This window comes from Vipera berus, assembly GCF_964194415.1.
Source record: "Vipera berus genome assembly, chromosome: 2".
NCBI lineage: Eukaryota > Metazoa > Chordata > Lepidosauria > Squamata > Viperidae > Vipera > Vipera berus.
In genome coordinates this window covers 183,882,418-183,954,506 of record NC_138203.1, presented here as the reverse complement: position 1 = coordinate 183,954,506, position 72,089 = coordinate 183,882,418, and the positions used below count along the sequence as shown (strand labels likewise).

General features: G+C 37.2%; 1 protein-coding gene across 1 annotated transcript; it reads right to left on the bottom strand.

The window, feature by feature from the left end:
* Nucleotides 1–25,430: 25,430 nt before the first annotated feature.
* LOC308661534 (gamma-aminobutyric acid receptor subunit alpha-1) lies at nt 25,431–66,100 on the bottom strand (the record flags this gene model as incomplete). The annotated part of the gene is made up of 10 exons (XM_081316490.1): nt 65,985–66,100; nt 63,556–63,644; nt 59,098–59,210; nt 41,151–41,218; nt 36,566–36,786; nt 35,467–35,549; nt 34,877–35,020; nt 30,113–30,265; nt 27,480–27,682; nt 25,431–25,745 (listed from the first exon to the last, which is right to left on the bottom strand). Exons 2-10 carry the CDS (start codon nt 63,621–63,623, stop codon nt 25,431–25,433), a joined length of 1,368 nt encoding a protein of 455 aa, XP_081172616.1. The 5' UTR covers nt 63,624–63,644; nt 65,985–66,100.
* Nucleotides 66,101–72,089: the final 5,989 nt, after the last annotated feature.

Sequence of the window (72,089 nt, the reverse complement as noted above, 5' to 3'; positions counted from 1 at the left end):
GGTGCAGTCCAAACAGTCCAGCCCACCACGAGGATGCCAAATGCTTAGAAGAATCTTCAGAGGAAGAAGATCCTGAAGTCAACAAGCTTCACTGTCACAGACGTCCCTGATGATGAAACACAAACACGGCTAAGGAACAAGTGACGAGGTTTATTCTCCCAACACAAAGCAAACCGCAATAAAGTCAGCATTGGCAGCATCCTGCTCCAATGCTCTTTTATCATGAAGACACGCCCCAACCCCATCCCTCCAAAACAAACCGGCATCTGCCCGCCACTCCATAAAGACCCCACCCATCACCTTGCACGTCGGCCACCCACCGCGCACATTTTTGGAGCCTGCAGGGCTGTCCACCAGGTAAGCCCCGTCCTGCCCCTTCCCTATGCCACCTCAGCTGTCCCGTCACTATAGTCGCATTCCCCCCTCCACCAGCCCAGCCTGCCCCACCACCCGAAACGGCCCCCCCACTGGTCCGCCCGAAGGCCCGGCTGGAGAAAGAGGCAGTGCAGGCATGGCCACCAACCAGCCGGTGGCTGCCTGTGGCAGTCCAGTCCATCCGTCCCCCCGGCACGTTTTCAAGACGAAGTTGAACCGCCGGAAGTAGATAGCCCACCTGATGTGTTTGGGCGCCAGCTTTCTTGGCGACTGCAGTACCTCCAGGTTCTTATGATCTGTCCAACCCTCGAAGGGGTGGACGGCCCCCTCCAATAGATGACGCCATGTCTCCAGGGCCGTGCGCACGGCGAACGCCTCTTTCTCCCAAATCGCCCACGCACGCTCCGAGGATGACAGCTTTTTGGACGAGTAGGCGCATGGTTGGAGTGCGCCCTCCACGTTTTGCTGCAATAACACAGCCCCCACCGTGACATCACTGGCATCCACTTGGACCACATACGTTATGTCTGGATTGGGATGCCTCGTGAACTTTTATCGACAATTCATTCCAGGCTTTGCGGCAATAGCCCTGCCGTTGATGGACCTGTTGCGTACGCGGCAGACCAGGGAGAAGCCACGTCCTGACGCACAGCAACACAGCAGCAAACAGCAAGAGAACACTTACAAGGCAGTTCTCTTACCTAGATGTAAGAGAAGCGGCAACCATTTTCGCGCCGAATGCAGATTCCAGTCAGCCACATGCAGGGCCTGCGGCAAAACAGGTGACATCACAGCAGTCTGCAGAGCTCACCAGAGGGACCGGCTGCCCAAACACCAGTCGGAAGATCCGACCAGGAAAGGTACCGGGGCCCAGGGTCCATTCAGTGTGAGGTTTTGTAGAAGCCATAGAAGTGTATGCTGCACAGGGGCCCATCGCCCCCTCAAACCTAAACTCAAACTGCAGGTAGAGCTACAAGGAGTCCCATGTAAAATGGAGTTAGACTCTGGCTCTGCTGTCTCCATTATTTCCCTGGACACCTTCAATTTTGTGTGCAGGCGCAGTAATAAATGGGCCAAGCTGAGGCCCTCAGACATAATTTTAACTGACTTCCAAAATGCTCAAGTCAAAGTTAAGGGAGAAGCCAATTTAAGGGTTTTTATGGGCACCTGGATGTCATAGTAGTAGGGGGCCAGAGAACGAGTCTCATAGGACTTGATTGGTTTGATGCCTTAGGCATTCAGTTAAAAGGTATCAACCGGACACAGGCTGCAAACCTTTCATCAGTTTGCAAGGACTTTGCAGACGTATTTGATTCAGTCCTAGGAACATACACAGGACCGCCCATCTCATTCAAGCTAGACTCCAATGTAGTTCCCATTAGGGTTAAGCCACGAAGGGTCCCTTTTGCCCTCAGACATAAAATTGACTCAGAAATAGACAAGCTTGTAGAACAGGGTGTTTTACAACCAGTTGAAGGTGGGGAGTGGGAAGGCCAACAGGGAAATTAGGATATGTGCAGACTATAAATGTACAATTAATAAAGCCCTTAAGCAATACGCTTACCCTGTCCCAGTTGTCAACCACATTTTAGCTTCCTTGCAAGGGGGTACTATTTTCGCTAAATTAGATTTAGCACAGGCCTATGAGCAATTGCCGGTTCATGAGGCCACAGCCGAGGATCAGACGATTGTGACTCACAGGGGGGCTTTCAAAGTTAAGCATTTACAATTTGGAGTCAGCGTAGCTCCAGGCATTTTCCAGGGGATCATGGAGCACACACTTAAAGGCATTCAGGGTGTTTGCCCTTATTTTGATGATGTTCTTATTGCTGGGGAATCTACAGAAGTGTTAGCCAACAGGCTCAGGGCTGTGCTACAGAGGCTTCACGAAGCAGGCCTCAAACTAAAAAAGAGTAAATGTAGTATTGGGGTCCCTTCAACAGAATTTCTGGGATTTCGAATTGCTGCTAACGGTATTCACCCTGCTGAATCCAAAGTGAAGGCCATTAAAATGGCTCCTAGTCCTAAATCCAAAGGAGAGCTACAAGCATTTTTGGGCCTCCTCAACTTCTACCATGCCTTTCTGCCTAACAAGGCTGCATTGGCAGAGCCTCTTCACAGGCTCTTAGATAAGAGAGCTCCATGGAAATGGACCAGCATTCATGGAAAAAGCTTCCAGGACTTAATGGTACTGTTGTCAGTTAAATCCACTGTAACTCATTTTAGGGAGTCTAAACTAGTCTGTTTAGCATGTGATGCATCTCCTTATGGGGTGGGAGCAGTCTTGAGTCATTTAGAAAAGAATGGAACACAAGTCCCTAATGCATTTTATTCTAGGACACTGTCCTCTGCTGAGTGTAATTACGCTCAAATTGACAAAGAGGCCCTAGCCATTGTAGCTGGAATAAAAAAAAAAATCCATGACTATTTATATGGCAGGGACTTCACGGTCTTTACAGACCACAAACCACTGTTGGGACTTCTCACAACAGACAAACAAACCCCTCACATACTTTCTTCAAGAATGTTGAGATGGTCTATTTTCTTATCTGCATACACTTTTAAATTGTTTCTCAAACCTGGTAAAGAAATGGGCTGTGCTGATGGCCTCAGCAGACTCCCACTGCCACTAATGGAACCAGACCCAGCCCCTGCGGCCAGAATTCTGTCCATTCAGGAACTGCCACAATTTCCCCTCCATGCTGGGGACATAGCTGCAGAAACAGCTACAGATAGAACACTTAGTAGAGTGCTTTCATAGGTACACACGGGCTGGTTGGATAAAAGCCCAGGCTCTAAGTTTCAGAGTTATTTTGTCAGATGGCATGAGCTATCAGCTCACAAGGGGTGCATCCTATGTGGAAACAGAGTCATAATCCCCTCTTCACTGAGAGGCAGGGTTTTACAGTCATTACATGAGGGCCATCCAGGCATTGTCAGAATGAAAGCTTTAGCAAGAAGCTACCTTTGGTGGCCTGGCCTTGACAAGGACATTGAGGCACAGGTACATGGCTGTTATACATGCCAGCAATCTAGGGCTGAGATGCCATACTCCCCAGTTCACGGATGGGAAGAAACGCACACTCCCTGGTCTAAAATTCACATAGACTACGCTGGGCCCTTTCAGGGACAGCTCTTCCTCATAGTGGTGGACAGCCACTCCAAATGGCTGGAAGTAATCCCAGTTGCAAACATGACTACTGCTAGGACCATCCAGGTGCTGAGAAAACTCTTTGCCACACATGGGTTGCCAGATGTTTTAGTTTCAGACAATGGGACTCAATTCACTGCTGCTGAATTTCAGGCCTTCCTAAGAGCAAATCTTATCAGGCATGCAACATCTGCCCCTTTTCATCCGTCCTCTAATGGTCAAGCTGAACAAATGGTGAGGACCACGAAGGAATCACTCAAACGCATCGTAACAGGTGACTGGCATCACAGACTGGCAGATTTTTTACTCTGCCGACATTCTACGCCCTGCACTGCTACAGGCAAAAGTCCTGCAGAACTTCATTGGGGGAGGCGACTGATCACTAAACTGGACAGGTTGCATCCAGATAGAGTGGCAGCAGAAGCCTCTCAACCAAGGGGGCTGCAAGTGGGCAATTGGGTATGGGCCAGAAACTATGGACATGGGAATCTGTGGGTTCCTGGTAGAATTACCAAATCATCTGGTCCCCTTTCTTACAAAGTGGGGCTGGAGGGAGGGCAAGTTGTCAGATGACACATTGATCAACTCAGAAAATGGTTTCCAGAACGGACACTAAGTGAGGACTGCATCATAAGTCTCTCCCAAAGTCCCCAATCTTGCAGCCAAGCCAGCCCATACATGGACTCTCAAGACACTTCCTTCTTAAGCAATGAAGAACTGGGCATAGAGGAGGGGAGTCCAGAAGTGCAACATGGATCACCTGAAGGAGCAAGCCAACCAGACTTTAACAAACGCTGTGCCAACTCTGCTGATCAGTATGATTCTGGGGTGGGCCAATCTGGAGAGGCCAGCCAGAGAGCATCTAATTCCTTTGACTCAGGTGCATCAAGGGACATTGGTCTACCTGGCCCGATGGGTAAAATGGTAGACCACAAAGTGACTGGAACCCCAAGGCGTTCCACAAGGGCACGCAAGCCTCCTTCTTATCTAACTGATTACGTTGTACAATAAAGGAACCATAATGTTGCCTGTATTGTAATTTGTCACTGTACTGAAAGAGTATTGGAGCTATGATGTTAACTGTCTCGTGTGTTATAATGGAAGTCTATTCATTCAGGCTAACTGATGCTATAATGTAACTTGTATTGTTTTACAAAAGTTGCTATGATGTTAAGTCTTCTAACTTGTACTGTTTGCCAATTATTGCTATGATGTTGTCTGATCTAAGAGGGGAGGGGTGTTATGAATTGGGATCAGTTGTAACCCCATGTGGTAAGCTGGAGCAGCTAACGGCTCTCCAGCAACCCAGACTCCAGGTCTCCAGTGCTGCTATTGGCTGTCGCTAGGTGGCAATGGGTTGCTTTAAACCTATTGGCTGCTGCCTAGGGGCCAGGCTATAAACTGCTGCAAGCTGCAGCCCAATTCTCAGTTCAGATCCTGCAAGCAATAAACCATGAGCTTTGTTGAACTCACTTGCCTCGTCTCCTTTCCTGCGCAAAGAACTCACTACACAACAGTTGTATTCTGATCTTTTTGTTTCCTTCTTAGTTCTTTTATTGTCTCTTTTGAATGGTGGGTAAATATGGTTTAATCCTATGTGTCTAATGATGGCTGATTTGTCTGAATCTAAGAGAGCACCACGGATTCCATAGAAAGTCTTTTACATTGACATTCTCATGGGCCGCTTAGATGAACAATTTCAATGCTTAATTATTTCTATCACACATGTGGTTTCTGTCAAAATCATCTTTATATACATTTTATATGTTTTCTGTACTCCACCCATGCCACTCCTATTCAATGTTTGTGAAGAAAGGAAACACTAGGTAAATAGTAGAACTGTGAGCAACTAGTCCATGTGTCTGATGGTGCTATTATTACAGGTTGGGTCGCCCATCCAAGTAGCTTCCTCCGTGAAACAGCAATCCTAAATGAACAGAGTTCCAGTCTTTGTGTGTAAGCATTCCCCTTCAAACCAAGATGACCAGACATTAATGAGAGAGATACATGCAAAGGGAAGGAAAGGCTTCACCTAGTTTTTACCTGCCTTATCATGTCTTTAGGCTAAAGCTTGGGAAAGGCTTCTTATTGCTCTTATGATTATTTTCAAGCTGTCCTTCGTTCTATTTTGGTTTTCACTAATATCATTGCAAAGTGTAATATATGACTAATGTAATTTCTGCTGTGGGAAGGAGATTGGTGAACAGAAGAATCACAGAATTATAAGTTTACAAAGGCAATTTAGGACACTGATTCCAACCCATACTCTCAGTGCAGGTATCCAAATTAAACTAACCTGGAGAGAATATTATCTAACTCTGCTTGACCACATCCAGTGAAAAGGAGCTTCTCTTCCCTTTCCCAATTGGTTCTGCTGTTGAATTTTCATTTTTTCCCCCTCTACCATTCAGCTGGAATATGCCTTCCTGTGAGTTAAATCCATTCTTCCATATCCTGCTACTTGGAATGATGGAAAACAGGGCTTGACGTTATGGAGGCTAAAACATATAGGGAACGGTTGCTGGAATTGGGTATGTGTAGTTTAATGAAGAGAAGGGTGAGGGGTGACATGATAGCAGTGTTCCAATATCTCAGGGGCTGCCACAAAGAAGAGGAAGTCAAGCTATTCTCCAAAGCACCTGAAAGCAGGACAAGAAGCAACGGATGGAAACTAGTCAAGGAGAGAAGCAACCTAGAACTTAGGAGAAACTTCCTGACAGTTAGAACAACTAACCAGTGGAACAACCTGCCTCCAGAAGCTGTGAATGCTCCGACACTGGAAGTTTTTAAGAAGAGACTGGACAGCCATTTGTCTGAAATGGTATAGGGTTTCCTGCCTGAGCAGGGGGTTGGACTAGATGACCTCCAAGGTCCCTTCCAACTTATTATTATTATTATTATTATTATTATTATTATTATTATTATTATTATTATTATTATTATTATTATTATTATTATTATTATTCATCTTCCCCCATCCCAGACTTTTCTCAAGAATAAATATGCAAAGTTTCTTCAAACTCCTTTCTTAAGAATTAATTCCTCGTATCCTAATCACCTTTAGCTCTTGAATTCTTCTTAAAAAAATAAGCAACAGGGAAATATAAAGTGAAAGAAAAGATGTTTCCATGCCCTCAACCTAAAGAAGCTATTGTTGGCTCTAAACTAAGGAAGAAACTGCCTGAAGACTTCATGAAGAGATGGATAACATATTGAAAAAGAACTCATATAAGATGCTGTCAGGTCCCCACCAGAATAACCCATTTTAAGATATTGTGGAAATAGATTCTTAAATTATTCAGAGAACACTAGACTCAATATTAACCTAGGAGTTTTCAAGTGGCTGATGCTACAGAGAGAATTGCTAACTTAGACTACCAAAACACATCACAAATTAGGCTTCTTTTTTAAAAAAAGCAGCACTGGAATCTTTCTATGCTTATAAAGGCTAGTGGAGGAGATTTAATCAGACAACAGAAATTGTACTTGGCTTATTTCAATGGTATGGGATTGAGATAGTGAAAAGCTCAGTAATTTCAAAAGGCTTTAAAACAATTGGGTAGCATAAGAAATATAAAATTTATTTCCTTATTTGCATTATGCATAGCTTAAAATAATCAGATGTGCCATTTTAATGTTTTAAAGTAAAACATTAAATACTTCTTCTTTACTGGCCATAACACTTCTAAATAAGCGTGTACTCAAATTGAAGTGCAAATCTTGTTAGTTATTTTTGAAAGTATTGTGTGGGCTTGCATTCTGTTTTAATGAGAAGAGATGGAATTTATGCTTCAGGTTTGTTGGTCTAGTTCTACTCACAGTCTTTTTGAGGCTTGGCTGTAGGGTATTTCTTCCAGCTGCATATTCAACACAGACATGTGATTGACAACTGCATTCTACTAGTGCAATTTTATGAATTAAAAATATTGATATGAAGAGTGTGAACTGCAATTAGAGTTTTATGCCCATTGATGCTTTCTCTTCTTAGTGTAAATTGTTCCTTATTTTCCTCAGCTAGGGCAGTAAAAAAAAAGCTAAACAAAATACATATAACCTTTTTATGATTACTGTCTGGAATTTCTTCAATCCAGGTCAATTGACTTTTTACTTAGCATAGCATACCTTGAACTACTAGATTGTCTAACCACAATTTAGCTAAATGACATAGTCTGTATTATGCACACCTGGAAGCTTGAGTTAATTTAATTTTGAGCAGAGCTGTGGCTCAGTTAAGCATGGGTAACCATCTCATGAAACACAGCCTGAAGCTTTAAGATATATTTACCATGGTTAATTTATGACAAGAGGGCACTGCCACTTAGAGTGGAATGTGTGAAGGTCAGGTTTATGGAATTTTAGGGGGGGAACGAGGTGGCATGGCTATTTTGATGCTGATATTGAGGTTCCCCCTTCATGGGTGAAGTGTTGAAGAGGCATTTAATCCTCCTGAGTTCTTATGTAATGATTCTAAATGCAAGAGAAACAGAAGGATATTTTTTTCCCCTCCAAAATTCTCTATTTACCTTCTTCACAGTTCCATGTTACAGAAATATAGCTGAAAGTTCCAGGGCAAGGAAAGTGTAATGGTGTGTGGGAAAGATCTTGGGAGACTTTTCAGACTTGCAAGATTGATGTCAGCCTTCCTAGGTATACCAGACAGGAAACACAACCAAATGAATTAATTCTACTTTATTGTAATGCTACATAGCTTGCATGTCTTAAAGTACAATTCTCCCACCATCTCTTTTACACTAGCCTGAGGTACTAGTGAAGGTCTCTTCTGAGCCTATTGCCCACCTACTGTCCAGTTGTGGGTTATGCAGTCTCTTATCTGACAGTTCTCTAGGAAGCATCATTTGATCCTGTCTCCCAAGGTCTTTACAGAAAGTGTCAGAAGAGAAGCTCTAATGTCTAATCCAAGATCATCATGTTGTATATTTCAGGTCCACGTGGAAGTAACAGACAGGATTCACAGTCTTTATTGTATGTTAGCAGGAACAAAGAACAATGGAACTCCCCGGAGCCCCCTTAAATACCTAGCCAGGTACATTCCCAAAACCAATCCCCACATCTGGAATTATCACCAAATGCTGGCCAGCCAATCTGAGCACTTGACTGGCACCACCTGTTGGTCCTAGTGGCTTGCTGTGATTGACAATCCCCACATACACAACAAGCAGATCAATGGCTTTGGGATGGCTTGGTGTTGCTATGCAGGTGGGATGACCATATAAAAGCATTGTCAGCCCTACAAGATATACCAGACCAAGAGACAAATGCCATGAAGATCTAAAGCTTTTTCCTGTCCTTCAAGGATATCCACTTTACTCATTCCAGCTGTTACTGTTTCTAAACCATAGCCACTTTACATCCCAGTATTCACTTGGGTTCAGTTACAGAAAAAAAAAATATATGATTTTTTTTTAAAAAAGCAAACTGTGAGCCAACAGCTTCCTAAAACAGTCTAAGAAATAAACTTATGATGTTTGATTGCAAGTTATAATTGGGACAGGGGGAAGTGAATAAATTACTGGATTATTTATCTGATTGTTTGGCAAATGGAGAATGTCAATATAAAAAAATGATAAATAGCTTCCCAAAATAGAAAGAATCTCTTCTGGATATAGCCTGAATTAATTCTCAGTGAAGCATGATGATTATGGTTTAGTGCTCACTGGCTAAGGCTGAAACAATAGTCCTTCAGCAGAGCTTTGCAGAACCTTTTAGTTAAACTTTTCCTGACAGTGTGATTATCTGCCAAAGCAAAGCAACAGGTAAAAGCAGTTCATCTCAAATCTATTTATAGCAAGCGCTGAGGCATTTTATTAAAGGGGGATTCAGGCTGCCAATAAAGCATATTTAAAAAACCTGTGCATAGATGGAGATTGATTTTTATAAGGTCGAAAAGAATTGTTTAAAGAAATGGTTTTTCTATGTTGGAAAATGTTTCACAAAGAATATTTTTTTTTTATTTTTTTTTAGAAAGAATAATTTTTTAGCACTGAAGAATATAATGCTGTCAATAGTTTATGTAGCTGTGTCTGAAAACCAAGATGATGATGATCTTTAGTTCCAGAGTACCTGGTAGGAGGTATATGAAGATTACCCAAAATGCCACAGCAGCTTTTTATGTAGGGCTGAGAATTTGGGGTGAAAAGTCAGGTAGTCAGGTAGAAATCCAAATCCTGTGACCTTAAAGAAGCAGTCCCCACTCAAAGGGAGCTAATTATTATTAATAATAGCATAATAGCTAATTTGATCCTCAGATTTGGTGTCCGCATAACTGCAGTAAGATAGATCAATTGATTGACACCCATTTTTTATATACAATATCAAGCACATGCAGATTCAAAAGGGAAAAAAAAGATAGTTTTCTTGTCTAATCATCTACAGCTATGATCTGAAGGAGCTTCACACAACCATCCTGCTGAAGCACTTCAGATTTTAGGCAACATCTGGAGAAGGGAGTGCCAGATAATTTTATTTATACTATAGAGAGCATGCAGCTGAACTCTACAGAATGTATCCTATTGATATTCTTGTAGTTTGGCTAGGGCAGGGGTAGGCAACCTTGGCTCTTTTATGACTTGTGGATTTCAACTCCCAGAATTCCTGAGCCAGCTGGCTCAGGAATTCTGGGAGATGAAGTCCACGAGTCATAAAAGAGCCAAGGTTGCCTACCCCTGGGCTAGGGCCACAAAAGAAAAGGAAAAGAAATAGGACACAGAGATAAGAATGGTTAAAAAAAAACTACTTCTAGGTTTTGGACCAGGGTTATTAAGTATGTCAATCAAGTAGTACAACCATTGTACCACTTAGAAAGACCTACTGCATTGTATAAGAAGTTTCAACAGATTTTCTTGAAGAAATGTTAGGAAAATGTATGTACAGGTTTGTTAGTGTATGTACTATATGTATATGTCTGTGTGTCTGTGTGTATAGGTTGTTAAACGTAGTTGTACCTGCATACATTACATTTTAATGCTTTAACTTTGTATATATGAATGTGATTTAAATTTGGACATATATCCACATGCATCTCTTTTTTTAGAAGAGATAGTTGGGAGGGTACAACAGCAAGGGAACTACCCAACTGAAGGATGGTGGTAGCCTGTAGTCTGGATTGAAGCCTTTCCAGACTACTGCCAAGGTGTCTCAGACCACTGTCCTATTTTTTTGCCTATGACAACAATGGCCTATGGGTTAAGTCTTCTCAGTGAAAGCTACTTTCATACAAGGAAGCCTTGCAAACATTAAATTCCACTCTTTTTTCTTTCTTCCTTCTTGTTTACTTATGCTAAACTCCCCAAGACTCTTGGGAAATTTACTGATGAATTAACATCAATAAATATGTGATGCTTTCCCCAAAATTATTGTGTCCTGGATTTTATTCCTAGTTATTACTTATTTACATCCATGCAATAAGGAGTTTGCAGAGAGTGTGAATGTCAGATGGAGAAGCTGATTTAATTTTTTTCTCTTTTTTAAAATCTATTCAGTTTAGGATTGGTTTTTTTTCCTGTTGCATTCTGAGCAGGAACATGATTCCAGAGGCAAATTCCATTCATTTTAGCTATTGTTACTTTATGGAAATCAATCTTCATAGATCTCAGGTTTTCTTCTTTTCTCCCACAGTAATGAGTTTCAAGTCTCTTTCATTCTCATCCTCACAATGTTTTGCCGCTTGCTCATTACAGCAGCTTCCTAGTTATACCAATAACTAGTGCATCAACTCTGCAGTCCTTTTGCAGATTTCATGTAGCCCTACAAAAACTCTGTCGCATGCATTCACTGTCTCCTTCCTTTTTGTTCAGGGTCTTCTCTGCTAGGGTCAAGAGAGACTTCCGTAGCATTCCTTTGCAAAATTTGTCACCCTAAATCAGCACCATATTTTTTCCCTCTCAGCTGAGTTAGAAAAAAGTTAATGAGCTGTCCCCTGGGCCCATCTACCAAGTCAAATTATTTATCCTCAGCTGTTGATTTACTGCTCAGCAACTCAAGGGACTGTGTAGGGATTTTACTTTCCCAGAAGGAGACCTACACTTGGCAGATGTCCTGCTGAATTCAATGGGACCGGCTTCTAAGCAAAGCAGGCAGAGCAAATTGGATTCTGGGCTTAGACAATAAGGTGAACTTAATGACTTTAGATGGCACCAAGCTGGGTCAGTGAAGATGGCAGTTTCTGCCTAAAAGGAGCAGCAGCTTGTGCATTTAATCTGCAACCTTTTGGAAGCTCCCTTGAGGAAGAAGGAGAATGCAGTGAGTGGGACCAGGATATCAAACAGTTGTAGTCATATTATGCATAGCTTAAATATGAGTATTTAGGTTAACATTGTCTCCATGCTGCTTGTATGTTTGAATCCACAACCACGGTTCTGCAGGCCAGTCACTTGTGGCATGAAGCCACCGCTGAATTTGACCTGGCATTTTTTTGTTTCCATCCTTTCTGCAACCTTCTTTTTCCCTTACCATCAATAAGATTCTTGGGTATTGGCCTGAAACAGCAGACTTAGAACAAACAGAACCATTTTAAATTCCATTAGGAATAGAGAGCAGAGGGACAAAAAAGCCTCAAAAATGAACCAGGCTTACCATAAGGAGATGGGGACAGCTAGCAACCTCTGAAAGCAATTTAAACTACCGTACTCTCCCAGGAAAAAAAAGAGCAGGAAATACGACGAAGGACATTATGTTAATGAAAAGAGAGAAAAGCCTGAAAGAAGTTGGAACTTAAAAAAGATGGAAAGCAAATTTAGAGCCAGCAATAGTGTAGAAAAATAAAACCTGACATGGCTGGAATCTCCCTCAAGAGAACACCCAAGCAAATGCAAAAACAAAAAATAAAAAACCAAAAACCCAACCCTTGGCTGCGTTCCCAGTCCTCTCACCACCAAAGGGAAGTGTTAGCCCTCTGGCTGATCAAACAGCTGAATAAATTTACATTTGTCTATTTCTCAAACAATGCAAGGGGAGGGGATAACTACCTATAATGCTGCAAGGGCATAAGTGGATGATATATTTCTCCCATGGAATTTAGAGAACCAAGGTGCTCTGAGGTGCTTCTTCAATCCTCACCAGATTAGGACTGCAGATCACCTATGTGAGGCAATCTGAATTATGGAGGAATTCTTGGCAGCCAGGATGTCCAGGGCTTTAGAACTAAAATCCCCAGAAGAGTGATTGAGAGAACTGAATGTCTTTAGCTTTAAATAAAATGGTGAGTTGAAAAAAGAAGGAACAGAACGTGCTTAGCTTGAAAAGACTTGACTGAATGGTTGACCTGAATGGTTGTACAATCCTCCTCCCCCAAAAAAGACAAGACCCAGAATATAGGGGGCACCCAGAATAATGATCTTTAAGATACAGGAAATCAGAGTCTGGTTAAATATTAGGGAAATGAATAATAAGCAGATGAAAATGAAACCAATTAGCTAGAGAGTTCATAGTTTCCCTTTCATTGGACAGGAGGGACTAGAAAGGCAGTTGTGGTGGATGCTTTGACCTGATGACTTAAACAGTTCCTGTCACATTCTAATGTGATAACTTTTATTGAAACCAGTCAACATAGCTTAATATTGCCCACATCAAATCTCCAAGGCTTCAGCTATGAATACTTCCCAGGCATATGTAAAAATGCCAGAGACCTAGTCTTGGACCTTCAACATGCCATGCATTGGCTTTATCACAACTCTTGAATCTTGAATCTTCCTTGAATTGGTTTAGTGTGGATGAACAGGTGGTCCTTGGCGTATGACCACAGTTGAGCCCAAAATTTCTCTTGCTAAGTGAGACAGTTCTTAAGTGAATTTTGCCCCATTTTACAACTTTTCTTGCCACAGTTGTTAAGTAAATACAGTTATTAAGTTAGTAACACCATTGTTAAGTGAAGCTGGCTTCCCCATTGACTTTGCTTGTCAGATGGTTGCAAAAGGTGAGCACATGACCCCAGGAGACCACAACCATCATAAATATGGGTCCGTTGTCAAGCATCTGAATTTTGATCATGTGGCCATGGGGATGCTGCAACAGTCGAAAGTGTGAAAAACAGTCATAGGTCACTTTCTTCAGTGCTGTTGTAACTTCAAATGTTCACTAAATGAACTGTTGTAAGACAAAGGCTACCTGTAATGAAGCTCTGCCACCCATTGGCATCCAAGTCATTTTCAAATAGCAACAGCTTTTCTGCATCTTTTCATTTGCAACTTGATGGAAATCTTGTAACATTTTCTCAGATAGCCTCCCCTACTGGCTATCCTGATTGGAAAATAAAGTGAGTTGTAATCCACTGTAGTCTAACCTCTTAATGATAATTACATTGAGTTAAATATTTGATTTGTGAGGATTGGGGATCTGAGTTTGATGTGTTTTGGAATGTTTATGTTATTTTTGTTCTAATAATGATTTAGGGAAAGAAGAAAGAAGAGAGGTGTCTATTAATTTTATATTTTGCACCAGTTCCTTTCTATAGTTCAGCTGTGGTTAAAAAAAGTGGTTGATATTAGCCCATTGAGTCCTTATAAGTTAAATTCTGGGATCTGGCTGTCTCAAAGCTAGACCATTCTGATGCTGACATAGGATGCCTTGAGCAGATTGCTCTTTGCCTGAACCCATTTCAGCATTCAAGACCCTTATGGCACAAACAATTATTATTTCCGTTTAATGTTTTGCCTGTTTCTTGACTCATAACAGTCTTTGGCAATAGTGACAGATAGATAGGTGTGCGTAGAAGGCCTGTAAGATTAATCTAGGGACGAATCATCATGGATAAACATCTATGTAGTCTTGAAGGCACATAATCAATCAATCAGTGACAATTATGCTGATTCTGCATTTGCTATTTGCTGCTCTGATACATTCCACATAATGCATTTAAAGTCTTACTCATGATCATTGTACATTAGGTTATAGCAGGTCATTGCTGCTACTAGCAGGACATTTTCATTATTTTCAATTCACAAGACCTCAAAATCCTGCCAATTCTGTTTTTCCCCATTAAGTAAATTCTCCATTACTTAATTCATTTTAAATTAATTGTAGTATTTATAATGTACCACATATTTCAAAAGAGCCAGTTTGGTGAAGAGGTTAAGGATCAGACTAGAAACTAGGAGATTTTGAGTTCTAGCCCTGCCTTAGGTGTGAATCCAGTTGAGTGACCTTATGCCAATCATTCTCTCTCAGCTCTAGGAGGAAGCAACATTAAGCTACTTCTGAAGTCTTGCCAGGAACACTGCAGGGACTTGTTTAGGCAGTTTCCAGAAGTCATCACTGACTCAAAGACACCAGACAAACAAACCATATTCTTCAAATTGACTAACAATTTTTAAAACTGAAAAAATAAAAATATTAAAGTTATTTCAGTTTCAGTTTCAGTTTATTGAATTTTTATACCGCCCTTCTCCCGAAGGACTCAGGGCGGTGAACAGGGCATATAAATAGAAATACAAAAGTTAAAAAAGGATTAAATTATTGCCCAATTAAAACAATCAAAATATAAAAACATTAAAACCCTAACATTCCCCCATCAGGCCAGGCCAGCTTGTTTGAATAGATGGGTCTTTAACCCGCGCCGGAAGGAGCGAAGATCCGGTGCCATCCGGAGCTCAACCGGCAGTTGGTTCCATAAAGCTGGGGCGCCCACAGAGAAGGCCCTCCCCCTAGGGGCCACCAGCCGGCATTCTCTGACCGGAGGCACCCTGAGGAGGCCCTCTCTGTGGGAACGCACAGGGCGGAGGGGAGTCGACGCCGGCAGCAGGTGGTCCCCGAGGTATTCTGGACCCATGCCATGTAAGGACTTAAAAACCATCACCAAGACCTTGAACCTCACCCGGAAGACAACTGGTAGCCAATGCAGCTCACGGAGCAAAGGTGTAACATGGGAGTACCGGGAAACTCCCAAGACAACTCTCGCGGCCGCATTCTGTACCAGTTGGAGCCTCCGAGTGGTCTTCAAGGGAAGCCCCATGTAAAGAGCATTGCAGTAGTCCAGACGAGAGGTCACGAGCGCATGAGTGACCGTACACAGGGCATCCCGGTCCAGATATAGTTAAATAATAGACAAGCAAGTATCAGAACAGAAAGAGAATTGGATCTCTTTCAAGAAGATGCTATCAAGTCAAGTTCAGTTCTTGATGACATGTGGACAGACTAGTCACAGTAACAAGAAAGATGCTTGCCATCACCATCTTCTAGGATTCCCCCCCCCCTTCTTTTATAAGATATGCCTCTTACTTAAAATTTATATACGGTTTCCTATGTTTTAATATTTTACTTTGCACCACCCAGAGTCCCTCCGTGAGGGAGATGTGTAGTTTATAAATTTGATAAATATGCCTGTAGGATTGCCTGATGATCTTTCATGCAACTACTATATCAGCCTCCTCAAATCTAGTGAGTTCCATAAGTCCCTTAATTTGCAACCATCCTAGATCACTGGCTTGGAGAAGAATAGTGTCTAGCAATTGCATTTTTGTTAAACTAGATCAGATTAAACAATTAAAAGTTAGAGAGTACATAGATGTAATGATAAACTGACAGGCTTTAATGTAAGGATACCTGACCTTAAGGCTATGTTGTTGTTGTTTTCTGGCAGTATATAGAAACTTGGAAAACTCATGACAAAATGCATTAGCTTCCAGTCTGAACTGAATACACACACACACACACACACACACAGAGAGAGAGAGAGAGAGAGAGAGAGAGAGAGAGAGAGAGAGAGAGAGAGAGAGAGAGAGAGAGAGAGAGAGAGTTGTAGTTTGGTGAGAGGCAGGAGATAGATAGATAGATAGATAGATAGATAGATAGATAGATAGATAGATAGATAGATAGATAGATAGATAGATAGATAGACAGACAGACAGACAGACAGACAGACAGACAGACAGACAGACAGACAGACAGACAGACAGACAGACAGACAATAGATAATATACTTATTATGGTGTGCCTAGGAAGCTGCACACACAATTTCTAACTACTTTAGTTAATGTTTCATATTGTTAGCCTAACCCCAGCATCTCCATCCTAGTAGATGCAAGTAAAACTTCAAAAAACTGAAAAAAGAAATTTGAAAGGAATTATTTGCATGTTTGGGTAATATGAAAACTAAACTTACAATTCTTGATTACCCAGAAGATTTTAAGCATATTCAGATTAATGTTGTGAAGATTCACCTATCCAAATTCCCACTCAGTGTAGATTTTGGTAGGACAAATATGTGACATTCAGGGAGGTCTTGGGTTGTAATTGCATCATTTCCTAGTGAAAAAAATATAGCTGCTACTTTTTGATTTGTTAGGTTTATATGCTTTGAGTAAAAAGTTACATTCATTGAATAATTCTCCCAGTTCAGCTGTGGTTATGTTATAAAGGCACATTAATTTTCATTTCCTATTTGTATTGAACTTCATTTCCAAGCCCATAAATTTACCTTATCTATCAAGTGAACTTTCTTGGTTAATAGGACAGTAATGATAGTAAAACAAAAGTAATAGTTGATAAAACCCTTTGTGAGTTCAGGACATATAGGGATAATAGCTTGTCTGACATTCTTTAGAGCCAATATTTACCTTTATGGCCTCCTGAGACCCATCCATTGTGTAATTCCCATTAAGAGCTGGTAGTAAAACAGCCTGTTGTCTTACTATTTTTCCCATTAAGAACACCAGTAGTTATAAATAGCCTGTCTTACATATAGATGTATAGCAAGCATATGTTTTTAGGACTTTCACTTCTTGATTTATAGGTCACATTCTTTTTTCTTTTTTTTTAATTCTGTTTTCCTTATTTCCATGTTATTCCACTTCCTTCTTTGCACTAGACATTCCCTATATGCTCACCCAATCTCTTTTAATCCATTTTTCATTATCAACTTCAACATTATATGTTTTGAGAATAGTATTTTGTCATCCATAATTTGTAAACAACTATTTCTAGACTTCTGGTGTCTTGGTGAACTAACAAACATCTAGGTCAGACTCTATAAAAACTTTCCTGGCTGGGAAAATATCTATAGGTTTATGGCAGCAATAAGCAAATCATTTATATAATGGTTGTCATAGCAGATTTTGAAGAAAAGATCTCTATTCCTTTTACCTTGGTATATATACTTTTGAGTTGTTGAACTGAAAATCTCCAATTTTCTAATCTTGACTTCTTCTTTTTTTCATGCTATTATTAATCAGATTCACCGTGGATGATTTTAATAATGTTCAAGTCCATTGCTTTCCCAAGCATTCTATTCACTGCTTCTTTTCTGCTTATTTCAAGGCCTGAGTTCCTCATGTATCTCCCCAAACACCCATTGCCAATTTTCCATAGTAACTACAGATACAAACTCTGGAGTTTCCAGTCCCATTCAGCAGACTGGGTGCAGGAAAAACCGATAATGAAATAACAGAGGAAATTCCTTCATCCTGGATTATAATTTGCATTAATCCATTCTTTGCCAAAAGGGCTTGCTGACAAACATTGAGAGACAGCATTAGAGCTATTCAGTCATATCCCCCCAAAGAGTTTCAATGCAACCCCATTTACTTCTGACTTCCATTGCTCAGTATTACAGCCATTGATGCCCTTCCACCTACTATTTGGTACCAAGGACTGACAGAGCATCACTTCTGTAGGTTTTGGATTTTGGAGCCCAAGTTCTCTAAAGGCAAAGGCAGAAAATGTGATGGCAGTTGTTACTGGTGGTTCCTGGTGCTGTACATGGAATCCACTTATAACAATTAAGCAAAATAAACAATGTGATGCATAAGAGGAAAGGACAGAATGTGGAGAAGAATAAGGAGGTGTTTCAACAATTAAAAACAAATTAATGTTTTATTTTTAATTATTTTTTTTTGCCCAGATGCCTGGGAAAATAAATAAATAAACAAACAAATACATACATACATACATACATACATACGTAAATACGTAAATACATAAATAAATCTTTTTTTTAAAAAAAAACTCACTTCAACTTGCAACAGAGTTATGGCTCCAGCCAGTGTAGGACAAAGAGAGAGAAAATGGCTAAGTTTTCTGTACAGTTAAAGGAAATATTACAAAAGAAAGAAGGTAATTGGATCGGGAGAATTTCAGCTCCTATAAAATACGGAAGGACTATAATTCTCCCTTTAGTCCCTGAAGATAATAGTGTTCTTAATTTTTATTTATTTATTTAATCCCATTTATATCCCGCCCTTCTCCGAAGACTCAGGGCGGCTTACAATCTAAGCACAAATCAAATGTGCTTCCTTTTTTGGTGCCCAAGTCAAGACCCACAGAAGCAGGGGAATAGGATGTTGCATAGGATAGCCGAGGGCCTTTGTTTGTTTAGTAGTGAGTGCCTTCATTATTAAACATTTAGAATGTTTGGGGGGGGGGGAACTTTCAGATTTATATGAAAAAAAGCTGCACAGTGTCCAAAGTGTCATGCAACAAATAATCAGAGTTAGAGGAAGGTAAAACTATGTCTACATATCAAATAAAAGATACTTAAATCAGTAGGAGCAGCTAAACCTGATCAGACAAGCAGAAATACTAATTACCTTCATTCTAAATTCATTGCCTAGAAGTTACCAAGTATGTTAATTTTGAGATAAATTGTTTACAAGACCATAATCTAAATAATTCTGAAGGAGGGGATGCCGTTCTCATCTGAAGAATTCATTTGTAAGGCTAGGAAAGGAATGCTTCATTCATAATGGTTTGTTGGCAACTCAGAAAAGTTGAAGAGTAACAAGGCATTTGCTGTACCAGTATTTAAAGAAAAAGGTCAGAAAGAGACACACCAATGAATGCAAGAATGAATCTGAGAGAGAGACTGTCTTGAGGGAGGAAATTTGAATCCAAGTGCAGGGGAACAGAACTATAAGTCCCAGCAGCTCAGAGGGGGAAAAGGAAGAGGCAACCCCTGGAGGACAGACTGGAAAAAGGCAGGGGAAAAAAGGACTGAGAGAGGTAGAGACAGTGTTGTTCTGAGGCAAAAAGAAAACAAACAAAAACATGCTGGTGAGGTGAGGTGACAATCCTAATCAAGAGGTGGAGTTTACAAAAGGCTGCGTTCCTGATCCTGAGTTTCCTGATTTATCACCTCTGGCTAGAGAGGATTATTATCTTAATTAAAGCCCCACAAATTTCACAATGTGTGTCAATGTCAGGCATATGAGAAGAGGGACAGAAGGACCTAATCATCAGAGGTTCATTCGGGGGGGGGGGTGAGCACTAGACAGTTAAAGTTGGTAAGATTTTTTTTAATAACTTCACTTTTCCCATTAATTTCCATATCAGGATATATTCAGGAGTCTGGATGATACATTTTGGATGGGTTTTCCTGGCAGTATGTAAGCCTCCCTCTGAGTCCCAGCCAATGTGTTATGTATTGGGCTTAATTGTAACACCACGTGGTAAGCTGGAGCTAGCTAACAGCTCCCAGCAACTCAGACACCCCGTTTCCAGTGCTGCTATTGGCTGCCCCTAGGTGGCATTGGGTTGCTTTAAACCTATTAGCTGCCGCCTAGGGGCCAGGCTATAAATTGCTTCAGGCTGCAGCTCAGTTCCTCAGTTCAGATCCTGCAAGCAAATAAACAAGACCATTGCTGAACTCACTCGCCTCGTCTTCATTCCTGCGCAACGAACTCACTACACAACACAATGTATCTGCCATCCAATTTTGAAACCAGATAGTGTGGCTAGAGCGATCACACCAACACACCCTGTTTTTTTGCTAGTTTGCTATGAAAATTTACCTTCTTTGGTATACCCACATAGAGGAACTACCCATTTCATAAGCTAATATTTCTGTCCAAGACTACAACTGATAAAGTAGGATAAGCTATTTAAATGAATTTCTTCAATATCTCTAACATATTAAGTTATGCTGCATTTTCTTGGTTTTTGGCAAAGACTATTTTATACATTTGGTCAAAGGACAAAGCAAAATCTATTTTTGTCTGTTTTGTGTAATCCTGGATCATAGTTCCTCTTGATCTTTGATTCTCCCAAAGATGTTTTTTCATGAGGCAACTAGACTTTTCTTTTCTTCACAAGAAAGTCCAGTTGCCTCATGAAAAAGCATCTTTGGGACAACTGTGATCTGGATGACTGAGAACCTCCAAAGATCTTTGATGGGTTAAGCTTAGAATCCATCATTGGTTTTATAGGGTGTTCAGTAATCAGCACCATTTCATGCCTACTAGACAACATTATAAAAGGAAAAAAAGTAAAGCGAATTTAGCTCTTCATTGAAAACTCTGTAATCAATAACTATGTTATGAACACACAATCTAGTCTGATGTTTCAAAACTCCCACAGCAGTTCAATCAAATGAGTTTATCACCATCAGTGAAGTTAGTCTGTCTATTTAGATAGGCCTACACCAAGACAAAAATACCACACAATACCTAAAGGCTCTGACATCTTTTAGAAGCTTTTATTTTACCATTTCATTTGAATGGAAGAATTCTCATTTGTAATTGAATGTGCCAAGACAATCCTAGGGTAATATTTCTAATCTCCACCGGAAATCTTAAGAACGCTTATGCCATTCCCTTTTATCACATTAATTTGATATTTGTGAGTGACAAAAATGTATCCTTCCACAGTCATATTTTAGGTTTATAAGCAGTTTTGAGTATTATTTTAAAATCAGTGGGCATTAGGAAAGAAGCAATGATGGTTGTACCCCTGAAAAGAAGGGAAATAGAGATGTGTTGGTGGAAAAACTGGGGTGATCTGTAAAAAAAAGACGAAAAAATATATATACAAATAAATAGACCAGTTGAGAAGATGTTAACAACTAATGTACAATTGAAACCAGAGACTTTCATTTTGGGATTAATGAACAGCTAGAAAAAAGCCATGGAAATTTAGTTTTTTATATGACAACTGTGGAGATATATGTTCAAAAGTGGAAAAGTTCAACAATAAAGGAATGGTTAGTGAAATGATGGAATTTGCAGAGGTGGCTAAACTGATTTATTTGATTAAGGGGAAAAAGATAAAATATATGTATATGATTGACTGGAAGCCCCTTATAGACTTTGTTTTTGCATGAAACAGCATTTATGACTTAAAGTTTTGATGATCGAAAAATTGAATAATAGAAGAAAGTGAGCTTTTTTGTGAATATATAATTAACTTGTAATTATATCTGCATTTACTGCAAATAAAATCAAAAGCTTTTATCTTTTATCTTTTCATGTTTGGTTTTATCCTTTTCTTTCTCTTTTCTGTTTATTCTGCATTAGTTTGTGTTAGTTTTTATGTTCTCTTTTAAAACTCATAGTAACATTTATATATTAAAAAAAGAAAAAAAAAACAGGAATCAAATTAGTATCACTTAGATCAGGAGTGTCAAACTGCCAGCCCACAGGCCAGATGCTTGCTTCATGCTGAAAATACTCCCGCCCCAATGCCTGCAATGGAAAAAAGTCACGATAAGTCGCGACACGTCACATGATGTTGCGAGTTTGACACCCCTGGCTTAAATGGACCTTGGAAGTATTGTTCTTTTAAAACAACACCTTTAAAGTGTAAAAATGATAATATATCAGTTATGTACTCTATGAGTGGATCAAAGTTGTAGCTTATTTCATTGTGGTTTGCATTTCATCTAGACAGATACACAGATGGCTTCATTGTAGCTATGTAGGTTCGTAGTTCAGTGCAGGATTTTGGATTAACCACATATAATTTGATAAAAAGGACCAGAAAAAGTACATTCTCAGTTAGTATTATGGAAGAGTTCTATGTAAGAGAAAAAGATGAAATATAAGGAGATTGATAACTATTTATGATAAGCCTTCCATTTCTGCTACTGCTTTATTTTTATTAGACCTTGTGAGAATGTTATGTAGTAGATAAGAAAATGTCTTCAAGTCATTCACTGTTATTGGACTGGATTTGAAAGGCCGGAATCAAAGCATCTGAAGGAACACTCACCAGTGCTTTATGCTTTCATTTGGGCTGTTCTCTTCTTGGGTTTACAATGCATTTAATGGTCCATCTCAAGCCATAAAGCATGGGTCATAAATCAAAGGAAACACATCAAACAAAGACTATGTTGTACAAAAAAATATAATAATGCTTAAACAATATGTACAAACAGCAGGAGCTGGGTTATTTCTTCTCACATTTCTTGTCAAATTTTCTCTGACATATATTCTAAAAATCATTCAACCTTTCGTATGTAGCATAGCAAAAGGGACATTGGCTTGCAATGGTCATATATAAACAAAAATAAGCCAAGTAAAACATTCACTTGTGTTACTCGTAGTTTTTGTTTTAAACTTTATTAGTATAATAGAATTACAGTTCAACATAAAATAATGAGATTTTGCTAAACTCTGTAAAGCATTACATGCATCTGCCATAAACAATCTCTGTTATAGATTTAGGTCTTATTGCCACATTGCTGCACTGAAGTGCAATAAACATTCAATGTCATCTTCTTTTAAATTATTCCAGGAGTAAACAAAAACTGACCTCTATAAGAGTGTATCATTATTTTCAAGGAAGACTTACTATTATTACATGGTTTAGCAAAGCATTGTAAAAAAGCTACACAGAGAGTACCTTGTCTTTGATAACTGTGCAATCAGATTTATACAGGATACTGTTCACAGAGACTAACAAACTAAGAGGTGAAATAATGCATCATCGCATAGCAAAATAAAAAAAAAGCAGACTACTTAAGTAATATTCAACTCTAATGTGCCAAATGCAGGTTGAAAGGAGCCAAATGGATAATTCTGAAGGTCAAATGCCCTTTGTGAACACACTAGATTAAACGCCAAAATAACAAGATAAACAAATACTGAAGTGAAATTCATATTTTATTTTGATTGTTTTTCTATACATATATCTACACATAATACCAGAAGATAACACATCCTCTTTAGTAAGCCTCAGTCAGATTAGCTCATCAAATTTAGACAGGACTAAATGGTAGACAATGAAGCATTAGGGTGTTGTTGTTTTTTAAAGTCACCTTTTTGAAAGGAAAAGTAAACTATTTCATTTGTAGATACTAACTGTGCAGCAACCTTTTGATTTATTCAGAAAGAGTATATAAAACATTGCCTGTAACATGTATAGATGTCGATCTCACTATTGTGTCAGCTATTTTGACTGAAGGTCCATACAACTTTGTTTTTAATATGCATTCACTACCATGTATTATGAATTCTGAACCCTTACATTAACACCTCCCCAAATCCATGCTTCAAATCTATTTTTTTTAAATATCCATCTTGGTAATTTGATTTCCCCCCCTTTAAAATAATTTTTCAGCAGAAATAAAACTGGGTAGAATTATCTTGGGAATACCAATAACTTGAAAAATGGACATTTTGTATTTAAAGCCCTTACATATTGTTCCTACAAATATATTGCTACAGTAAAAATGAAATGTAATAAGTTTTACTCAGTAAAATGTATTTTCCTGTACATTCGTTTGTGTATGTGTTTTTCTGTATTTAATGCTACATATATTACATCACTTATTGTTAACAGTTATGTTTCAGCAAATATAGCAATAATATACAGATGACGTTTGTCTTAAATATTTTACCATTTTCCTACCAAATATAATTCCACATTTTTGTATTCACGCATTACCTGAGCATACCAGTCATTAGCCTAATAGTATAACTAGATGATAGTTTCAAATTGCAAGCTATTGTACAGATAATCGCTTTACAAATGGAATATATCCTATTCCAAGCTCTCTTCCTTGTCTTTATGTCCCTTTTCTTTCAAATGCCACTGACTTTTCTTAAAAAAAAGAAGTGCAGGTTCTAAATGTTTCTTTTAAAAATGCAACCTATTAAGAGTCTGGAGAACTAACCCCCACACAGCATAATATGAACATAAAAAAGTAAAAAAAAAATGTACAGTCTCATGTAGTATATTTACACGTGTTGTTGAAATAATACATTTTGTCTTTCTTTTTGCCACATGTTTCAACCTAAAATTTTCCGGTGTAATCTCTCTACTTGTTAACTTGAAGATATGGCCCCCAAAGTCCCTAGATAGTTTTGTAAAATAATACATCCAATGTACTTAGAGATTGTTAAATATTGTTTTCCTTCTAAAGCAACCAACCAACCAACCAAAACCTTAAATTCAAATACAGAAGCACAAAAAGAAGAAACGACCCTGTATTGTTTTTATCTAACAAAAGAGATTTAGATCTGCACTGAATGTGCCATTGGTTGATATTATTCAGTCAAGTGACCATTTGATGTTTAAAATAAGACAGAAGTGAGAGAGCATATTAAAGCATTCATTATATGAATCAATGTGCTATTCTGTGATAATATCTACCATTAGGAAATAGACTGTTTTATATGTAAATATGAACATTAATTTGCTTTAAAATTGATGTTTGGGAAATTCAGCAAATAGGAAATCTAAGAAAAATACTATATTTTCTGGAATCCAGCACTTTGGATAGATGCATATCCTATAAAAGAATTCAAATAAGCAGCACTCCAAAAATGGAAACTAGAATACCTTATGTGCAACATGAACATATATAAAGACAGTTTTACCTTTTTTTCATTTTGCATAAAAATATTTCTGCTCTGACATGTACAACATCCCTTCTGGGAACTTCCAGCGGTAGGCTATCAACAAATGATTTGGATTTCTTTTACATTTCCCTCCCTTGTTCAAAGTCACGGTTCAGAATCTGGTGTCTACATCACATTATTACAGCCCTAGTATACAGAGTTAATATCTTTTCTATTATATATATGTGTATATATATATAATATACTTTTGCTTTATAAAATAAGGACATCTCAATTTCTTTAAGACAGAGGCAATGAAGCAAATGAGAACTGCTGTGTGTTTAGAACCAAAAAGCAATTCCCAGTGCAAAACAGATGGACAACTCTTATGGATGATGGGGCTAGTGTGGAGGGTTTTGGTCCTTAAGCTGGGGCTCTCTATTTAAGTAAGTAGCCCAGTACACCAAATTAAAAATCCCAAAGAGCAGTGGAAACGCTATTCTTGATAGTCGATCAATTTTGCTGACACTGTTAAAAGTTTTCTTGGGTTCGGGTGGCTTTGTTTCAGCTTTCACATCTTTGGGCTCTATCGTTGCACTTTTAGCAATGGTAGCTAGTCCAGGGTCTCTTGCAATATTTGGGGTAAAGCTGGTTGCTGTTACTGGTGCTGTAAAGGAGTTGTTTTTCATAATGAGAGGGTCCTTCACTTTCTTTGGCTAGGAATAAAGAACACAGATTTTAAACGACATATCATTTCACCCATTTAAAAGTATTACTGCTCTGGAATGTGAATACTTGGTTCAGCTCAGATGTCCTTCAGATAGCCATGTTTAATCAGAGGTTGGGTTTTTTTTCCCCCTTTTCCAGATATTGCATGTTGTCAAATAGACAAGGAGAAAACAGAATCAGGAATATTCCATATTTTCTGTTGCAAAACCAGTGCTTGTCACTGGTGCTGTCACGAAAGAGACATTTCATTGTCATAGGCTGTGCTGACAAACTCTGTGAAGGAATGTAGAGTAAAAACTGAGAAGGAATGAGCAATCCATGGGGAGTGGGAGAGACACCAAGAATAGATTGTTCCATCCTGAGAAAGAGGAGAGTAGAAGGAAGAAAACCCAAATGATCCTTCCTTGATTTTGTTTAGTGTCAGAAAGGAACAAAGAAATTTGGATAGGCTTTAAAGATTCTGTCATTCTATCTTGCTACAATGAAGATCTTTCCTGCAGTCCCCGCTGGTGCCTATTTCTTGACTTGGCCTACCATGAATGACTGACAGATGCCATCACACTTGTGTTGGGATCGTTTTAGAAGCCAAAGAATAGCCTCACTTCCAAAGCCTTCTTCTGAGGAGGATGTCGTAGGGAGGTCAGACCTCCTATGCTCTAGGTTCTGTCAAGCATTGTCAGATTCAGGGATCACTTATTTCATTTCTTGCCCTTGCTCTCAGAATTCCTCCTTTCTGCAATTCCTTTTTGTTTTTTCAGACTCAAGAGCCTGAATGACACATGCATATATATCACTTCAGGTCCTATGGCATGATGAATCATCATTCAACAACTTGCTGCCGAATGTCCCAATTTTCTCTATTGAAAAGTTTTATTTTTAGATGGCAATAAGTGGGTGGTATGAAAATTATTTTTGAGGATTCTGATGAGTGATAGCTGTTTCACATATATTAGCAGTTGCCTGATAATCCCTGAGTAAATAGCATGCATGTGTGATTTTGTCCTTAACAGCGATCTGGAAAACAGCCAAAACCAATGAAATTTCTACCTAGATTCAAATATGATTTTAATTATTTAATGAACAAGTGCATTAATAAATTCCTTACTTCTTACTATCTAAAGGGAAATTTTATCATTTGGATTATTTGGAAAGTCATTGATATTTCTTCCATTCTGTTTGTGAAAATACAATTGAAAGTAATTCAGTACAGACAAACATCTAAGCCAATAGTTTGAAACCTCAACAGATTTACTTTTAAATGAACTTGTATACAACAGATTGCAAATTTGAAGACTTTTGTTCAGTAGGTTACTATTAATATAATCATGTAGCATTGCATAATGTAGTTTGTTTAGCAGGTTTGTGCTTGTGAAACCCACTAGGCACATCAGACCATGAGATACACTGCATAGGAAGATTAAAACTAATTTTATTGAGATTGCTATAGTAACAGCATTTTGAAAATCTGATTATGCTGCACTGCTTCATTCTTATAGTTCATGGAATTAGGAAGTGCCTGAGCTGCTTCTGAATGTTATTAGAGCATTCTGGATTTAGAAAATACTTTGGCTTCTTTTGTCCAAGCAACAGGTGTCCCCCCCCCCATATTTCTGTCAAGGTGATCTTCTTTACTCTCTACATGTTGTCCATAGCATATGAAGTAATAGCAACAAGCAACCATTTCAAATACAAATAAAATATATGAAGATCTGCCTTATTACCTTTTCAGGAACTACACTCTTGCCATCCCATGCATAACCTCTCTTTGTAAAGTAGTTCACTGTGGCAAATTCAATCAGAGCCGAGAAGACAAATGCATAGCACACGGCTATGAACCAATCCATAGCTGTAGCGTAAGCTACCTTGGGAAGAGAATTCCGTGCACTTATGCTCAAGGTGGTCATTGTTAGCACAGTTGTCACACCTGGAAAAAAAAACAAGAATATTTCCAAATTTTCCATTTTGTTGCTACCTTTGCTTCAAGAAAGTTTTTTTTTCTTGTCTTTGCAGATCTCTGCAGTTTTCTTGACAAACTTTTTCAAAAGTGGTTTGTCATTGCTTCCTTCTTAGGGCCCAAATAAAATGACTGGCCCAAGGCAGGCATAGTACTCATGGTTTTCTAGTTTCTAGCCTGATGCCTTAACTGCTAAGCTTGTAAGCCGCCCTGAGTCTTCGGAGAAGGGCGGGATATAAATGGAATTAAAATAAAATAAAAATAAATAAAACCAACCTTAACCAAACTGGCTCTCTTTGTTTTCCTGAGCCTGCTAAAAGTAACTGAATGATTATGTCAGAAGCAACCTGAGATATACTGTAAATTCAATCAAATATTCCAATCAATGGTAAGACAGATCTTTCTGGTTCCAAAACCCTATTTTAATAAGCTTGGGGAAATTGAGATAATTCAGATTCCATTCACTGATAGAAAACAATAGATATTGAAAGTGGTAGTCTACATGGGTCCACACTAGATTCTAATTTTTCATTTGATGGTATCTCCTGTAGGTATGTAGACTTGAAGATTCAGAACTTAAGAGTAGAGGTAGACTCTCACTGGTTCTAGATAATAAGGTGTATATCAAGGGACTCTGGTAGTTGTGACTCAAACAGAGGAACAAGTTGCTTGTTCTCATCTTAGACTAATCTACAATTATCTTTCTATGCCATATTTTCCATTCTGACTGAAAACCAATAACGGGGGTGGGAGGGTGAATTAAAATTGCACCCAGAAGGAAATAAAACTGAGTGAAATGGGAGATCGGGCAATTCATTGGACAGGGTGAGATAGTCTACAAGTGATCATATTGTACTCAACATTTGGGAAAGTATTAAGGCAATACTTTACTACTTGTTTATAGCTGATGGTGTGTCATTTTGTTTATACCTCTTAGATGGGTTTGGTTTGACAGAAAACCAATTGTTTGAGATGAATTAAAGTTACAATGTGATTTGCTCTGGCATGATAATCTTAAAGAGAAATGGAAGGCACTTACTGTTAACTAGCTCATTTCTGAAACCTATCTTGAGTTCTCCAGCTGGCTTTTGCCACTGTTCACCTCAGATTCAAAAGCTATTAATGTTGAATGAGTTAGATATGAGGAAAGATGCCACTGTGATAATATATTTTGCATGTGCTATAGCACTGTTCATCACCTGCTGTTGAACAGTTTTCTTTTAACTAGCCACTGAGCTTTTACCAAGAGTAAAAAGTCTGCATCTTTCTACCATTGCCTTAAATCACTAACCACCGGTTACCTTGACAACTGCAGACATCTCATGTACTAAATATCTGCTAGAGTATATTTTCACTGTGTCAATTGTTAGCCAAAAGCTACAGCAATCAAAAATATCTTGCACTACCCATATTCAGATGCATTGTAGAAAATAATCTGATCTTTTCCATTTTCCATCAGTTTTGTTCTGGAATGGCTCAGACTGCATAAAGACCCCTACCACCACTATCCCCCAAATTTAAGACTCTACTCAGAAGAAGGATTTTAAATTATTTTAATTTAGTTATATAATTGTGATGTCCAACCACTCTCACAATTGTAAGCTATTTGATCAAACTCTACTTTCTATCTCTCTAGTTTCATGTGCTTACATAAAATATTTGAAGCATTCTTATTGGGTAACTTACAAGGAAAAAAATCAACTCCACCCCAATTCCAAAATGGAAGGCCAATGAATCAAATGCCACAAAACAGAGAGCTGAGGGAGAGACAAATTGAATGAACTCTGTCCAAATTAGTGAGGGGTGAATTTTGGCACCCAAAGTCTTAATGTAACACTTTTAGGAAACCAAGGGCTGTAGTAGATAAGATAATAATGCAAACAATAGGTAGTATCATGTCACATTCATGTTTCACAGCCAGAACGTACCTCAAATGTAAATGAGCTATCTCTGTAATTATGTACTCGTAGAGTATGAATTTGGCAATTCGTAGACTAAAGCTGGCCATAGACTGGTTTAATTGCTTTTTGTAATCTTACTGCTAATGAAGTTGACACACAGATTTTACCAAGAATCATTCAGACAAGCCAAAATTAAATCCAGATAGGCATAGAAGAAATTTTGTTAAGAAGAAAGTTAAACTTTGGGATTGAAATAAAGCCTGTGTGAAATGGCAATGAGTTTCTCTAGAAAGCATGGGTTCACACTTTGTGTGTTCTACCTGATCTCCACCTGACACTAGGTTCACAGTTGATGGATATGATGCAGAATACCTCACTGAGACAAAATACTGCTGCCATGGGCACCTCAAGTCTGATAATTTAATCAAAGAGTATTAATGCTACATACATTAATGCTTTTGAACAATTCAAGCATATTTGTGTAATGTAAGACACTCACCAAACACAGTTCTTGCTGGAACTGATTCTCTGTTAAGCCAGAAAGATACCTGGGATAGAATTACTGTCATTATGCATGGCAGGTATGTTTGAATGACAAAATACCCAATTTTTCTCTTCAGATGGAAATGGGTAGTCATCACAACGTATTCCCCTGGATAAGAGAGAAAAAAAGCCAAGAAAATTTCTTAGGATATAAATAAGGGAAAGGTGAGGGAGAATTCCTTGGAAGTCTTCCATCAGAAATACAGTATTGCTTTAAATTATTATTTCCAAAGCACTAACCTAGAACATCAAGAATGATTCCATATTCTAGTTTTGTATTTTAGAAGGAAGTAGTTAGTATTTTATAAAAATAGAAAACTCCCCTCTTCTTGGAACTCACACAATCCTTACCTTTGATTCTAAAATATATTTAGTTGCACACATAACATGGTCACCTGTGGCAAGATGGGTGGCAAATAAATTTAAATAATAATAATAATAATAATAATAATAATAATAATAATAATAATAATAGCTGAACAAATATTTTCCCTCAGTTCAATGGATTTGGACCCATTTTTACCCATTTTTACCCATTTTGACTCCTTTCTTCTGCATGTGATTTATTTGACCTCAGTAGTACAGTGTGCTACTCACTGCATTTGCCCATTATGACATTTAGAGGTAAAGAATACTTCCCAAGAATACTTCCTATTCTTTTTTTCAGTCCATATCATGGATTCCATGTCTACTTGCTAGTCATCAGAATGAACACAGATCATCTTCCTTGTAGCAGCAGGTATGGTGAGGCTCTTGTGAATTAAAGGAACTGCTTGGCCCTCGAGTGACATGTTGAGAACTACACTATGAAATTGTGTGGGTGAAATCCAACACATCATTCATAGCTAATTAAAGAATTATACTGTTCATATGATCATTCTCCTTTCACTTAAAATGTCAATCTAGTAATTATTTTTGGAGGTACCTGGAAATTCAATCAAAGTTCCTGGTGTTATATGTAGGCCTGAAAGTATACTTGTGGTATGATGACCTATAACGTAAAAATAAGACTCTTTTTGGACTATCCAGAAGGAACACAAAAATTAAGATCATGGTGTTATGATCACTAAGCTTATACAAAATAATAATAATAATAATAATAATAATAATAATAATAATAATAATAATAATAATAATAATAATAAGAAGAAGAAGAAGAAGAAGAAGAAGAAGAAGAAGAAGAAGAAGAAGAAGAAGAAGAAGAAGAAGAAGAAGAAGAAGAAGAAGAAGAAGAAGAAGAAGAAGAAGAAGAAGAAGAAGAAGAAGAAGAGGTTGGAGGTCATCTAGTCCAATCCCCTGCTCAGGCAGGAAACCCTATACCATTTCAGGCAAATGGCTGTACAGTCTCTTCTTAAAAACTTCCAGTGTTGGAGCATTCACCACTTCTGGAGGCAGGTTGTTCCACTGGTTAGTTGTTCTAACTGTCAGGAAGTTTCTCCTTAGTTCTAGGCTGCTTCTCTCCTTGACTAGTTTCCATCCGTTGCTTCTTGTCCTGCTTTCAGGTGCTTTGGAGAATAGCTTGACTCCCTCTTCTTTGTGGCAGCCCCTGAGATATTGGAACACTGCTATCATGTCACCCCTCACCCTTCTCTTCGTTAAACTACACATACCCAATTCCAGCAACTGTTCCCTATATGTTTTAGCCTCCAGCCTCCTAATCATCTTTGTTGCTCTTCTCTGTACCCTTTCTAGAGTCTCGACATCTTTTTTACATCGTGGTGACCAAAACTGGATGCAGTATTCCAGGTGTGGCCTTACCAAAGCATTGTAGAGTGGTATTATACTAAGCCATCATCTGAGCTGGCTGCTTGAAGTGTGGAAGCATCATTCTTTGGTCAAGAAAAGGCCATAAAATAGCTGGGATGGCCTATAACAGACTATGACTCTGATGCTTCAAGCAATGGTTTTAAAGGATTAGCTTTCTTTCTTTGCAGAGCTCCTGTTTGAATGGTTTTGTGCAGCTTTAATGATGATCAGACTATCTCATACATTAGTTTCATAATTGCATGCTTACAGAGCTTGGCACAGAACAATCTGCAGTAAGGATGAATGGGCTGACTTCATTTAATGAGATGCAATTTATCTAAAGCTACTTTTGATCCCATTCTCTTTCTGCTCACTGTGCCGCTTTTAGGTTTAGGTTTAGGTTTTATTAAATTTTTATACCGCCCTTCTCCCGAGGGACTCAGGGCGGTGAACAGGGCATATCATAAAACTACAAAAGTACAAAAGTTAAAAAAGAATTAAATTATTGCCCAAAGTAAAAACAATAAAAATATATACAAATATTAAAACCCTAAGTAACTCCCCATCAGGCCAGGCCAGCCTGTTCAAACAAATGGGTCTTTAACCCGCGCCGGAAGGAGCGGAGATCCGGTGCCATCCGGAGCTCAACCGGCAATTGATTCCACAGAGCCGGGGCGCCCACAGAGAAGGTTTCTTGTTTTTTGTTTGTTTGTTTATAAATCAAGGAAAAGTGTTCAGTTAAACATTGGTGGTGGCTGTTGACTGGCTTTTGTGGAATGAATGATTTCAAGAAATTAAAAGCTTCCCATTTTTACTTTTATCTTCTATGATTATTAGTTTAAAATTTAATATCTTGAAAAAATCAAATTCCTTAGGGTACTAATAATATGGCATTACATTTAGCACTGACAAAACAGAAACAAAACAAATGTTAGCTGAAAAGGAGAAGCAAGAAGGCTTGAAATCAAATAAAAGTGTTCTTCCAAAATTAGAACTGACATATGAACCAGTCCTGGGGATTTGAAAAATCTAATTTCAATCCACTTCTATTCAAGTCTTGGCTGAAGATGAAGAATGTTGTCATCACCATTATTTTGATGCTGGCAATGATGATGATGATGGTTTAGCCCGTCCTTCCTTGTGAACTTTGCAATGAATATGATGGTCTCCTCTCTTTTTATGCCCACAGCCACAGTCTTGTAAAGTAGGCTAGGTTGAGATGTAATACATTGCTCAAAGTCATCTAGTGAACTCTGTATTGAGAAAAAAAAACTGGATATGGATCTCCCTCAGCCTAGTCCAAAATTTTAACTATTTCAGTGTTGGACTAATGCAAATATACTGATGAAACTTTAAGTTTTGTTCAATATTTGCTGGCTTGGAAAGTTAGCATAATAGAATCTGTTTGCTAACATTTGCTTATAATGCTTGAGCATAATCCTAAAGAGGAATTCATGGTACTGTCTGAACTTGATTATTTGTTTGTGGACATTTTGTTTCCCAGCTAGTGCCATAATATCATCATTGTCATAATCCTAAACTCATTCCAATTCCCCAACCATACATTTTTGTCAACTTATGGACACAGTGTTAGGTAAGAGCTTTCTGAAATAGACACTGCTAAGTCTTCAGGTAAGCAAACTACAAGCAGGTTCTTATATCCTGCCTTAGGAACCATTACTTATAAATCCATACAATACAGCCATTTTATCACAATTTCAACAAACTGTACTACCAATCTTGCATCACAAAAGAGGTCTCACTAGCAAAATGGGAAAATGTCCATCTAAGTAAATAAATTCCTGCTCAGTTTTCATTCATTTCAGTGACATTAGATGGATAATATTTTGTCCAGCTTCCACTGCAGAGTGCAGCAAATCCTGTTGAAGTGTTCCACTTTTCATTTTGTAAACTTTCTGAGAAATTTGATCCAGACTGTCCTTCTTACAATTTTGTTTTTACTATATAAAATTTGTTAGCTGACTTTATAAAACATCAACTACTTAAGTATTTAAGCAATTTTCAATAAATTTTTGAGGTTAGTTCTACAAATTGCTTCAGTTCAACAATATATGAGAGAGGAAAATGTTATGTACATGTAGGGAGGATATGGACTTACTATAGTGGCTATACAGTTTTATTATAGTAAAATAGAATAATATTCCTTTCTAGAATAGAAACAAAAAAAGTGTAGAATATAACATTTTTGAAATTTATGTTGTTACCAAAGAGGCTTCAGAGAATCAGTTTATTAGATATCCATATAGATCTATGTTCCAGACATTATCATGTGTCAAGGTCCATGTCCATGTCCATTCTATGCCAATATCTCAAAAGCCTACACATATTTTTGTACCTTCAAAGGATTAAGACATCTATCTCCTTGAGAAGCTTATGGTTTTTTGGAAGGAGCGGCCATTGGTTAAGTTTGAATTGCTAAATATTCAGTCTGAGCAACATCTTGCCTATTACCCCAGTTCCACTGTGTTATTCTTTTCAGACTCTTCCTTTTTTGAGTTATGAGAAAATAATAAACTAATTTATTGCCTTGAAAAATCCAGGGTCTGTATAGCTACAAACAATATGTGTTGAGCTTTACTGTTCATAGAGGAAATCAAGCTGAGCAAGATGTAATGATGTGATGAACTCCTGTTTGTTTGCTGGGTTTAATGAGATCCAAACCTGGGGTGAACACTACAGTATTTGAGAACAGGCAATTGTTTGTTTTGTTTTGTTTTTCAGAGGCACTGCAAAGCTAAGATACATTTAAATAAAGTACGTTCAGTGTGACAGACATAAGTTTTAGAACGCAGATATTTAAAGAGCAAATTAGGAATTGTTTGCTTTTTTAAAAAAAATGAAAGAAAAGATGGGCCTTTAAAAGAACACCATACTCATCTAAGACATAATATTTTTGAGATAAACCTCTGTGATACAAGCAATGGACATGTAGCAGCACTGGGATTTTACCCACCTGTGCTGGAGTGCACAATTCCGGAATCCACTGTTTGTCCCATGAGATCATATTGATTCAGTCGAGACCCATCTTCAGCAACTACAACAGAGCGTGCAGGTTCACGGGTCCATTCATACATCACCTCAGATTTTGTGTAAGCATCTAGTTGGTTAAAAAAAATCATTTCCAACGTTTCTTTAATATCCCTGGTCATGTCAATCTGGATAAATGCTTTTTCCCCCTACATTGTTGCTATATAAAATAGTTCATCCCTATTTCCTGTGTGCGGTTCAGAATGACAGAAAACAATTGAGATAGCGTACAGATTGACAGTCAATCAATCTTGGAAGTAAATCCTATATTTTCTGAATGCATTAATAAAGTCACTAAAGATATGCTTTCTGTAATAAGATGTAGCCACGGATAAGCAGAATTGAGGGATTTGTATGTGTACTATCACAGTGTCCTCTACAACATGTCCATGTTAAATATTGTATAATGTTTACCCATGTAGAACATCTTTATCTAAAAAAAATTGCAATAGCTGGAAAGTATCATAGCTATCACAGAAGAGAGAAGCTGGAAAATAATTATCAAAGTCAACTTACAGCTTCCAAATTTCAATGGGCAAGCGTGTGCGTCCATGGGAAAGTCTTCTAAATGCATTGGGCATTCTGCTCTCACTGTAAGTCTGCAAACAGGGGAAAAAGCATTAGAACAGATTTAGAATATAAAGTGGCTTTGATGAAAATGGTAATAGAAGGTACCTATTTTATTGCATTTGGTTAAGAAATTGTATCAAATAATTAGGTGCAGCAAGGTTAACCAGAAAATTTGATTCAGTTGGTTTAAAAGCCCAGGTTTTTTTTTTGTTCTAGACAAGAATTCATTAAAAGAAATCTCAAAGTTTATGTTACTTTTTGCCCTAAATATCAGATACTTATTCCAGTATCCACATCCACTCCTATTTATGAAACAGGTAATTGCAATGTGTAATTCAAAAGTGTTTCTCTGTGATGCATAATATGCAAGAGATTTATGCAAGAGTTATTTTATGTGTCCCCAATTTTCACCATTTGAGCATAGAGGATACTTTTTATAGAGCCATTATGTTAAATGTCTTAAACCAAACTTCATCTAATTTCTGAGTCTCACAGATACACAACACAAGATATTCTTTTTTTTTCTATTTCACAGTAGGTACCTTGTTTGACATTGGCCAAGAAGACCAGAAATGTCTCCTATTCTTGTTCCATCCAATGCTTTATTATAAAAGGAGCACAAAATATATCATTTCCCCCCTTGAAATCAGTATGGTGAAACAAAGTCCCACTTTCCAACTGCAAATAATAGGTTGATAATGCATAATTGCTTACATTACACAAACCACCACTCCATAAGATTGAATTGTAACAGGAGTCTAATCTCCAAATTTGTTAAAATAAAATATGGTGTTGTTGCTATCCCAATGAATGTAGTAAGCTCAGAGAGAAAATGAAAAGATGATACAAATTAGAAGAAAAAATACTGAAAACAGATGCATTCCATTGATTCCTTTAGAGATGTACATATTTTACTATCCAATGCAAATCTTGGAAAAATCTATAACTCATTAAATCAAAACAAACAAAGAAAAAAAAACCACCTATCCTGAAAAGTATGTAGGTTTTTTTTTCATAAATAAAATACCACATCTCTGCCTCCTACCTCATTGTGTAAAGCAGTGTCCCATCTTCTGTAATTCGCAAAAGTTTGTTAGGCATAGTCATGTTGTGAGCTACTGATTTCTTTCCATTGTGGAAAAATGTATCTGGTGTCCATATTTTGCTAGCCATTAAATTATTCAGTCGAAGTACTTGCATCGGTCCTTTGAACTTCAGCCTTTCATCTCTCCAGCTTTGTCGGAAAAATACATCTATTGTATATTCCTAAAATTAGAGAATTGTGAGCTTTGAAAATACTTCATTTATGAATAGTATCATTGAAGAGAACAAGGCTTTCTGAACAATACTGAGCTTTAACAGGTTCATAGTGTACATCTGTGTTTTGTCATTTGTCAAAGTCATAAAACAGAAGTATGAATGAGGGTAGCCCTTTCTTCTAAAAAAAATAGATTCCTAAAACATCCAACAAATTTTGGTTAGCACAATTATGTCTTGTACTTTACAATAAAATGATTTTTTTAAAAAATTTGAACAGCTTGAAAAAGTCAACCCTATTTTAAGACAGAATTCTCAAGCTTTCAGTCACAACCCCAGGGAATCACAAGCAAAACTGAGAAAGATTCAAGTTTGAACAGGGCTTCTTCATTTAGGAGAAAGAAGAAATCTGGAAGAGTTGGAAGAGTTTTCTTCAGTTAGAAGAAAGAGGAAAGGCACAGATAAAACACAATTTTATAGTTTCCACCTTTGCAGAGGTCTGGAACAAATTCTGGCTGGGCTTCCACACTCAAAGCTGGATCAAAACGTGTTCCCCGTGTATCTTGATAAGCCAGCAGCCAGCTTGTCCAAGCCAAATTAAGGTAAAAGCCCAATGGTTTACATATGCAAAGCTGGATCATTGGCTGCACTTGTCCCTGTAGTGCTCAGATCGCTGGCAGCAAATTCAGGATTTTCTGAAATTGCCACTACAAAGAACCAGCAGAAATTCTAAAGGAATAAGAAACGTTGTCTCCGAACTAAAACTTGCTTTCCAGGACTAATGCAAAACTAAGCCAGCTCATCTTATTAAATATAATTTTAAACTTGACGTTTGTTTTTCATTTTCCAATTAAAAGGCTTAATTTTGTAAATTTTTATAGTTCAATCATTGTTTTATTTGATATATAGATTAGAATTTAATTATTACACATAAATAGCATGCTTTATCTGGCTATTTCTTGCTTATTTCTAAGTGAAGTGAACGATTTAAAAAAAAAAACTTTCCCTAAGTAATAGGGAAAATTATTTTATCACTGTAGGGAGTCAGTTCATTTGCCTTCATTTGTGGAGTCAGTTCACCACAAAGTATGATAATTCCGGAAATAAGTGAAGACCTTACCAACAGTCAACAGCGAGAGAGACTATGAGGAGGTTGGGGGGGGGGAATGGAAGAGAAAGCAGACATAGACAATCATGAGATAGTAGGCAAACTAAGAGCCTTGGTGGAGCAGTGGGCTAATGCCTCCTTAAGTAACACCAGCTGCCTGCAATTAGTGCAGGTTCGCATCCCACCAGGCTCAAGGTTGACTCAGCCTTCCATCCTTCCGAGGTAGGTAAAATGAGGACCCAGATTGTTGGGGGCAATTAAGCTGACTTTGTAATAATGCCGCTTGGGGGTGTGTGTGAAAGCCCTAATAAGCAGGCATATACATAGAATGAAGGCTACTGCTAAGCTTGTAAGCCGCCCTGAGTCTTCGGAGAAGGGCGGGATATAAATGGAATTTAAAAAAACAAACAAACTGGTTGACAGCTTTTTGTATAAACACAACTTAGGCCAGGTGGGGAAAAAAAATGGGTAGAAGCATTTCAAATAATCCATGCTAATTGTTAATTAACTCACTACATATGAAGAATGGAAAAATCTTCTTACAGTTTCCAAGGTTCCCAATCAAGCTGTGAAGATACCGTACTGAAAGCTAGGCAGGTCTATTGCCTACTCCTGTATGACAAATCGCTAATTCTTTCCTCCTCTTTCTGAGAGCATATACAGTATCTATGCAGTTTGGAAAGTCTATGCAAATTGATTTGAAAAGAAGATGACTGGGCTGCTTATGTCATGTGAACTGTAAAATATGGTTTGTGTAGCCATTTACATAAATGGCAGCACTCCATTTGCTGCTAAGGCTTGGGTGATACCCACTTTTCTCCTCAAGCTAGTTGATTCAGAAAGTAATTTAATCACATATCTGTCAGCAGAGTTCACTGACTGTACTGCAGTTTAGACTAAAAGCATCTGCATCGAAGTACCTTGCTGCTGATTGGGAGCACTATGCATAGTCTAACCTTATAGCAACATTATAATAGGGTCTTAAAACCAGGACTACAAATAAGGTATTAGATGGGCAACCAAGGAAGGATTTCTATCCCTCTGCTTGCTAAAATTCACATTACAAATTCACCTGAAAGTTTCCAGGCCCTTTTTCTGAAGATTTTTTTGCTGTGCAACAGTATATAATTTTACAATGGCTATTAATGAGTTCCAGAAAGTTCTACCGTAGATGAGGAGTTTGACTTTTAGTTCAAAAGCTTTGAGAGCTAGTTTTGTGAAAATGCCGTTTCTCAAGAAAGAAGGGACAGACGTATTTCTAGCTGCAGTATCTGTGAAGCCAAATATTCTCTTGAAAATTCCCATTTCTCCTGTAAAATGCTGTCATTACACCATAAATCCCAGCTTATTGTTTTTAAAGACTGCTTTAAATTTCATGGCATAACTACAAAGTAGGAGAAAAACAATATTGTTACTGAGAAAGCTTATCTTTTTCTTGTTCCTTTGAGTCCTTCTTAAATCAGGCTGTGTAAGAAAGTTGGAGCCTTCATTACATTATATATTTTGTAATACTCCTCATGAGGTGAGTGTGTGTGTGGGTTTGTTTGTGTGTGTTATGTTCCTTTATTTGCTGAGAATTTTGTTGGGTTTAAGTCCATTGCTTAGTATTGTTACACACACATGGACCTTACAAATACTTTAGATCCTTTAGATTAATAAAGTTATATACATATATAAGATTATTTAGAAATAGAGATAGATTATATAGAGATAGATATTATCATCATCATCATTTTAGCCATTTAGCTATCCACTGCAGGATGAAGGCCTCTTTCGCATGTTTCCAACTAATAGTCCTAATTTTCTTTTGCTAATATGTCTGTGTGTGTGCGTGTGTGTGTGTGTAGAGAGAGAGAATGATAGATAGATAGATAGATAGATAGATAGATAGATAGATAGATAGATAGATAGATAGATAGATAGATAGATAGATAGATAGATAGATAGATAGATAGATAGATAGAATCAAGACTGTATTGGTTGGAAACATGGGGAAGAGGCTTTCATCCTGCAGTGGATAGACAATGGCTAGAATGATGATGATATAGATATAGAAATAGATAATAGAGATGATAGAGATAGAGAGAGATATATGAAATTAATCTAAAGGATATGGATGCTCTATCTGCCTGTAATAATCCTTTAGCTATGGAGTTAAACCAAGAAGATTAATGGAACATAATAAATTCACAGAAAGATATATGTAAGATAATGGCTAAGTTGTCATAGTGGACATAAAATTTCATCAATGAAAAATAAGACATTTTATTACTGAGGAAATGCACAGTTACAACAGACATGCCAGTTTAAATTGGAGAGCTGCTATAGTTTTGGGGAATAGGGCCATAGAAGAGAATATATTATTCGTAGCTCAGGATTGAACTATGGTTCAATCCTTGGTGCCCTCTGAGCTTGATAGTTTGTTTGCAGATGTTTCATTATCTAACTAGGTAATATCCTCACTGCTAGTGAGTGTGGGGTTGTTTCCATTTATATCCAGTAGGGAAATGGTGTTATTTTTTTTCTATTAATTGTTTGAGTATAGTGTTTCCTAGCCTCAGCAACTTCAAAATGTATGAATTTCAACTCCCAGAATTCTCCAGCCAGTTAAAAAAACACTGTTTTTGTGTGTGTTTGTGTGTGTATATAATAAATCCAGGTTATAAAGAAATGCTTTTGCTAACTTTATTGGCTTCTTTTAAATCTTTCATTTATTTTACTACTAATAAATCTTATATAATAATGTTTGTTCATCAGTAGCCAGAATGTAGGAGAATTCCTTTGGACTCAAATGTGCTTCCTTGGGGCTTTGTTCCAGCAGATAATATATAATGAAATTCCTCAGAATCAGTCCTAAGCTGGAGCTTTTATGCATCACAATTTATTGCCAAGCTTTTAACAACCTGAACAGTCAAGCCTGACCTCAAAATTACAAAATGTTTACAGGGAGAAAAAAAAAGAAAAAAAAGCTGATTTAGGCTTCAAATGGCCCATTCTCATGTGAGGTGTTTCCCTTCCATTTGCTGCTCCTAGGCCATGGAACGAGCCAAATATTATAAATGTTTCAAAAGAATTGAATCATTAAACTGAATCATTAAACTCAGTATACTCAGAAACTGTCAATTGCAAGGCTGCAAAACTGCTGGAGATGTGGAAAGATTTTTGGACAAGAGCAGTGATAGATACATTCAGAATTCCACACATTCCACATTCTTGGAGGCTAAACAATTCTTAACATACTAGAAGGTAGTAGAGCATTACTTACCATATCATGATCTGAAACAGGACCAAAGCTGGTAACAAAGATGTCAGTCTTCACTGCAGTTACACGCTCTGATGAAGCAGGAAATTGGGACAGTGAATGCCTATCATTAACTTTCTTTAAATTCAAGCAACATATTCTCTTGTCCCAGCAGAAAACACATTTATTTTTATTAAAGATACTAACAGGAGGTGATAACTTTGTATTAGATGCTTTACGTGTACAATCTCCGGGCTGTCCATCTAGACTTATGAAAGACTTGTAAAACCCTGCAGAGAGCTGTTACTAAGCTACCACATGTATATAATACAGAACTAGAGAGACCAACAGTTTGATGCAGCTATTGATGTTCATAGTTCACCCACATCAATATTTAATCAGTTAAGCTTAAATCCATAAAATCATCTGCAAGCTACTTTTCTGTATTGTACACATTTCTTCTCAGATGAAATCCTATTTCCAAAAAAAAACCCAACATTCTCAGAAGGAACCTTCAAAGCTTTGTACAGGTCATCCTATGATCACAATTAAGACCCAAATTCCTCTTGCTAAATGAGGTGGTTCTTAAGTGAGTTGTACTTCATTTTGTGACCTTCTTTTACTACAGTTCATAAGCAAAAACACTGCAGTTGTTGGGTAAATCACATGGTTCTTAAGTGAATCTGGCTTCCCCCATTGATTTTGATTGCTGGAAACTGGTCGGAAAGGTTACAAATGGTGAGCATGTGACCTCGGGATAGCGCAACCATCATAAAGATATGCCAGTTGCCAAGTACCCGAATTTTGATCATATAACCAGCGGGAATGCTGCAACAGTCATAAGTGTGAAAAACGTTCATAGGTGACTTTTTTCACTGCTGTTGTAACTTTGAATGGTCATTAAATGAATCATTGTAACTCAAGGACTACATGTGTCCTCTAAGTCTAAAACAAAGGTCAGTGGAATGCATATAATTCTTTCCCTATAACACTCTTGGAAGAAAAAGTAAACAAACAGCCATATCATAGTTACAATCTGGTTAGGATGGCCATGTTAATGCACCAATAATTCAGTATGCTATTATATAAAGTGAAAACTTGAGAAAATAAGGACTTCAATATCTGTCTAAACATTAAAGAAAGATGCCAATGTACCATCGCCAACAGTGACGGTAATATATTGTTTCTCTTTTACTTTATTGCTCTCAGGACCAAACATAAGAATGATGCTGAAAAGGCACTGTGATGGTAGAATCTCTTAATTAGCCATCCAATAAAATTGTTATGGTCTAATCAAATCCCTCTTTGAGTTCATTAGAGGAAGGGGATTCTTAAAATTAAAATTAGGTTGTGATCAGTGGTGGGATTCAGCCAGTTCACACCACTTTGGCAGAACGGGTAGCTAATTTTTTGTTACCCAGGCCCAGAAGTGGCGTCCACACAGAGAACCAGTTGTTCACATATCTGAATCCCACCACTGGTTGTGATGTAATTCTAAAGACTGTCACAATGAGAACGAACCTGTTATTGCAAGCCTAAGGTGATTCCCCAAAGAAATATATTCATCCTGAAAAAAAACGAATCTTTTCTTAGTCTAGCAACCAGTACCAGAACTTAGAGTCTACAAGATTTCAGTGCAAGCTGGTTAGACTACAAACTGAGCCAGCAATGGCTACTTTCCTTTTCAGGGGGAAAATGTTTCAGGTAGGGTGAATTGAAGCAGAGAAACAGGAAGGAAAGTGTTTCTAACGCTTATTCTCCATTTACAATGCTTTTTACTGAAATAATAATGATAATAATAATAAACCCTAATTAAAGGGGGGGAAAAACCTAGGGCTTTCTGAATTTAGCTAAAAAGATTCTGGTATAGCCATAGAGTTAGTTTTCAGATGGAACATGGAACAGGTTCTCATTATGTCTAGTGTGTTGTTATTCAAGTTATAAACGAAAATTTCTTAAGTCTAGTGAAAAACACTATGACTATGGTCTATTCTGAAAATAATGAAAGCCTGGAAAAAGAAAAATGTTTGATAAATTTGCTTTATTTTTATTTTTTACTATGTTGGAGGTGTTGGAAAGTTTCCGATTATTTCAAAATAGAGCTGGATGTCATCCCAAGTAAAGGGGAGATGGGATTGTAATAGGGAATCAATCTGCTAGGATCGTTGAATGAAAATTGCTGTAAACTAGCTGTAATGGTTGAAAAGGGTGTTATGAAAGATTAACTGTTGCTACTGATTTATCCTCGCTGTCTTTTCCCATTCTTAATGAAGCTGAAATTCAACTATACCCACTACCCATGTATTTGCATTCAGAATCCCCATCTAACCACCCCATCTCACCATGATGCTGAAAATAAAAATCTTTATGTCTTTTTATTTCTCTACTGTACTGGATTTCACACTAGAGCCCTTCTGAAGCTGAAGAAATGCTCTGGCATGGAGAACTGGAAGCAGCAGCCGTGGTTCCATGCCATATTTCAAATATTACTTTTTTATAACCTTCCAATAATGTAGATTAAAAGTAAAATGAAACAGGTATTATTGAATTGCAACTGGCCATCTTGTAGCTAGATCATCCATAAATTTCTTAATTTTTTTTAAAGAAAAGACTGGACAGCCATTTGCCTGAAATGGTATAGGGTTTCCTGCCTGAGCAGGGGGTTAGACTAGATGACCTCCAAGGTCCCTTCCAACTTCTTCTTCTTCTTCTTCTTCTTCTTCTTCTTCTTCTTCTTCTTCTTCTTCTTCTTTTTATTATTATTATTATTATTATTATTATTATTATTATTATTATTATTATTATTATTATTATTATTATTATTATTATTATAAGTTCCATTGTGTACAACCACATTCACATCCTGGAAGCTACATATGTATCATCAACTTCGATGTGGATTACATTTCTGTCTCATTTTGTAAAGGAATTTCCTTCCTTTAACCAACTCCAAATCTATCACTTGCCTTAAAAACTTATTTTTTTAAATCCAATTGTTCTTTTTTAGTTTATAATTTCTTTTTTAAAATTGTATTTAATTAGATTTTATATATAAGGCAATTCATTTTCAAACAAATATACAAAAATAAAACTGAGCAACACACTATTCAAAAAAAGGAAAAAACCCAATACAATAACACTAATAAAACTTATCGAAATAAAAAAAATACTTATAATTAAAATATATCCCAAGTGCACCCAATTTATAAATCTTCAAAAGATGAAACAGCTTTCAAGATTCACCCAGCCTGGCCAATATATTTTTTTCCCAAAGGGAAAGATAATGTGACATTTTCTGATTGACAGAAAATCAATATTTCTCAAAAAAGTGCTAGGTCACACATCTCTAAAATCAAATCCTTTATATCTGGAGCTATACTATTTTTCCCATCTCCTAAGAATTATTCCTTTTGTATTCCTAAAACATGAATAACCTTTGTTCAGAACATGTTAACTTCCATGAAGAAGATATATAATGTAATGCAATCAGTGGTGGGATTCAAATATGTGAACAACCGGTTCTCTGTGTGGATGCCACTTCCGGAAGTTCATTCTGAGCCTGGGCAACAAAAAATTAGCTACCGGTTCTGCCGAAGTGGTGTGAACCAGATGAATCCCACCACTGAATGCAATACATATTACTTTAAAAATCCAAGTTTCCCCAATATTTTCCTTCACTTATTATACAACATTATACAAAAGAGGTATGTAGAAAAACGTTAGAACTTTCTAATTTCTGATTTATACTCTTGGGCTAAAATGTCATAATAGTGAGGCAGTGGCAGGGAGGTGTTTGATTGTGGTTTGTTTGTTAAGGCACACATTGCCCACTAGTTTTATCTGCATTGGTTCCTTCTCTTTCTCCTCTTGCCTTGCCCATCCAGGATGAATGCAACCAACTCTTTTCCTCTTGTTCTTCTCTGCTCCCACTGCCTTTTCCTTTCTGAATGCAAAGTTTATAGTTCCTGGGATAAATCAACTGAGATAGTTTTTAACTTCTGCTATTGTGGCATTTCAATCTAACTCTAATTGTAGCTCTGTTGATTTCAGCCACAATGTACAATACTCTTTGTTTTTGATATTTTTTTTTAATACTGCAACGTTATTTTTTTTGAAAAAGCAGAATTTCTTGCTTATGTGTACAAGGGAGTGCACATAAGCCCCAACATGTGCAGGTTAACTGCACTAAGAGACTGAAGAATGGGTGGGGTTTCCATAAACAAATGCTTTCCCCTGCTTCAGGAGAGTTGCTTGCTACTTCTCGATCCTAAGATCATCTCTAGACCAACCTGCACGAGACAATAATACTTTGCTTTTTTTATATCTGATTGCTGCTTCACATACCCAAGGCAGCTCAAAGAGGAAGAGTAGACTGAGAACAACCCATTGACAGCTTCCTGTTATCCTCCAGAGAGCAAATGATAGGGTTCTCTTTACTCCTGCTCAATGAACTCATGAATTGGAAAAACCAGTTTTGTATCCAAATGATTAGGCCATTTTGAAAAATCAAGCAACAAACAATGTTTCGAAAAAGAAGATTAATTAAGTTAGAGCATAGTGGTGAGATTCAGGTTCAAGTTCCCACTCAACCCTAGTCGACACTTGAGTCACTCTAGGACAAATTTGGGGTTATTTCTTCCAGCCTAAACTCATTCAGATGTGTGAGGAAGAATAGCAGGATGTTAACAAAAGTACGTATAGTCAAGGCTATGGTCTTCCCAGTTGCAATGTATGGCAGTGAAAGCTGGACCATAAGAAAGGCTGAGCGCCAAAGAATTGAAGCCTTTGAACTATGGTGCTGGAGAAGACTCCTGCGAGTTCCTTGGACTGCAAGGCGATCAAACCGGTCAGTCCTAGAGGAGATCAACCCTGACTGCTCTTTAGAAGGCCAGATCCTGAAGCTAAAACTCAAATACTTTGGCCACCTAATGAGAAGGAAGGACTCACTGGAGAAGAGCCTAATGCTGGGAAAGATTGAGGGCAATAGAAGAAGGGGACGACAGAGAATGAGGTGGCTGGATGGAGTCACTGAAGCAGTAGGCATGAGCTTAGATGGACTCCAGAAGATGGTAGAGGACAGGAAGGCCTGGAGGAACATTGTCCATAGGGTCGCGATGGGTCGGACACGACTTCGCAACTAACAACAACAATTTCCTGTAATTGGTCAAAGTTGGAATTGTTGCCAATAGGTAAAAATCCCTTCATTAATTCATATAAGTTAATTATAAGTTCCTTATCTGCAATGAATATATTAACTATCTTGGGGTTTTTATTTCACAGATAATTAATTTAAATGTGAACAAAATATATTAGGAAACCTCTTTGGATCTTGATAGATAGTAGTCTCTAAATTTTACACTTTAGGCAAGGTTAACCCTCTTAAAATAAATGTGTGTTCCTAGAATGTGATACATTTGTAATGGAATTGCTATACACATAATTACAAACTATTTTCAAAATTTTAATACAATGTGTGATATTTTATGGGGATTTTAAAGATACTTTTAAAAAAGATGCAGATATAACAGAATAACAGAGTTGGAAGGGATCTTGAAGGTCTTCCAGTCCAACACCCTGCTTAAGTGGGAGGCCCTATGCCATTCAGACAAGTGACTGTCCAGACTCTTACCCATCCCCTTTAATAGAGTGTGAAAACAATGGATGGAAACTAATCAAGGTGAGAAGCAACCTAGAACTAAGGAGAAATTTCTAACAGTGAGAGCAATTAACCAGTGGAATGGCTTGTTTTTAGAAATTGTGGGTGCTCCATCACTTTTAATAAGAGACTGGATTTTGTTTTCCAGATCTTGAATACAACATTTTGGATACTTATTGGCTAATTCCAAATTATGGACAACTTGACTTACTGGAGATTTTCTGTCCTGGAATCTTGTAGCATGTCTATAATAGTTTTAGTCAGATGGATTGTATTGGGATCAAAACATAAGGGACTTCAAATGGTTCCTCTCACTAGGAAAGATTATTTAAAGGAAATGGCATTTTGATTCCTTTTTCATGCTGAACTGATGCAATATGATTAGCAAAACCTCAGATTTAATTTAAAAAACTATGTAGGGAAATGTTGGTTTAAGTCAGGAACTGAATTCAGTGGAATAAAGAATGAAGGATTTCTATATTTGGATGAGCTATAGCATCAATTCAACACATCTTAGATATGTCCTATTCAATAAAAAATAATTTCAAAATTATTGGTTTCCCTTGTATTAGACTAACAGCTTGAGTAAAAGATAATGTTGTTGAGGAAGCGACAAGATCAATTCTTTCAAACACATTTGAATTGTATCCTACAGATATGCCATTTGGGGATTATATATTAATATATGGAATATAATATATGCTATACGTTAATTTAAAATTGAGACATTTTCAGATGAATATATTCTTTTGCATTACTGCATATCATTCTCTTTCTTACCCGTTTTATTTTAGTATGTCCTTCTGCCTTTTTAACTGATATGGCCTCTCCATGTATGGCACTGAACTTCTTTGTGAGATTGTAATCAATAGTTCACGAATATGTCCTTCCTTTAATCAATCTTCAACCTTCTTTATTATAGATAAATGTATATGTTGATCTTTTCAACATGTTTTTGTTCCATATTTGCTGACACGAAGCTGTAACCACTTTAATTGATTCTTCTACTGAAACTTTCAGTTGGTAGTTTATTTAATACCTGCCTTTATATCATTTCAATCAAAAAATTAATCTAACACATTTACCTCGGAAAACAGTATTCAATAAATTTAATATTGATATATCAGTATCGTAATTTAAAGAGCACACCGCAACAACAAAGCAACCATATACATCCTAAATACATCGATCTCAATCCCTGTGTGACTGCTTAAATAGTAAAATTTTTACTATTTTTTTCAAACATTAATGATCAGAGTGCATGATTACATTGCAGTAATTCCATTTCATTATTTCTGGAGGGAACTGATTGTACAAGAGGGGGGCTCTGGCAGAGAATGCTTGCTTGTAAGATCTCTCGGCAATATCATGTGTGGCATGGAAACTCTTAGTATTGTTTCTATGCCAACACATCACATTTTTTTCTTGCCGTAAGTAGTCCCGTGGATATGCAGTCCTAAACTCTGTAAGACTTTCTAAGCTATTACTAGCCATTTAATTATACCTGGACAAAAATAGTTTATCAATGCAGTTTTCTAAAACATGTCTATAAAATGACAATATTGGATTTTCCTAATATGGCCTCATTAGCTTCCAAATCAACTACTGTAACTTACTGGGGTTTGGGGTTTTAATATGAATTTTAACCAATGTATCACATCGGGCATAATTATTTAATGTTTTTTTAACTTTTGTATTTTGTATTTTGATATTTATTGCCCTGTACACCGCCCTGAGTCCTTCGGGAGAAGGGCGGTATAAAAATTTAATAAATATAAATATATAAATATATAAATATAAATACTGTATATGAACTGCCCCCTGCACATCACCCAGAAACCTCTGCTGGTATAGAATGCAGTTGCCCTAATATTGGATATTCCAATATTAGGGCAGCTGCATTCTACACTTGCAGAAGTTTCTGGGTGATGTGCAGGGGGCAGTTCATATACAGTAAATTACAGTAGTTGATTTGGAAGCTGATGAGGCCATATTTTGCTATTTTATATCTTGTCAACTGATAGTTATAACTAATGTTCTACAGGAAGTGGCCCTTGTATACATCCCATCTATGCCAACATTTCTCCTCATTCTAGTGTCTCATTAGCATTTTCTACTTTCCTTTAACCTAACCTGCCTTTATTACATTTTTTTCTATGATTACACTTGAACATTCCTACCATAGGAGAGATTTTTTGGTGATTTTTCTGAACTTCTTAGCAAGATTAGTCATGTATTTTTTTTCTTTGTTAGGTTGCTCTGTTTATTGACATTCTTGATTGTGTCATCCTTTCTTGTTTTTTTCTTGTTTGATGTGGAAAGCCTGCACTGATTTGTTATTTTTTCTTTCTAGTTGCCCAAGGCTTTCATTCTCCGTGTATATCTGATTATCATGATAAGTTGTTCCAAAAGCCACTTGGATCTTTTTCTCTTTAACATTTTCTGCATCAGTTTTCACAGTGTCTACTATAGCTCCCTTAGTTCCAAAGGTGTCCCCTCATAAATAGATTAAGCATACTAAATCTGTTCCTTGGCTTGATCATATATTCTGACAGTACATCTTCTGCATCATCTTCATATTACAATGAGACAAACAAATACGAGTGATCAAGAAACCTTTAAGCTAATGTGTAAGTCCAAAGCCAGAAAATATGGCCTAGTGTATTATGATTCCTATCATTATATATTTATGAGGTCAACTTAAGAGTTAAAGTAAAGAAAAACAGTCTCTCTCCATAGCAAAATCAGTTCCAAATTTTATAAATGTTATAGTTCTTTGGAGGAATGCATCTGATCTCAAGAGTTGACTAAATGAAGATTATGTTGAGGCAACTTTCTCTTTAGTAATGCCAACACAATGGAACCATTTATTTGAAATCTGGACTTGCAACAGCTTTTAATAGGTTGACAACATTAATCTGTCTATCTGCATATTGTAGCTCATTTTTGTAACTATTATAACCTATGTTAAAACATATAACTTTGTAATGTAGAGCACTCATAAATGTCAGATAATTTCCTCCTACAACTTCCATCTCATCTGTAGAATGTATCTCTAGCCTTGCCAAACAAAACTATCTAAAGGTTAAATATAGCTTGTGGTAAAATTAATTTCACCCTAAATAAGTACAGCTGCTGATTCTGAATTGCAATTATTTCAACTCAGGGGGAAAAGTCCTAAAACATGAAACTTCCCCTTAGTCATGTACATAAATTATTTAAGAGAAAAACTTAGTAATGGGGGACACATCACCATCAACCACAAAAGCAGCCATATTGTACAACTCTTTGTATCATCCATGCACTGGGACATCTGAGCTGTTTCTGTGTGGTTAAGGCTGGATTAGCAATGGGAGACCCAAGTTCTAGCTCTCCCTTAGGAGACATCTGGGACATCTGAGCTGTTTCTGTGTGGTTAAGGCTGGATTAGCAATGGGAGACCCAAGTTCTAGCTCTCCCTTAGGAGGCTGAGTAACGTCAGGCTAATCTCTTTAACCTGTTGTGATTCAGGGTCAGCCTGTGGGTTCGGCAGTTGGGTCAGATGATTCAGAGGAGGAGGAGGGGGGTGTTGGAGAGGTTGCTGAGGGTGTTGGAGAGCTTGCTGATGAGAGCCCTCAGCCAGGCCCCTCCCACCTGGTTATGACACAGACCCAGCTGTGTGAGCCTGACAGCGTGGATGAAGATGACCCACAGCTGGCCCTGTTCAAGGACGCCCGACGCAGGAGGCAGTCAATCAGAAGTAAACAGAGGAAGGCAATGGGGCACCTCGGAAGGAGGCAAAGAGAAGCCATGCCCTGAACTGTTTAAAAGGGGAATGCGTGGGAGGGCTGCTTTGCTGAAGGCAACCGTTTGAATAGCTCCTGTTTCATGGTTCGTGTCTTCTTTTTGCTCTGTTTGCTTTTGTGTCCATAAATTTGGCAGGCTTAGTTCCAGCCTCTTGCCTTCTTGTAAAGGGGTTGTCCCTGCCTTATCTGCAGGGGCGGTAGTAGGCTGGTACAGAACATAACCCAGCTTTAGACTGAGAACTTGAAAAACATCTATTTGCCATATTCGGCATCAGCCGTAGCTTCCAAATGATCTTCAAGTGTAGCCCAATAGCAGCACATTGTAATAATCCACCCAAGATGTGACAAAGGCTTCAGTGGCATGAGGAGAGCCTCCTGATCAAGAACAGTCACAACCAGCACAATAGCTGAAGTTGTCCAAATGCTTTCTTGACCACAGCTGCCAGCTGTTCCTCAAGCAGGAGCTGAGGGTTCACAAAGACCCATGGATTGGACATCAGTAATCAGATTAATATGCTGCCTTAACATAACAGGATTTACAACATTTTTTGCAGTATGCAGGTTAAATTGCAGCAATATAATAAAATGAGACAATAATACAAAAGAATAGCAACAGAAAATGAGAAAGAAGAAAAGGGGGGGGGTAAGATTACTAAGAACAAAACATCCAACCCCAGGTCACAGTTTTCTAGAACCCTTCCCAGGGCTTTCTTTAAAAGCCAGATTTTCACAAGTATAACCCTAAAGTGTAATTAAAATTGAAAAGGTGGCACTGATTTAAAAGGGACAAGAGTAAAACTGGAGAAGGGGGGGAGTGCAGCTTCTTGAGATGTAACCAAATGAATCTCCTTCATTCAAACAAAAAAAAAGTATGGACAATTCCTTTCAGGGCTGGCTAAATAAATGTGGTACAAAAATTGATTTCTGTCATCAATAAATATAAAGTATTTAGAACAGTATGTCTAATTGGTAGCACAACTTAGCCCAAGCTATGCACTCTTCAAATACATGGATCTCAATAGCTCCCAGTATTCCCTACCCACCATAATCATAGCTGAGAATTGGGGAGCTGAAATTTATAAGCTTGGATGATGTCTAGTTTGTGGAAGACCGAGATAACAAAGACAGGAGCATCAAAATCTAGAATTCTTATTAAAATATACAGGAACAAACCCTAATAAAAAAAACCCTAAGTGTTTGCACAGGAGATCTGTTTCACTGCAATGATTCAGTGTAGCTGTTAGCCTTACAGCTTGTAGAAAACAAGTGGCATGTGTTGCTATGTTTGTTTTTTTGTTTGTTTTAAATAATTCCTTTTCATCTATTTTGCACAGCCATCTACCTTCCCCTCTTCCAAATCACAACAAAGTTCCCATCATGAATCAGCAATCTATAAAATTTTGTTTTTATATAAGATATTTCACTTAGCATAAATCGAAAAGCAAAGATAATAAAAGAATACTCAGGTAGAAATAAGTCTGCCCACATTATTGTGATTGAATACATATTATTCTCCTTCAATCGAGTAGAATATTACACATGAAAGGTAAAAGTCTAAATGTCTTGCCGTGGAAGAAATAGAAGCAATCTACAACACTTTTTACCTCGGCAGCATCCCAAATATATTCCTGAAATTAGAGGACACTCCAGAATGGGTTGGAATATAGGACAAAGGAAAGAAAGAGCAAATCGCCTTTCATTAGCAGAATATTGCTTAGCATATTGTTCCATATAACCCAGATAGCAAAGCTGCCATATAAATGAACTTTAGAATGTTCAACGTCTTTATTGGATGATAAGATAAGATAAGATAAGATAATCTTTATTGTCATTTTTTTACTGTGGGCACAACGGCACACATCAAAAATGAAATTTAGTTGCCCGCTCTCAAAGTGAAACACATACATGACACACAACTAAAACATACTATATACAACATATGTATAGACCCACACCCCTACATATACATAACAACAAAATATTATTGTTTGGGATCTGGACTGCTAGTAAAACAAAAACATGTAGCATTTTACTCTAGACTAATGCAGAAGAAGGTTATTTGGCTTCTGCATTCATCTACGTAGTAAAAATAAGATTATCTTGGAAGGTGCCTTATTACCTGTCCCTGAATTAAGATATTGCAAAATATTACAGCAGGAACTCATATTGCAAATTGATTGAATCAGGAACCTTTGGTGGTGAATATGTATCTCCCTGTGGTAAATTGAAGGATCTGAATTTCTGCTTATATTGATAGTAAACAGGAACAGAACTACTTGAACCCAACACCCTTTGCCATTCTAATCACTACAGACTTTCACTTTATTAAACATTTCCCTTAGAATATATCCTTACCATCTTACCTGATACACAATTACTTAAAGTTACATAATGTTTGATTAAATATAAGTTAATAATCTAAATTATTCATTTTTTAAAAAAAACCCTGTACTTTGGTAAATGGACAATAGGGCTAATATATCTGTATTACTAAGGAGGGATAAAAATATTCATAAGATTGATCTAATCTTTTAGGTATTTTGCTAACTAAAAAAAACGAGACTAGATGTAATAGATTCCTTACCTAAAGTTTTGTTCAAAATTCTTTTCTTTTTTAAATTTTTTTAGGCAATGATATTCCAGACATTTTAAAGTAGGATTAGTCTAAGTAAAATGCATTTTAGTTTTCTAATACTTTGCTGCAATAAATATGAATGGTTATAATATACATTGAATTATTTTCTTATGTTGTCCCACTTTATAATTTTCAGGAAAGATTATATTAGAATTATTTATCAAATCCTGTTATATATATATATATTTCCAATTCCTCGATTTTTTAAGCAAAATGTGTAACTAAATGGATGATGCAGCTCTCCATTAATGCAGTTAAACATAAATCAATATGATGCATTTCTAATGAGAAAGTTAATACCAGATATTTATGCATTTATTAGTCAATGATGGCTTGTTAAAACAGATTAAAATGGAATTCAGTGAGTTCCAATCCCAAATCTTCTTATACTTTTATTCAAAATTTCAGAAAGAGGATTTCTGTCTTATATAAGGTCTTTGTATAATATTAAAAAAGTGGTATATATTTTTCTCAAATATTCTGCTCTTGATAAGAAGACCATCTTGAGCTTAAAAATAATCTTGAATTTAAAAACAATTTATTTCCATTTTTCATAAAATTGATCAACAAAAATCTATTAAGACATACAATTCATATCAATAATCAAGACTCTAATTCCTGTTACTATATTCTTAATCTGATCCAATTTATCCACATGTTTTCATTTTGGGTGAACAAGGAATGAGAATCAAGAACCGGAAATTGTTTCCACTTTGTGTTTAGAATTTGGGAAAATATTTATTAATTTCCTAATAAAAAGAAGAATGGTATTGCCCCGACAGACTGACAACCTGCTAATAAAACTACTTGTTAAGATTTAAGATTCTAACTAATCTGAGTTAATAATTCAAAGTTTAGATGTCTAAGTAGCCATCTTTTTGTTTGCTTCTTCCTTTCCTTTCACTGTGTGTTTTACCTAATTCTAGTTTGATTTTCCTTCAATAATTATGCATAAAGGATGAAATAATCATTTGCCACAAATAAATCAAGTAATAGGAAGGGCACTGGAAGTGTTTAGTTTAAGAACAGAAGTTTAGGACAAATAATCATTTTAATCATAAACAGTAACACTGAATTTCAGTAAATGTCACTGTTGTCTGTTCAGTAATAGCCCTACAATAGTTGAACTTATATTATTTCAATTGTCTACAAACTGATTTAAGTTTTCTAATCTGGGATATTTGTTTAATGAGATGTAAATTAGACAAAAAAGGATTTCATTTTAATCTATTCCAGCATTCTGCATATTTTAGTATAACTAGAACCAAAATAAAACCCTACAGTCATTACAAAACCCTCAGTTTTCTAGGTGCCAGAGAGTGACCTTCAACCTACTGGTTCATTCTTGATTCTAGCTGCCAGACTGATCCTCAATGTAAATTTGAAGCAGTTTAAGATGAAAAAGAAAAACAGAATTTGAATTCAATTAAGGGTCAAAAGAATTCCACTGGCTATCTCTCCCACCTGCAGATGCCTGCACACCAAATCTGCTCTAATCACCTGTCCTGACATATGCGCACAGAAGTAGACAAGTCCACAAAGAAAATGGATCATAGCAACAGCAGAAGCATTTAGACTTACAGACTGCTTCATAGTGCTTTACAGCCCTCTGCAAGTGGTTTACAGAGTCAGCATTTCATGCTATGGTTCTCATGCTATCCAGTAAGAAAAGGGAAAGAATGTAGATATTAGGGCAAAGTAGGGAACACTCCCATTTGGATGAGCACTGAAGCCAAAAGCTCTATGTACATGCCCAGGTGCAGCCAGCCAGCCAAACCTTTTGAAGCACTGAGCTTTTCAAAGGAGATAGTGCTTTGAGGCTGCTTTGCCCATGCTAAGATGCTTTGTGAAGCCTCTCTTTCTAAAGCTGTGAGGAGATGCAGTCTATGTCTCAATTTCAAAGAGCTGAATCAATCCAAAACAGGTGGAATTGTTTATCTCTTAAAACTTCTGAGAAAAAGTTGAAGTACAGTGGCTGATCTAAGAAAGCTGCTGAGGACATCAGAAACTTTTCCAACCTTGGAATTTTTGCCAGATTTGGAAAGGCCAATCTCAAAGACAGAGCTACTGAGCTATGACTTGATCCAATCTCAGCTCTTTAAAATATCTGCTTTGCCTGAAACAATTGTAAACTGAAGTCTGTGAAATTTCCTGGCTTTCTGTAAATGTGATCAATCAGGGCTTACTATCAAGGTCTAATCTACACTTGATCTAACTCATATATTCTCTTATTCTTTATTATTTTAGGGAGCTGGGGCTTACTAGGAGCCATTTATCCCTAGTATATACAAGAATCATAATTAAAAGGTGTATGTTTATGCTTTAGTGGCCATGATAATCTGGAAAACTGAAAAAAATCATCCCTCCTATGGATTATTCTAGGTTGCTACCAGATACATGTTTAGTTAGAAGTGACCAGCAGTGAAGATATAATCAATGAAATATGCATTGAACAACACCCTTATCTTACTGTATTCTCATCTGAAATTATTACACTTTTTTAAATCATAAGGATAAGAATTTTTTTGAAAATGTAATAAAAACCCACAGGGTGCTCCTGCCTAAATCAAACTGTTTTAGCATATCATCAAACGTGTACAATGCATCTCTAAGAATCTTGTGAATTTGCAGACATCAGTAAGGCACCAATAGTGCATTCGAAGAGACTGAAAATGTTCTGCACACCACCTAATTCTTTTCAGTCTATGTGGTTCTGCTTTGATCCATCATATATTCTACTTTTTACAGACTTTCTGTAGCAAAAAGATATTTTATATAAATGCCAGGTGAGCAAAACCTCTACAAATGACCACCATTGGTGGAGATGCTGATGCAAGTGTTAGAAACAGGTGCTAATTAATGTGTGATAACCTTGAATAAGGAACCAAATATTTGTACTATAATTAGATACTCTGATCTCAGCCATGTAGAGGAAATAAATCTTAGGCATGGAAGCCAGAAAGTACAAAGAATTCCAAATCATCCTAGCTATAATAGGATGCCCTTGGGCTTATTTGGTTGGCCATAGGGTATAGTTACAAACCAGTACCTATCGGGGCCCTTTGATTTTCAGCCCTACATTCAGAGCTACATCCAAATCCCAGCTTGAATAGCCCTAAAGCATTTGAATAATATGACATAAAATATCCATCCTGAGACACAACATTTACATAAATTTCTTTATTCTTCTTAAATGAGATGCATCTGCATTCATTTCTAAATGATACTACTAGCTCTTTCTCAATGACTTTATTTATTTGGAACTGAGAAATATTTATTTTTGAACTAATCCCACAGATTGGCAGAAGAAATATTGTTATTTTAAGTCAACAAAATAATTGTTTGTAATCTTACATTTTACTTACATTCAAAATTCAAGAGATTTGTTACCTTCTAGAGTTTCCATCAGTAGAATGAACGATGAACACTGCTTAACTAAACAATCTACCAGACACAATTTGATCAAATATCATTTTCTAAATAGATTGCAGAAAGTGATAAAAGGCACTGGATATTTAGTTAACTACAGAACGCTTTGATGACTTTTGGTTACTATTAAATGTTTCAGTTGGTCAAATTTTTAGATTTCTATGAAGGATGTATAGTTGAGAGTAGAAAGCACTTTTTAATATTTTAATTCTTAGTGGATGCTTCGGGATCTAGACAGAACATATTGTTCCTCTGAAATGAGGGCTGCACAAGCAATTATTATTATTATTATTATTATTATTATTATTATTATTATTATTATTATTATTATTATTATTATTATTATTTTGCTTTTGGCACAGCAGTTTCAGAAACTAATGAACAATACCTTAAACAGGTACAGTTTGAGTAAGAAACACACTTTGCATCCAGACTATGCCCTCTATGAACAGAGCGGTTTCTTTAGTGTATGTAAGTGACCAACATCTAGTAAAAGTTCTTATGAGAAGAAGAGGAAAAAGTTTGCCTTCAGATCTCCTAATACCATGGATTCCCTTCATCCCCTACATTGTTCCTCAATTTTCAATTATTCTTTTTTTTAAAAAAACAAACTTTTCAGGATAGGCAATGTACTCCAAACAAAAAGTTAGAAAAAAAATGTCCATGATCTGGTATCTGCTTGCAGGACCTTTGCATACAAGCTATTTTCCCCCCAGGAATTATAGTTCCTAAAGCAGAGACAGACATCACAACTCTGTACTCAATTTCCTCCATTTTCACATATATGGTTTTCCTAGTTATAGATTTCTTGTTGCCTTGAATATCAATGAGATCATGAAATATTAGTGTCAAGTCCTGCAACAAACCTAGCTGACACCATCTTTGTCATTCGTTCTCAGTTCCCACATAAAGGGGGGGGGGGCAGAATCAGGTTGCTTTTACTTTTGTTAGACTAAACATAGAATGATCCTGTGGGAACCAAGGTCATTCTCTCCAGACTCTGAAGGTATTCTATTACGCTGCTATTAGTTTCAGCTGAAATTCACATTTCTGGCTGCTGTATAAAATAGCAATCAAAACTGCAAACAGCACTGTTATTGGCTTATATTTAGTGTGACAAAGCTTGACTATTCCAGCCATGTCTAGAAAAAATCTCATGCTTCCACTCCATCTTTGATCCTAAACACACACATGCTAAAAATAAGAAAAATAAAATAAAATATGCCCCTAAATATTAGAGGAAACTGGAGAACTCCAATAGAAAATGTAATTTGAACGTTAATAGTAATAATGCCTACAACCAGATAAGATATTAACTGTCATGAACTATAAGTCTTTGTTATTGATTAATCTAAATTTCAATTTTATTTTACTTTACTCTATGCTCAGGAATGTGTACATACACAACTAACAGTAGGCAACCTTTTGCAAGCCTCATACCCTTCCATAATATACATATTTTTAAGAACGGTTAAAAAATGTGGACTAAGTTGGGCAATACGAATAAGTACATATTTGAGAGTAAGTGCACTCTACTTCACACATAGATCTCAGGAGTACAAGCTAAGGAGCTATTAGTAAGAATCAGAACTGAATGAATTGTTATTATACCGTATTTCTTTTTGAGCTTTTTACCTCAGATTCCCTTGAATTGAACAGATACTGCTTAAACCAAACTGTGTGGAGGACTAGCAGCCAATCAGACACTTTTATATGAAAATATCCTTCTTCTTCTTCTTCTTCTTTTTAACCAGAGGTTTGACTGTGATCATAGACACCATTTTCAGCTTAATTTAACTACAGTAAGTCAGAGATGAAGGGTGAATCACATTTAATGGAAAATACTTGAATGATGTCATGCAATATAAGTAATGAAACACCAATTTTCTTTTCTTTTCTTTTTTGGTTTTGATTGAAACATTATTTCTAGATTCAATGCATGTTATAATAATGAAAAACCAATGCATTTTTATTCAGAATTAGAAGGGGCCCTGAAAAACACCTTTCTTCAGCTTTGCATCAAAGAATATGGTGTGTTTCCAAGATAAAGGTAAACTGTTTCCCCTGTCGAGTCGTAGGGGCAGCACTCATCTCCATTTCTTAACTGAGGGAGCTAGTGTTGTTTGAAGACACTTCCATGGCCATGTGGCCAGCATGACTATATGCCAAGGCAGACAGAATGCTAGTATCTTCCCACTGAAGTGGTACCTATTTATCTACTCACATTTGCATGCTTTTGAGCTGCTAGGTAGGCAAGTAGTAGGAGGATACCCTGTCACATGGCACTCAGGTCTCAAACTGGGCTTTCCATCTGACCAAGCTCAGTGTCTTTAACCATCTTTATCATTTAGTAATTTAGTAATTTTACCATTTTATAAGTCTATGAAACAAAATGGCTAAAATGCATAAAAGCATTTTAAACAACATTGTTCTTATGGATTTTTCAAAAATTGCAACAATACATACCTCCCAATCCTGGTCTTAGACGGTTATCATAACCATCAAGTAAACGATCCAGAATTCGGGTGAATATAGTTGTGTTGTCCTTTATTTCATCTTGTAAGGAAGTTTGTCCATAGCTGAAAAGAAAACCACCATGTTATATGATGATCAATGCCCAAAATAAAGATACTCATGCTATTACCTTAAGTAATTAGTCCACCAACAAACTTGTCCAATTATAATTCTGAAACTTACTTGATCTTTCTTCTACTGATTAATAGATATGGAAGCTCTTCCATCAACCTGGATTATGGGAGTATTATACAGTTCTTTCTCCTTTCACTTTTGAAGTATTCATATTCTTTCAAAACCTCATGTCAATCCTAGATAATAAATTACACTGGGGTTTTTTATTGTTCAGCCCATCTTTTATGTATTTCTGATTTATAAATGAGTGCTTTGCAAGGATAACAGAGCATCTTCCCATTATCTACCCAATCCTAAAATAATTTAGTATCCTTGCCTACAAGAAAAATACACTGAACATTATGAGCAGTAACAGATCCACATAATGCCACATTGTTTATATACTGATAAAGTCCATAGTCCCTATTGTGGGGGGAAATGCAATGATTTTATTATGTTTATTAAAATGCATTTCCTTTTTAATCTAAATACTTTGGACTATTTTGATACTTGAATTGGTTTAGGAAAGCAAAACTAATTCATTTCCTGGTGAATAGAAAATTCCATTTTAGGGTGACGGAGATATTTTCCCCATTCTTTCCAGATTTTATAACAATAGCCCAGGGAACTGTATCCATGTTCTTTTTTCAGTAGTGATTGTAGTATGATTCTTAGTGGCAGTTAATATTCCTGAATGTATATATTGCATATGTGCATATGCATGTCCATTCTGTGTGTAGCAAAATATTTTCATATCCATAGCAAATAATTTCCAGGCATTTGTAATAGCCATGAGCTGAATTTTGGTCTCATCCTCAGGTCTCTATTGCTCTTTTTATTAAGACTGTCCTATATTTTCTTTTCTACAGTAAATTACACTGTTTTCTACTAATTATCTATCACAGTTGTTTCAGAGCCAAATCCTGGAGCCCTTCCTCTGCCCTTTAACCAAGGAAGATCCCATTTGTAAAATGTGTTGTTTTCCAATGTAAACTCAGCAGGACTTAGCCCTTGAACATCTAGTTACTTCCTTCTTCATCATTTTGTCACATAGCTTATTACTGAATCAGCCTTCCTTGAATACCTGATGTGATATGATTAACAAACATGGTTTGGTGAAAAATCTCTTCCAGGCTATGGAGCTTCATAAATGTTAATCCAGAAAATATCACTTTTAAGCAATGAATTATGCAATCTTAAAAAATAAGCTTCCCTAAATAAGTCTGAGTGCTGTGTCTAACCAGTAGTCATAATAGTTAAAAGCAATTTTTATAATAAATATACATACAGTACATGTTGTGTGTGTTCTATAAATTTGAATGTTAATCCCCAGATTAGAAAGCAAATTTTATTCATATTTTGTTCATATTTTTACAATACTTTGCATGCCTTTAGCCTAATTTATTATTAGCAATAACATTTAATTGATTGTTTATTAATAATACCTCATCTCTAGAGGACTATATGTTACATGTCTGTTTTAAGTGTAAATTGGTAAGCTGATGGATATTTCTTCTTTTGATAGTAGAGAACTTTCTATATATATATTAAATTTAAATTTAGAACCAGAACAAGCTATCTTATACTATTTGGTTAAAAAGAAACAAGTGCCTTCATACATTCAAGATGGAAGTCACTTCCATGTTGCATCATCTGTCAACTACTTGTTTTTAGCGGGTGGGTGGGTGGGTAGCAATTGAAAGTTATTTTCACTTCAGAAAACTAACCATAAGTGTGTCATTAACAGCTAAGACTGGCAGAAAGTACCAAGCTTGCAATTCCATGTATTTAATTTTTTTCTTTTCCTAAGCGCACAAATAACCAAAAGAACAAATAGAAGATAAAATTGCAGATATTATAAAATTAGTTTTAAAGGTTCAGAGGCATTAATATAAACTTACATATTAGAATATCATCCCAGTTTGAGGTCCTCTGATAATACCAAAGTCAGTATTGAAATCAGATAGTTGTAATTATCAACTGTACAACCATTTTGTAAGACAAAATATTCCCTTGTATTTTCACACAGACATTCAATCAAATAAAGTGCAGTCAAACTCTTGCTGAAATGTAATGAAATCCTACTCTTTTTGTAATGTGTGAAATGGAATCATTTCTAATTTTTCTGTGTATCAAATTTTAGTACAAGTTTGCACTATCTAAATGCAAGCTGGAGTGTCTTCTCAGACTATCATTATCTTTAATACTAACACAATTCATTGAAAATCAGCCTGACTCTTAGAGGTCAAATTGATTTTAAGCTGGGTTTAACCATGGATACCACTCCAAAAGCCACACATTTCATGATGTCCCAATAAAACCAATTGGAGGTTCCCTGAACAGCGAAGGCCTTCAACAGCATTGAATTCAGTGGGAAAGCCTATATTTTTACATACATATACATATTGAAAAGGCAAGTGTGAATCTGATATACCAGTAACAAAATAGAGATGTGATTAATTTAGGAATGGGATTTTAACTATATCAGAATTATCAGGTTCCAAATAAATGAATGTGCTACTATTAATTTCCAAAAAAAAACCTATATTCATATATCCATTTAATTTACAATAAAGTGCTCATGGTCAAATATTTATGTGTTCATGTGAGCATTCACATGTTTTGCTAGTATTTAATACCTTAACATTAATATCATGATCCAAATAATAATAATACAATATGAAATATTGTCCAGATTTTTAACTTTTACTTAGCTTTGAGGAAGGAAGGAAGGAAGGAAGGAAGGAAGGAAGGAAGGAAGGAAGGAAGGAAGGAAGGAAGGAAGGAAGGAAGAAGGGTCTTCTAGATACTTTGAATAACACTGGTGGATATTTCAATACTTGTAATTTTTTTCCCTTGCTATTGATTTCTTAGTGGTTAGAAATCACACGCGAGTAAAGATTGGACAAATCTGTTATCTAAAAAATGATTTTTGTTTAATGTAGAGTTTAAGCAACTTGAAGAAAAATATCATTTATCATGTTTGTGTTTCACAGTAAAAAAAAGTATAATAAAACACTGTACACTGACTCCATCTACAGGTCATTATAATAGTAACACCTCATACAATTTTTCAAAAACAGGGAAATGCTTCTTGATTTTCTGGTCCAAATCTTAGTTATGGGTGAAACATGCAAGTCAGCACGTGGCATGGAAAAAATGATAAAGAAAAAGACTTTCTGTTCTCTCTTCTTTTCAAGAGATCAGCTTTTTCTTCTTTCATCACTGATCTGCTATATAAAGTATCACATTCATATATCATTTTATGTTCTTTTCTTTTAGAAAACATGTAAAACTAAACTAGATTGTCTCTGACACTCAGATTCTTTTTACAAATATATATTAGTTATAATAAGGTTAATTTAAATTACTCTCCTGAACAACGGATATGGAATAAGGCAATTGCCAGTGCACATATATTGGTATTTGTAATTTAAAGGAAAATATGTATTTTTTCATTCATTAGTTCTATTGCTAATAGAAATGCAGTCTATGTAGATAGATTTCAGCATAAGAAGACTTTCCATTTAACCTTCAGGCAGGGTTCAGGCAGGTGAAGTGAATTTCACTTGGTTTTTTTTTTACTTTTTTCAGGGACTGTTGTAATTATTTTTAATTGTTTTTAACTTTTGTATTTCTTGTTTTAAATTACCCTGTAAACCGCCCTGAGTCCTTCGGGAAAGGGCGGTATATAAATCCAATTAAATTAAAAACTAATGTTAATGACAATCTTACCAATGAACTTACTGCTTGTAGGCTGCATCCTTATCATGCAAACTGTCTGCTGAAATGAAATGTTCAATTCATAGGTATAATAACCAGACCTTATTGTTATAATCTTTATCTCTCCTGAAGTCTACCTTCATGAGGAAAAGCCAGTCTTCAGAGTCTGGCAGCCTGATCTCATTCCTTCAGTGAAAGCACAAGATGATAGGAGCAGAAAAAATCCTATGTAAAATGCTATATGCAGCATAACTGCTGGCAAACTTTATCTGCAAAGAGGACTATTCCCTTTATGGCTACATTGAAATCATTAATCTATTTGTAGTTTGGATCAAATAGCTTTTGCTAAACTCTTTCTCAACAACAGTTCCACCTAAGATGTTTTGCAGTCAAGCTTTAGTTTTATTTTAATTTCCTCCTATTTTGGCTTAGGTGGGGTTTAGGCAGAATCAACCTTCCCCCCCCCAAAAAAAAATCAGTATGCATGAATCAAACCTTTTTCCATACTTGCTTTTGAGCAATGATAAAAGACAACCCAAACTGATTTTTAAAAAGTAAAACTCTTTTTCCCACCTTTTTCCAGATAAGGTGCTCATAAGAAGAACCCAGGCCCAAAAGCGGTCATAAAGAAGATGCATCATTTTGCTAGTAGATTATGGAAGCTGAAAACAACAGAAAACCAGAAGTAAGCATTCTTTGCTTTGACAAATTATTTGAAAATACAACAGGTTTAAAAGAACTTGTGATGGTTTTCCTTAAAAGCAAGGAGTTATCTCACAGTGGTATGACTTTCAGAGGGAAAAGTCCCTTCCAGGTATACTGATGTATTTCATTTTCTTGAAAGTGGGGTCATCCCTTGAAAGTGGGGTCATCCCTGAGTTAGTTTCATAGACAAAGGTTAAATCATTTTATTTATTTATTTTCAAGAGTCTTGGAATTCAAGTGTCTTTATTATATTTTTTTCATTCCTAAGAAAGAATTACTGTTAAGTTCACAATTTGTACAGCCATTTTGCAATAACACGGAACTTAGAACCTATTTTAGTTTTAATGAGTCAGATCCCACCCGCTTGATTATCTCAGGAAAAAGAGAGGAAAGATCTTCTCCTAAAGTCCTTGAAAGCTCTAGAAGGTCCTGAAAAAGGGCAGAACTTTCTTCTGGAGAGAGATCCAAGCATGTGCCCATTTAGCAAGCTAGTTGAACAACAGCATACATTTCAAAAGCTGAAAAAAGTACATAATTTCAATGCTTTCTATGACTAGTATTAGTTCCATTAATCCCCAAAGCATATGAAATGAATATGAAATAATGATGGAGATTGTTGCATCCACATTGCCTTCAAACCTTTCCCTTCCTTCCTTCCTTCCTTCCTTCCTTCCTTCCTTCCTTCCTTCCTTCCTTTCTTCCTTCCTTCCTTCCTTCCTTCCTTCCTTCCTTCCTTCCTTCCTTCCTGCTTGCCTGCCTGCCTGCCTGCCTGCCTGCCTGCCTGCCTGCCTGTCTTCCTTCTAGATATCCTGTTGCAAAATATTCCATATGGCACCTTTTCACTCTATGACTGAGTTCAGTTCAGTTCCAGTTACTGTAAGATGTTTTCTAAAAGCAAACCTGCCCTATGTTTCCCATCACCTCTCCTTGCAAACTTAACTGGTAATTTTGCAAGGCAGCCTGACTGTTGTAATTCTGTTTATAGCTCAGGCTTAGCTGCTTGCTCCTTGCTCCCTACTTACTGCTGAAATCCACTTTGGTTGCACTGTTTCTATCAGGTATGTTCTTCCTCCTCCTCCCTCCTCCCTCCTTCGTCCAAGGCTCCTTGACAGCCCTGAAACTGACTACAGTTTAGGAGAGAAGCAGAATCCCAGAAAATATAACCACCATTGCAAAAAAAGAGGCAGAGAAGAAGAAAAACGAACAGGATGGTCCTTGTATATAAAATGTCCGAAACCTACAGTGAAAGGCAGGGCAAGGTGAACAAAAATGATGACAGGTGTTCAGGTGGAGTGTAATAGATGGAGGTGCACAATGCTGCTTCTCCTGGGGAAAAAAAAGAAGAAGAAGAGTGTTGCATCTCTAGGAGAGATGAGAAAAGCTCCCACTTCTTTTCAGCCTGAACTTTTGCACTGAACCTCCTCTAGCAAGTCATTTCAGAGATACCGGCAGATGGCAAGATGCTTTTTTTTTTTACTCTACATTTCTCCCATACCGCCATCCTTAAAATAATTAATGGGGATGGGTGGGGGGAGTGAGATACATTGCTATCGTTGCTTGTAGATGAGAGGGGAAAGTGGGAAATCGCCAAGTGCGAAAATTTAAACCACAAACAAACAAGTCGACTAACAAACCAATCCGCTTCTGATCCTTTCCCTGCCGCTGCATTCTGAGCACCCTGATTTCGGAATAGTTGAAATAAAAGAGCATAAGGGAAATCCCAGCCTATCTCTTCTTCCCCACTATGGGCACATCCCTTCAAACCTGGAGCCATCATTCAAGAGGCATTTCTGCCTCAAGTGATTTTTGCCTGCTTCAGAGCCAGAGATGGAGACTTGATGGAAAAGGGGAGGGGGGATGGTGGTATTTATGGATTTGCAGCCAGCATAACAACTTTGTTCTCCTCTCCCGGAGAAAAGTCATCCATTGCCCCCAATCCCTCCAGCTCTGGTTGGAAACGTCTGAAATAATCCCTGTTAATCCCAGGGTCCCCGTTTTAGCCTTCCCTCTCTCTCTCTCTCTCTCTCTCCCCCCGCCCATCACTCCCCCTCCCCTCGATTCTGATCAATTGCCCATCCACCGCTGCGGATTTTCACCCGGGGTCGGGGGGATGGGGGAATGTAAGGGGGAGAAAGCTGGGGCCAGCATTCCGACGAGGTACCTGCTAGGGAAGAAGGCAGCATTAGGAGCCCCCTCCGTCCATAAATGCTCCGCCTGTGAAAAAGGGAGCGGGCTGGCAAAGGGGAAGGGGAAGGGAGGGAGCCTGGAAAAAAAAGGGAGGCTAGAGCAATACTCACCTCGCGACCCTCTGGGCACGGCGTCGCCGATGCAGCGGGAAAGTCTGCCCGAGAGGCTTCGCCAAGAAGCCAGGGCGGCGAGGAGGGAAAAGGGCGCTTTAGAGCACTGAGACTCCGCGGCTCTTCTCAGTCATTCAGGAGCTCTTAGCCATCATGGACTCTGCCGCCGCCGCCGCCGCCGTTGCCGCCGTTGCCGCTTTGCTCTTCGATTTTTAACACCCAGATTCCCTTTCCGTAGGATTCGGCTCGCAGCTCTACAACAAAAAGCTTTGCACTTTACCAAGACCGTAGTAGTACGTCCCGGGGTAAACCGGATGTGAAATAGGCTGTGACTTCATGCCAGAGAGATTTTATTTTAGAAAGGAAGGTGGTACCAAGCTCTCATCTAGAGACCAATCCGCCCATATTTTTTTTCCTCCAAATATGCAGCACAATTTAACTTCAGCGCTTCTCGCCCTGATCTCTTTCTCTCTCTGGCTGCATGCTCAAAGCCTTTCTACACTCTGCATCACGATGGCTGTTGCTGTTGTGGTGCTTACTGTGGCAGAAAGGAAGGGAAATATTTTGGAGACCAGATGGAGGAGAGAAACTACACTTACAATCTTCAGAGAGTTGCCACCGAAAACTGGTGCGGAATAATGATAACCGTCACTAACCACCACCCTCACCACTCATCCGCCCCATTCTGCCTCCCTCCTTATTCAGGCTTTGGATAAATATTCTCCCAGATTATAAATACACAGGGTACCTAGAAGAGATTAAAGATCTCTCCCTTCCTCCCTCTCTCTCTCTCCCTCCCTCTCCCTCTCCCTTGCACCCATTCTGTATGTTTTGTGATTTCATTGGAAAAGTCTTGTGCAGCCAGAGGGGCACTGGGCGGGACTGAGGCTTCAAGAAAGATCTGTTCAAGGCAGAAAATGCTTATGCCACTCCACATCTTTGGTTACTCTTAATTGGCAGGTAACATTTGCCTAAAGTAATCTTTACAATATTGTGGAGATAGGCAAGCTCTATTGGGAAGGGGGCATATTTTGACAAGGATGTGTGTGTGTGCCAGTTCTGTTTCTGAATGAACAGTTCACTTTGCCAAATGGTGCAGGAGAATAAGTAATAAAGGCAGCATTAAAAAAAACCCACTATCCTTTAATATCTGTTGGAATGAAAGTCCTTTACCAGCTAAGCATCCTTTTAATGCCCTTCATGTTCAAGGAAGATGTCTTACTCTTCACAGTGCCCAGCACAATAAGAAAATCAATTGGACAATAACACACTATTAGGCCTTAAATGCTGGACTTTCTCTAAGTATACGTATATCTTCCTATAGCTATAGTGCCTTCCTCCTCCTCTTCCTTACCACTCATCTGTGGAATTCAGCTGCTCATTTTATGAATGGATACATTTCTAAAAGCAAAAAACAGCTGATTAACAATGGAGCTCTCCATGGTACTGGAAAGCCTAAAGGGAAGGAGGTACTCTTTTCCAGGCAGCGCCTAACCCTAGTGAACAGAATGGGGGGAATGCTTTTTTGCACAGAATGCAAATCTCCCAAAAAGCTAATAACTAGGAATTCCTAAGAAAAATTGTTTTACTGGATATAGTGGTCTGTTATGAAATATGTGGGCATTGGAAAAGAGATTATAGAATTGTCCTGAGTTGAAAATAAAAATCATTGGCAATAATTCATATGAATAAGAAAGCAATACACAAGGATAGATAAAGAGAATGAGTGAGTTAAAATGGGGGCTTTTTACTAAGACTCTGAAAGATTTGGGGGAGTCACAGTCATTCCCCTTCATTCTTTCTCACCATACTATGTGTCAATGTCATTTCCTCCCTCTCTGGAAAGAAAATTGCATCATTTTTTAACTAAACCTCCCATATTCTGCAAATATTCAGAACCTTTTCCGATGCTGAGATTTTGTAGTTCAATAATTTCTCAAAGCCATTATCAGGATTTATATCTGTATGAAAAAGTTGATGAAGATGTTACCCTCTTGAGTGGACTTTTTGTTAGCAATTTCCAAACTATCAGGGTATACCTATTATCTTGGGAGGGTGACAGCAGCAGAAATATAGTGTCTTCTCTGAAGCATGAAATGAGGATAGTAGTAAAATATAGATGTATGGGGTTTTTCTTTATAAGCCAATCTTTAACGCTGCCCATAAGTTAATTACACCTAAGGAAAAGAAGAACAAACCAACACTTCTTCCCTTGCAGTTGTTATAAACCTCTGCATGTCAGGCAATTGTTATAGAGGAAAGCCTACTCAATCTACAGAAACTTTTTCCTGTAATTTAAAATGCTTGAATATTGGCATTCTAAACTCATAGAGGATGCGATGCCTTACTAAAAGAGGATATATTCCACAGATAGTTGTCTACTTGTGTAAAGGGCAAAAAGAATAGCAATTGAGTTCATCCCTGTATCTCCTCCTACCGGCTTGTGAAATTTATGCCAAAAAAATAGAGGTATTGGGAAAGAACCCTGCCCTTCCAACAATATTAATACCGGAAACTCATGGAGCAATCTCATGCCCAAGTCAAAGCTCCAATACAGTGGCCATTAGGACTAGTCTAGTGGCTTGCCAGATGTAAACCAAGAGAAGAGATGTGACATTAAAGACACCTTCTCTGGGTATAGATTTCCCAGTTGTGTGTTGTTGTTTTTTTGCCTATTGAAAGTTGTGGGAGTAAATAACTTATATTCCTGCTGTTTGAAGAAGTGGTTTGTTAAATAAGACCATTTCTGACATTCAGTGCTGACCCAGTATATCCCAAGTAAGACATAAAGGCAAAAGCCTCTTCCAGTCCCAAGTACCATTTGCCTTTGATTTTGGTGGAAATATACAAGTTGTCATGATTAAGAACCACTGATAGCTCTATACTCCATTAATTTATTTAGTCCCCTTTTGAAGCCATCTCTGTTGATAGCCATCATCAAATCTAATTCCACTGTTAAACACTATGTTATATAAAGAAGCAATTTATTTTATTATCTCTGAATCTCCCCTCAATTAGCTTTGATGAATGATTCAAATTCTAATATTGGGAGATAAAAACTTACCTTTGTCCACATTTTTCATACTACATGATTTTATATTATGCCTTTTCTTACCCTTCTAAGTGAAAAATCTGTTTCTCCCTAAGGTAACACAAATTAAAAATCCCATGTTGGTCATGTTTGCTTTCTTCTGTATTTTTTATAGGTGACTATTCTAAAGTGACCAGGAAAGTGTTCAGTATTTTAAAGACAATCACGATAAGAGAAATTATTATAGTTTTATATCCAGTTCTTTTTGTAATCATTCATTCTTGATCAAGATGGAAATTTGGGAGATTTTTGATGAAGGTCTTTTGAATAAGAGAAGGACAGATTTTTCACTAGCTGTTCCCAAATGTTTTGATCTCTACCCAGAGTGATATGGGTACTTTGATCTTTAGTGGCAGTAGATAAGTCAGGAGTCCTTTAAATACTCTCTTTATCTTTTTCATATTTTGTTATGTTATTTTGAATGTTAGATTGATTTTGAAAGAAGCCCATAGAGCTAGCTTTCCAGTGAACATATTTTTATCATACAGAGCTTTGTGTTGTTTGAATTAAAGTATTTATTGGTTTACTTGTGTTATATAGAAAATAGCCATATCGACGGCAAACATATGCCGTTGCTTGAGATAAAATTCTCCTAAACTTAGTGGAACTTTTGAATGAAAAAATCAAATGACTACAAAAATGATTACAAGGTTGCTAGTTCTTTAAAAGGAAGCCTTCTTGTTATTGGGCATTATTAGATCTAATTCAGTACTGTACATGAGAACTAATGACACAATACTTGTCATTAGTAAAATATATGCGCCTAAGAAGGCAGCTTATTTTAACTCTTTTTTAGCATGTAAAAAATGTGATCTTCTCCATTGAATGTCCTTGAAAATTTTAGAGTGCAATCCTAATGTATTAAAATCTCCTGCAATTATGTTATAGATTTGAACAGCACATGACTAGTACATATAGTAAATGGCAAATTATAAGTGGCCTCTGTCAAGCAAACTTGTAACCTCATTTCCTCTCTGTCCAGCCAAAATGCAATTTTCTAAAAAGCACTGTATCCCAGTTTTAACTTATCCTACATAAATGCACACATATACAAAGAGAGAGGGGGGAGAGGGAGAGAAAGAGAGATATAAGTGTTTTAAAGGTAGTTTCATATGTCACCTTGACCTTAATTTCAAATACATTTAAGAGATTTTGACTGAATAATACTTTAGAATGGATTCCATCATCCTATTTTCCAAGTCACTGAGAAAGATTCAATTTCATTTCTTCCCTGAAATACAGTAGGCATGAGCAAAGACATATATAAAAGATAGTAGCATCCTGAGTATGTGTCAATACACCTCACATACTTTCTAAATGTGAGCAGTAGAATGTTGGTTTCCTAGACATTTTCTAGATTGCACAGAATGGAATGAGCATGTTTGAAATAAAACTGGATGTTGATTGTGCTTGAAGTGGAATGGTCAAAATGAACCCAAACTGATTATGTAGTACTGGCTTTACTAATAGCATGGAAATGGGATGGCAATGACTGAGGTTGGTAACCTAATCTGCCCTTCCTCTATCTTACTAAAAATCATTATCTGAAAGCCTCAGTTGATCCAAGCCATGATGCGCATAGGAGGTCAATATTTATAGACTCAACGACTGACAACTGTCAACAAGGGGTGGTGCAGTGGCTCAGTGGTTAAGACGCTACCTAGGTTTGAGACCCAAATGTTGTGCAACAGGCTGAATTGAGAAATCTAGGTAGATTTAGGTTAAATTATGAATAAAATGGCTAAAATTTATGCCAGAAAATAGGAATTAGCATCATCTAGTTGATTTTAGTATATATGATATTATGAATCTGTAGCTTGGAAATAACATGCTATTTGCCAGTGAAGGGTAATAAAGAAATTTTAAGAAAAAAATGGGCCCTATTCTAAATAAAGATAATCTGGGAAGGGCAGGGTCTAGGAAATAGTGAAATGGATTTATGGGTGGCTGGGAGCATACATATGTGTGACAATAAAATGAGAGAGTAAAGGAGAAAGTGATTGGCCATTCAGAAGCACAATAATGAGGCATATGGTGACCAGTGAAAAGGTTTGTTTATGCATATAGTTTAATCATGGATCTAGTCATGTGTACAGATGTAGAAAGGAATGAATAAAAAAGCATGATTGATTTCACTGATTGTGATGAAAGAGAATTAATGGATAATACAAGAGCAAGAAGAGAGTCCAAATGCGGGACAAACTATTATTTTGATAATGTCAAGATAATGAAGAAAAGGAAACAGAAGTCAGTTGGAAATGAAACCAATTAGAGTGAAAAAAGAGTCTGCAAAAAGAGAAAAATATGAGTCCTCTATTAAAACATATCACAAGGTAGTTTCTCTCAATAGAATAAATAAAATATGATGCTATCTGGATTATTGTGGTTCCACATGAAAGTAAGAATCAGATATTGTAGTTACAAGATGGTATTGGAAGAACCACAGTTGACTTTTGAAGAAGTATTATTCAATATGCTGAATGAATGAGATCTGATGGGGAAAAATATCTGCTAGGTAGCATGAATGGATGGGTGGGAATGACATGAAAGAATATAGAAAACTGATTAGCCTGTCCATGACAGGATCCACTTGATCAGGGCTTTTCAACCAGTGGTATGGGCACCACCTGTGGTACATTGGCACCTGGCAGGTGGTACACGGCCATCCTAGAAAAGTGGTAGCAGGGGAGGGGAATGACCTGAACCGGTGGCAGCAGCGCACAAACCTGAGTGAGAGACGGCTGGAGCTGCAGGGCTATCAGGGCTCAGCGGACGTGCCAGGATCAGCACCAGGCTCCAGCTGGAGCTTGGCGCTGATCCTGGCACCTCTGCTCAGCCCAGAAGAAGCACCAATCAGCTGGAATGTTGCAGCATCTCCAGGGTCTTGTGATTTACATTCAGATACTTGACAACTGATTCATATTTACGATGGTCACAGTGTCCCAGGGTCATGTGAAGTGACCAAAACCTGCTGCAACCACCCAGCAGACTGGGGGAATAAAAACCAAACACCC